Consider the following 71,743-nt stretch of genomic DNA (forward strand, 5'->3'; position numbering starts at 1 on the left):
ACTGACATCTCTTTCTGTCTGTGGAAATAAATGGCGAAATTTGATTTAACACTTCTCAACTTTTAAGTGACCAGGAGAACGCAATAAGGAGACTATTTACTGAGAATCAGTGGCCATTTGAAACTCGAAGGTGTGTAATAAAAGATTCGACTTGTGTACCAAGAGGTGCTGGGCCATCATCGTGTGACCTCGATACAGAGGCGCTAGGCTGTCTCTCGTGTGTGTAGTACCGTTAGGGTGCAGACGTGGTTATCTGATCCTGGAGGCAATTGTGAAAGCGGAGACACGGGTCCTAGTACAGTGCTCTCCTCTGGGGTAGGCCAGTGTGCCTTTTGTTTTTGCAGCCCTTGTGTGACAAATCCGGCATCGCCAGAGGTGGCTAGGTACAGGCCAATTGCCACACCGCAGGAATTCCGGCGTTAGAAAAGTACTCTACAAGAAGTATTGGTCCATGCTAGACCGACGCGGTGCTTGGAATTGTGCATTGTACTTGGCGAAAAAGACGTCTTCCTTACATCAAGACAATCCAACACGGGTAAACATTAACCGAGAAAATTTATGATGCCCGACTGTGTGCTCAAATTAGTGAGAGAGCTTTATCCCAACCCCACAGGAATACCCTATCAAGGCCACAACTGGTGGTAAAGGTTAGTTGCATTTCTTTCTTCATATCCGATGTAACAAATACACATGCACCTGAGACAGCATGTTCTGGAACCAAATTGCCGCATGCCACGTGTTTTGCTATTTTTGGAACGCATGGTGTAAATCTGTGACGTCGGAGAGTGTTGACTCCGCCCTTTTCTTTGAACAAGATCCCCATTGAAATGTTTGTTTACAAATATCTTCTTTATTATGGAGAATTAACCTTATCTAAGTGCATAGGGCGGTAAATGTGTGAAAACCAGCTGTGTGAACAAAAAATCTGACACCGTAACTCATGCTTAACTGAGATATTAAAGAAAATGTAGGAGCAGTATTTGTCCGTTGCCTGCAAGAGGTTTGAAATGATTTGCCAACGCAGAAGGTCAGGCTCCTTATATACTCCTGCCGGGCCTTTAAGTGCGGAAAGAATGGCATTGCGTTCAGTTTCATTCTGTGAGTTCGACAGCTACTTGACTAAACTGATATTGTATTTTCGCCTTACGCGACTTGTTTGTTTTGTTTTGCTGTTCTAATCATCTTTTTCTGTATATAAGAAATTAAGATGGAGAAACATTGTCAAACGGTTGATATTTGTTTTCACTTTCAGACATGGGAGTTTCTCGCTCCTTATTTAATATATAAAAAGGCACACCGAATTGTGTACTGAGAGGCCAAAGACAGTCTTGAGAACAATACAATTTGTAACTGATTCCAATGACGGTTTAATTGATGGCCGCCTGCAAAGCCAAAGGGGTGGGGAAAGCAGCAGAATATGACTTTATTCAGTTATTCTGCAAAAAAACCAGAAATGCTCCAGATAAAACGGTCAGTTTTTTGCAGCATTTCTGAATAATGTCATCATCCGCCGAAGCATCGGGTTTTTTTTGCAGAAAACCTTTTTACTGCAGTAAAATCAAATCAAGAATGCTGCAGTAAAACGGTGCTGTTGTTTTGCTGCAGAAACACTTCTTACACTTTTTCTGCAGCTTTTTGTACTTGCCGCCATTATTTGTAATATTGGAGACATGAGATCCCCCTCTGTTGAGCGGTCGGCTGACTAAAGACATGCGGCGACCACACACGACCGTGTGCGACCTCCAACTAAAGCAGTGACAGGAAACTATATTTGTTGTTCTAGTATCTTCAAAGTTACAGTATTTTCTCACGTTGTACCGAGTTTTAAGTCATAAAAGTCAAAAATAAGGGAGTTACAATGCATTTCAAGTCAAAGAGCTATCAACTTGAACGGCTGGCAAAGTGAAACATCGGAATTCTGCGTCCGGCAACCATGTTCCCATTGTTTTTACACCCTCGACCTCTAACTAAAGCATGTACATGTAATATTTTTATATATTTAGTATCTTCACGTCTGGTCACGTGTGGTTGTGTATAGTCTTTAGTCAGACCCCTGTTGAGAGGTGCATGGACTCGCCCAAAATTACCAAGAAAACACTGAGCGCTATATGACGATAAAACTATCATGAGAAAAAACCCACACACATCAAGTAAACGTAATGAAAGTGCCTGATGTGTAATTTGGTAAATGACGGCAGCAGATGTTGCACAATCAGCAGCCGGCGTAACGACCGACCACCAAGATCTGAAGCCGACTATCCTTTGTTGCTCAGTGACCGCTTCAGTGGCCCGGGACATGCGTCAGTGTGTACCCGCTGATAAGCATGCAGTGCCGTGTTGCGTGTTGGGCTCACAGTTGATTGTCATACTAGCCTGGGTTGGGGTTGTGGTATCAAAGAATTCATAGCGTGCATGCCGCGGCGCATATCCCCCACCCTTCACACACACACACCATCGCGCACACATATATGACACACACACTGAAATGCACACATACACATACACAATGTCTCACACACACACACACACACACACACACGCACACACACACACACACACACACACACACACACACACACTCTCTCTCTCTCACCTTTGCGATCAAGCAAGTAATTAAACGACTTTTATTTCTATTGGTTTTTTTTAATAAATGTCTGATTACATCATTATCTGTTTACAAAAAGTTAAGGTGGCACTGTCACACACTCATTTTTAAATCAAATATATGAATTCTGAAAATAACACCGTCGGTCGGGTTTGTACCTTCGCTAGTGATTGGCCCCTCCAATGTTTGTCAGAGGTTTTGGCAAGGGTATTCACTCTTCCACAACCCATACAAAGTTATTTCCAAAAATCATCTATTGACTAAAATTTTGGTCTAACATTCTTAAACTCAGTCCCGACTATGTATGGGATTGCATTTCATGGAAGCTTACAAATAAATTAATTTGTTTGTTCATTAAAGTTGCAGGGACCTATATTTAGAGGTCTATGAAGTTGTTATTAAAACCGACACAGCCATCGTCGAACGCTGAAGAAGATCATTAGAAGAAGTTATTAAAACCGAATTTTTGCCAACAGATATACAATTATTGCCTTGTTTTCTTTAAAGCTTTATCATCTCCTGTATAAAAACATATGCATATGTTGTGTTTGGATAGCAAACAAGCTCATAAATCAAGAAAATCTGCTGAATGCATATCATGTTCATTGGGCTTTATTGTGTTACAAAGACAATGTGTCAGGGCTTTATCAGCCGCAGGGTTTCAGCCAACCTATATTTTCATTACTTTATTTTCATTACTTTATTGTCCCATCGCTGGGAAATTCGGGTCGCTTAATTCCTCCCAGTGGAAAGCTAGCAGCAACGGAGTCGCGCTACCCAGGTCTTTTCTCACGTTGTACCGCGTGTTTAGGTGTATTCAGCCACCTGCACTTATGGCAGAATGACCAAGGTCTTTTACGTGCCATTGTGATGACACGGGGGTGGGACATGGCTTCCGTCTCTGGGTCTGCACATAAAGTTGACCCGTGTCCGTCCCGGCCCGAATTCGAACCTGCGACCTTCCGATCACAAGTCCAGTGCTCTACCAACTGAGCTACCGGCTATAATTATTTGACTAGTCTTCGTGCATGAAAACAAATGAAGTGGATTTTAGTTTTATTCTGTGACTTCCACAGATTGTCGATTGACTCAAATATATCAATTTCGCTTTATGCAGCTTGTTTTGTCTTGGCGAGAAAACTGATTCACAGTGTTTGCCTTAGTACGTATCATGATAAAATGGTAATGTAAAGCCGAGCGGTGGTAGCTTCACGGAAATATTATAAGATGTTACCGTGCATGCGGTTTTAAAAGACATTTGTCAGGATGGCATTCAAACCGGCACACGCACCAGACGAACAGACGAACAAAATGCAAAATCAACAAGAGTATAATAGGATTTCAAATTGTATTCAGACCAAAACAGAGAAAACAAGTCGCGTAAGGCGAAAATACAACATTTAGTCAAGTAGCTGCCGAACTCACAGAATGAAAGTGAACGCAACGCAACGCAGCAAGACCGTATACTCGTAGCATCGTCAGTCCACCGCGCACGGCAAAGGCAGTGAAATTGACAAGAAGAGCGGGGTAGTACTTGCGCTGAGAAGGATAGCACGCTTTTCTGTACCTCTCTTCGTTTTAACTTTCTGAGCGTGTTTTTAATCCAAACATATCATATCTATATGTTTTTGGAATCAGGAACCGACAAGGAATAAGATGAAGGTGTTTTTAAATTGATTTGGACAATTTAAATTTGATAATAATTTTTATATTTTTAATTTTCAGAGCTTGTTTTTAATCCAAATATAACATATTTATATATTTTTGGAATCAGAAAATGATAAAGAATAAGATGTACGTAAATTTGGATCGTTTTATAAAAAAAATATTTTTTTTACAATTTTCAGATTTTTAATGACCAAACTCACTCATTAGTTTTTAAGCCACCAAGCTGAAATGCAATACCAAACCCCGGCCTTCGTCGAAGATTACTTGACCAAAATTTCAACCAATTTGGTTGAAAAATGAGAGCGTGACAGTGCCGCCTCAACTTTCACGAAAAGCCGGATATGACGTCATCAAAGACATTTATCAAAAAAATGAAAAAAACGTATGGGGATTTCATACCCAGGAACTCTCATGTCAAATTTCATAAAGATCGGTCCAGTAGTTTAGTCTGAATCGCTCTACACACACACACAGACACACACACACACACACACACACATACACCACGACCCTCGTCTCGATTCCCCCCTCTACGTTAAAATATTTAGTCAAAACTTGACTAAATATAAAAACATACGTGAGTTCTTTCATAGAAAATATATCTATGAAGAATCTAGGTTGGCTTTAATACAGTTTAATACTAACAAATAAAATCTAAGTCTTTAAACTGCTGAAAAATCGGGCATGACCCGTAGGTGACCTAACTTACTCTTCAAAAACAAAACCTAAGTCCTATTCTGCAGGAAAAATTGGGCAGGGGTTCTGGGCCTGGACAAAATCGAGCGACGCCACTCGATCACTGCTTGTTGGTAACCTTAGAGTAGCGCGCACTGCTCTAATTAGCACTGTTCACTATTGCTGGCTGGGACTGGAGCTGCGATTTGAGGACGTGGTCAGGCACTAAGGCACAAAACCACACGCAACTCCGGAAAGACACTGTCGAGCAGATGGCATAGGTTCCCGCCACAGAGATATATCTCTGTGGTTCCCGCACCTTTTGCCCAACTCAACGTATCTTTCGGGGAGAGGCACCAAGCAGATGGCATAGGTTCCCACACCTTTTGCCCAACTCAGTGTATCTCTCCCCTAGTGGTAGTTTTGATGACCCTGACTCCACAACAGGGGAGATGCATGCTTCAGGAACTTATTAGGCACCCTACTCTCTCACACGTATCCCGACCTCATGAGGACTCTGGTTTTTATAGCTAACGGGGCTTCCTCCCACGTCACCCTAGCGGGGCCAATGATAATCTCGCTCTGGCAGCGCGGGAGCAAAAGGGAGGGGAGGTGGAGGGCTCCGAGCCTGCTGCCAGCCTCCTTACAAACTGAAGTTAGACTTCCTCAAAAATACACAAAAACTCTTCTATTAAGAAGACCTACAGGAAAAATGATGTTCAAACATATCTCATTAGATGACAAACCTCACAACGTATCCGTAGATACCAAACACTCAAGTTGTAGGTAGACAAAAACGCAGACGAACTACAAAACTTCCAATTACACACTGTCTCTTAAAGACTGAGCAATTATGTTACACACACCAATACTTCTTCCACGCCGTATAAACGGTTGTTATTTTACACAAGTTCAAGCGCATTTTTGTAAATTTTGACTTTCAACCTTCACCACCAAAAATCAAGCTTTCGGACAAAGCTGCAGACAATTAAGATGTAATCAATGATTATTTATTGACCATTGGGTGAAATTTTATTAGCTAATGTTACATGGTTACTTCATATTTTACGGATATGTAAAGACACCAAACAGTTTGACGGTTGCACACCACGGAAGAGCATGGTTGCCCGTCGCGACAATATTTGATTGCCAGCGGTTGTGCACCATGGGACATTGTCCTTCTAAATTTGCCAGTAATATCAAGTTATATTTGGTGAATGTCTCAGCTCTTGTTTTGTTATGTTGTTATAGTCCCCCACCACCTTTATTGCCGATGTTCTGTGCGTTTTTGTACGATCCGATAACTCCAAATTTTGCTTCTCTGCAACCCCCAACCCCCACGATAGCGGGCTACCACCCCCCACCGATCCCGGCAGAGAGGTTGCAGAATGGAGATCTCTGGTATCACGACGGATAGCTATCTTGATGTTAGCGAAGAGGTGGTGGAAGCTGTGGACGCTGTTCTTTCACAAGGGCAAGCTCAGACCATAGGTCCACCCACAAGGACATCAACACCATCAAAGCCGTCTGGGAGTTTAGGCAAGCGTCATCTGTGTCAAGAGTGTGGCAAAAGTTACAAATATGCTTCTGGTCTCACAGAACACAGGAGACAAGAACACGGCTTTCAAACGGGATCAAGACACACGTGCGGGGTATGTGATAAAGCTTTCATGAACATTACTGAATTTCACAGCCACTGTAGTGGTCATCAAGGCATAAAGCCACACAGATGCAAAAAAATGCAACAAGTATTTCCAAAGCAAACGGAACCTCACACGCCACAATTGTAAGACAAAACCAAGACTTCTTGTCTGCAGCAAATGCGGCAAGAGTTTTGCTTGTGCCCGACTGCTGAGTCAGCATAATCATGCATACCCATGAAGAGAAACCCCAGTTTGAGTGTGTCAAGTGCCGCAGTAAGTTCAAACAGCGACAGGGGTTGCGTCGACATGAGAAGTCAAGGTGTCCAATGGCATTTAGGCAGTGAGAAACTGTCTGTGTTCAACTTCAAGTCACAAGAAGAATATTTTGTTGAAATTCTTTTACTCCAGATTGTTAGCAAGAAATCCAATATATGTGATCAATAGTGTTTATTTATTTTACAATGACTACATTTTATTCTAATTTGAGTCAATTTGCAGCAAGGAATGCAGTTTGTGATATATTTTTAATTTAATCTTAGATGCATCAGATGTTGTGCATTTCGGGCTGATGAATTTTTATTGTATTACTTAGAAGCATTCGTCGGCTTTGCATTCTATTGTGATAGTTTTATTCTTATGGCCAACAATGTGGTATCCCTCTGCTACTGTCTTTGGAATTACTTCGAAGTCTTTTCAACAATATCTGAATACCCCGGCTTTATCGTCAAGCCGAAGAATGCGAAGCTTCATATTTTCAGTGGGGTGTAATGATAAAGCATGATCGATAGCGGTGATGAATTCTTCACATTTTTCGGAACAATACCAGCACATGAAGCGGGGCTGATTCGCATCCATGGTTTATGCAGTGGACAGGTGATTTCAGGGGCCGGACTCCATCTGCCATAGAAAATTAGAAATATCAGAGTCAGTGCGAGTACCATTTGTTTAGACATGCAGAAGACAATTGATTTAAACAGTAATTCACACTGACACCCCTCCCTCTCTCTTTGTAACAAAATAAAACCACTAATCATTTGTAAAATAATGACTTTTCTCTCTCCATGCTTCTGTCTCTCTCTGTCTCTATTTTCTGTTCTTGTTGACCCTATCTAGGCTGAGGGCTGGATGTTAAAAAACAAAACTACTTGCTTATCTTTAACCCTGGATAAAAAAAAGTATTTGCCTTGTCTCGTCTCTCTCTCTCACACACACACACACACACACACACACACACACACACACACACACACACACACACACACACACACACACACACACACACACACACATTTCTGACTTCAGCACCAGGGCTATGACGCTTTCTCCAAGACTTTTCTGGCTATACTTTTGAAAACAGCAGTCTGAAACAAAAGAACCAAAAGGAGAGAAACAGAGTTACTGTGTTATTCACATAATAAATAAACCAGGCGGTGTTCACTTTGACCAGTAAAAGCTGGTCGAGCCCTTGCAAATATTCTGTTAGAAAAAAACACACAGACATTTCTATTATTCTGCAGCAAAACTGTCTTTATGCAGGATTTTTTTTTCCTGCAGCAAAACTGTTATTTCTGCAGAATTTATTTTGCTGAAGTAAAACTGAATTTTGTCACCATCTGCCAAGGATACTATAAGACAATAGCTAGCCCATAAAGATTCCATACACAGTACTTTCAGGACGTCATCTATCTATCCTGTACCTCTTCTTTCTGACTAAAAGAATCGCAGAGAAGAACCAAACCCAAAAGAAGACAAAGAAGCGGACAGAGAAGAACAGACCAGAAGCAATGGGCCAATTTAAGTTACCACCTGTGAGCTGTTGGGTTCAGCAACAACAATGGGCTGCCCGGCATCTGACAATTCACATACACGTCCGTCCAGCGGAACCTCACCTGCACATGAAAACACACCACTACAATTGTGTGTGTCCTGTAGAGGGGAGGCAACTACAAACCCAAATTTATTCTCTTAATGGCAGGACTGAGACAAATGTTGTGAAATCAATTTTCTTGTTGGTGTTTTATTCACATGTAAACAAGTTTTGTTTACTGTTCTCTTTCTTTGAGACAGCAACAAATTAAGCGTCCAGTATATTTGAAAGCAATTTTTCCTTGTCGACCAAGCATAACGACGCTGCATGGGTGTTGCGATTGTTAGAGGATAAAATCAGGTGTTCACAGAGAATGTTTAGAGTGTGTGTGTGTGTGCCGCGTTCGTGCGTGCGTGCATGCATGATTGGGTGTGTGTATGTGTGCGTGCATGCGTCTGTGCATGTTAATTACAGACTTTAGGTAACAGTTTTTGTGAAGATATCTTGACAGAGAGTTAAAAAAGAACAAAAACTGTTACCAACCTAGTATCTCTATTCCAGTTTCTCTTGATAATTTCTGCGCCCCTTTCTGGCCAAAGATGTGATGCGAGGTGCCACAGTTGGGACAAACAAATACGCTCATATTCTCCACAACTCCGAGCACAGGAACGTGAACCTTCTGGAACATGGTAGCGCCACGTCGAACGTCAGCCAAAGCGATGTCTTGCGGCGTGGTCACTAATATAGCCCCTGAAAAATTCACACACATGCCAAAAGATGAACTTTCATTCAGAATGGCTGACTATAAGGCACAGTCACATGTGCCCCCAGTATTTCAAGAAAAATCCATTCCTCCCCCAACTTCAGGTACACTCCTTTCAAACTGACATTTTGCATACAATTGCTGCGGGATTGAATTCAACCATTTTCTCTTTCAGAACACCTCTACATATCCCATAACAAAAAAAAGAATTCCAAGGTCAACCCCAATAAACTAACTTCACTTTCTCAGTACACTACAAAGGGACCCCTCTTTTCAGATCCCCTAATTAAACACTCCCTTCCTTTTAAGACCCTGTTTTCTCAGACTTTCTGTTAATAACCTGTGTACATTTACTCCCATTTTAAGACTCCCTCCTTTTTAAGACCCGGTTTTCACAGATTTTTGGAGGTCTTAAAATGGGGGTTCTACTCATTCTGATAATCATCGGTCCACGGCTATTGCCAGTTTCTCTCTGACAGCATGCTGAATTATTGCGCGAATCTATCAAAACAAGAAATTGAATACAGAGTTATCTCCCATATGTTTTTCGTGAGCACTGATCTAAAATTGAGATCAGTGTTCGCGAGACGAAAATGATTGCAGATTGGCCGACTTCGACAGTGATCTCCGTTCTGTTCTTCACAGTTATGATAAAGACATCGTTCTAAGGTCAAAACAAGTCGAAATTTTGAGAGTGCTGTCCAAAGGAGACTGTGATATATGGTTGCATCACTCTCAACTGGTTACAAAAAAAATCGTCTGCTCCGGCGCGCGCCGAAGCCAAAGTTGATTATCACGTGACACTTTAGAGTTGTTTGCAAAGTAAATACATCCGCGAAAGATAGCTTGCTTGAAACTGTCTTACATATCAATTCCTTAGTAATTTAAAAATTACACAACACCATGAAAAATCATTATCGACGATCGCAAATCTGCTTATATCCCAAACACATTACGAAAAGATCTAAATATGTAAAAAATCGATTTCTTACCCACAGAAAGAAAACCAAGGCATCCTGTCAGGGATAGAATGAGACCCGAAGGGAAGTAACTCATTTTTGACCTGAGTTCAGGAAGGGGTTCTACGGTACATGTTTCACAACTAAATCAAGAGTTGAGTCAAAGTGCAATTTCACCTTTGAGGGGCAGGCTCTGGGCAATGGACAGCTGGACATCACCGGTACCAGGTGGCATGTCCACTAGCAGCCAGTCCAGCGGTGCCCAGTTCACCTGTCTGAAATGTTTTAACTCAACATGTAATATTTATTTCCTCACAAAAGGCTCTTCTGAAATTCACTTCAGCCATCTAAATCAGTGCAGTATTCCTGTCACCTCTCCTCTCTGCTTAAAATCAATCAATCAATCAATCATCCAATCAATCAAACAATCAAGCAGATCCATACCAGATTCTATGAACTCTTCAAGTAACTCTTTCAGAAAGTTGATGTAACAAACTTGAAGGACATCAGTCCACCTGTCTAAAACAGTTTATTTGCAAGGCAACAGCTCTGAGTCTCCCTATTGCGTTCATACCCTGGCATGGTAAACATCAAGTTTTTAGAATTTTTTAATATTTTTTTTACAGGAAATGTTGGCAAAGTAGATTTTTAAGCCTTGGTACATTCACATTGCAGTGTAAAAAAACCAATGATTTGTTCCACAAAAGAATGATAACATACATTCATTGCACATTTACAAACCTCAGAAGTTTCTCAATCGCAGACATGACCATGAGTCCTCTCCAGACTATTGCAGATGTTTCATCCACCAAAAAGCCCATGGACATGCTAAAACCAGAAAGAAAAAATGACTTAATGGAAAAACAACAACAACAAAAAAGAAAAGTTTACATGAATATAAACATTTAAAGACTTCATGTAAAACACAACAAAATGCACCCTAGGTTTTTACTCTCACAGCAAGCTCTGAACCATACAAAGTCTTGTTACAGATCTGAAAGTTATAGGAGAAGAGGTTCTTTGGTGTTTTAATTTTTCTTAATTATTATTGTGCTATTTTTACATTTAGTCAACATAGAGGGGGATTGAGACGAGGGTCGTGGTGTGTGTGTGTGTGTGTGTGTGTCTGTCTGTCTGTCTGTCTGTGCGTGTGTGTGTGTAGAGCGATTCAGACCAAACTACTGGACCGATCTTTATGAAATTTGACATGAGAGTTCCTGGGAATGATATCCCCGGACGGTTTTTTTCTTTTTTTCGATAAATACTTTTGATGACGTCATATCCGGCTTTTTGTAAAAGTTGAGGCAGCACTGTCACACCCTCATTTTTCAATCAAATTGATTGAAATTTTTGTAAAGCAATCTTCGACAAAGGCCGGACTTTGGTATTGCATTTCAGCTTGGTGGCTTAAAAATTAATTAATGACTTTGGTCATTAAAAATCTGAAAATTGTAATCATTTTTTTTATTTTTTATATAAAACGATCCAAATTTACGTTCATCTTATTCTACATCATTTCCTGATTCCAAAAACATATAAATATGTCACACGCTTTCCTTCTTTGCCACTACTAAAGCAAACGTGTGCAAGATTGTATGTTACACGCTTTGGAGCATGTGCAAGAACGGATTCAAACTCGAAATCGTCCCTCCAAAAGCCCCAAAATGCACACACGACTTTTATTTCTCCTGCTGTTGTCGTGTCTTTTCTTTACAAATTCTTCAACGCTGAGAATACTGAAAACGGCATCCCAGACTACAGTACTGTTTCCATACGCGAGTTTAGCTTCCCTTGGAAAGTGGCTCGCTCAGGAGGCCTGTTAGTCTGAAACTAGAAGGACAGAGTTCTGAACATAGATGACAAAGACCCCGGAAAGAACAAACATTTCGCGGATGCAGACACAGAAAGACGTCATGAAGAATGGAATGCTTCAAAAGATACAGACTGTGACGATGACTGTGACGTCATTCACATATACCGAGACGTCATTCATAGTTGTTCGTTCACTTTCGTCAAAAAGTAGATCTCTCCACAATGGCTGCTCCTGTGTTTAGGTTTATCAAGCGTGAGTACGCAAAACGTGTTTGTTCTCTCCTCTGTTGAAGCTGTGAGACATAATCGCCATTACGAGCTAGTCGTGTGACAGAGAGTGTTCTTGCACACTCGACTGCTGCTGTTTCACTCCGGCTAAAGCCGTCGTGAAACATCTACAGTCTCGTGTGCAAGAAAACTCTCTGTCACACGACTAGCTCGTAATAGCGGGTAATGTTATATTTGGATTAAAAACAAGCTCTGAAAATTAAAAATATAAAAATTATGATCAAAATTAAATTTCCGAAATCGATTTAAAAACAATTTCATCTTATTCCTTGTCGGTTCCTGATTCCCAAAACATATAGATATGATATGTTTGGATGAAAAACACGCTCAGAAAATTAAAACGAAGAGAGGTACAGAAAAGCGTGCTATGCAGCACAGCGAAACCACTACCGCGCTGAACAGGCTTGTCAGTTTCACTCCGTTATGCACAAACGGCGGATTACGGTCATTGTGAAAAAATGCAGTTTCATTCTGTGAGTTCCACAGCTTGACTAAATGTAGTAATTTCGCCTTACGCGACTTGTTTTGTCTTTGTTTTTACTCATAAATGATGTATGCAGAAGGCATTTAAGCATTTCTGTAAGGTAACCATGTGCCATACAGTTAGTTCTGCTATATTTAAAGGGATATTACCTATGGAAAAAAGGCCTTCAGATCTCTTACAAAGCTGTACAATAAGATTGTGCGCTACAAATAGTGCTACCGCCCAGGAAGACTGCCTTCACTTTGCAAAAGAAAGTATTTTAAACGCTTAATTCAATGCAATAAAAAGGCAAAGAAAGACCACCCTTTTTGGCTTACTTCCACTGAGTTACTTCCCTTGGTTGTATACATAATGAACGTTACTAGGGGGCTGCGTCATAGATAGCGCGCGCCCCCATCATTCCACCTGCGGTTCTGGACTACTTTTTTGTCTCCAACACCCGAGAGAGGCAGCATTCTAAACTGCATTCGCTCACTTTGATTTACCATACATGGTGTGTTTTTGAACAAATCGTGCCATGTGCATCTAGTTTTAGGTACAGTGGATTCCCCAGATTCTTCAAATTAGCCAGAAACTCCCCCCAAACTGTCTGATCAAGAGTATTATGTTGTGAAGGAATTTAGATGTGTGCTGATTTAGTGGGTCCAGTGTTCGCTTTTCTATGTTCCTCTTGCCACAGGCACTAAAATAAAACCTAATTACTCTAATTAATAAAAACACTTTTATCCCACACCACAACAAACACATCCGCTCGCATCAGTCATCCCATCGCTCTCTGACCTATCACGCTTGCACGGTGTCACGGTTTGGTGACATTGATTGGGGAAGAAACTCTTTGTAGGGTGCCTTTTTTCGAAATTGCGATGCAAAGCGCCTGTGCTTATCGCAACTGAATGATTTTTGCTGACGAGTTTTACACGAGGAATTCGTTTTATCTCCACACCTGGGCTGGAGTACGAGAGTACGAGATGTGATATTGTGTACAGGGTTTCCACGTGCGGGATTTTGCTGGCTTAGCAAAGTCAGCCTAAAACTGCGCTATACTTTTGACGATAGCGATTGGTCGCGGGAGTCATGTGATCTTTTGAACAGCTTTGTGGGAAACATTGAAACGACACATTTGGCACATGCTTCGATAAGAGAAGGTTGTTTCTTGTCCAAGAGTTGATGGTATTCAACACGTCGCGATATTGTTTATGTCAACGTGCCTGCTCTGCGTGTCCAAGAGGGCTCTTGGAACAACGGAGAAGTGACCGCCTTTTCGCTGCAAGATATTTTTTGACGACGAGGTCATCAGGTGTTACTTGACTGGGTGTTGGAGGATTTCAACGCAGAAGAAGACTCAGTACAAGGGTTGTGGCTACAAATTCGCCGACGGACGATAAGCCATACACAGAAGCGGGTTCGCTTAAGGAGAGCTACACATTCATAGGCTGTTGAGGTAATAAATCGTTATTAAACGCTGTTTGCGAGTCAATGTTTGTGGAATGAAATACTCTCTGTTGTTCTTTCCAGGATAGCGCATAATAGGCTCTTTGTGACGCTAAAGGTATAATCTGTATATGTTTTTTTGCAGATATGGAGAGGAGGGAAAATGGCTGATTTGTTGTTTTAAAAGTTCGTTTGTGCAGGCCACGTGCACTATGAAATATGTAAAGGTGACATGTTTAACCCATTTGACCCCAGGCCAGCGGCAGCCATTTTACTATGAAATCCCATGTACAGGGAAGTAATTCCGTCACATGTCACTTGTACAAACATTTAAAAAATGAAATAAAATGCTGTTTGAAAAGTTTGACTCACCTGTGTATTTTTCCTTGATGCACAAAACATCATTCCTTCAAATACAATTTTTTTTTTGCAGCTACACAGCACAGGAATGTATTAAAAAAAATCAGAAGTACAAAATTTCACTTTCACGCAAGCACCAACATCAGTGTCTGGTCTCTTATACTCTTTCAAAACAGTGTCAGACTGTTGAAAACACACAGACTTGCAGCAAGGGTCCAACCTCCACAAAAGAAAAAGCTGCAGAAGGCTGCTACTGCAGCAGTTCCAAATGAAACTGAGCAAAACAGTGTCCCTTACACAGGTCTAAGTCCGTAAATCCCTGAAAAACATCGTTGTCATCGTCCGAGTCCCCCATGAAGTCGTACCAAAACTCTGCGTTTGATCGTGTATCCATTTCGAAGTTTCAAAAAATCGCTACTCCTCTCACAGTGAACCAATTTTCAAGAAGAAAACATGTGCATAACCGGAAGGAAGTCGCGAAAACAACGAAGTCTCGTCCGCGAGAGTCTCGTTTATAACAACAACAATGGCTGCGCCCTACTGAGACACGTGTTTAGCGGCTGGTAGCGGGCGCTCCGCGGTCAGCCACTGCAGAAAAACAGCGGGCGCTAGCGGGCGCTCCGGGGCCAAAGGGGTTAAAGGTGGAGTGTGAAGGGTTGCATGGCATGTTTAGTGCACCGATGCTTTTTGTTGCAGCTGCTGTAACCGGAACATCATCGGCTGTATTTATCTTCTGGAGCATCTTTGTCTTTGGGAGCATATTTAACATCTGGTGTTCTGGTGTTCTGGAGTTTTGCTGTTGCTGTTGCTGTTCTACCTATTACACGTCTTACCAGTTCTGGTAATCTACGGGGAGGACCTTCAGCGGCGGAGTGAGGCGCCTGATATCTCCACTATTCCCTGCTTCGTTCCACGCCGACCGGCACTACAATCAACGGAGCAGTTGTGGAGATAGACTATTTACGGGTCGCCCACTCCGTGGCAAAAAGCTAAGTGTACCATGCTTTTGCGCCTTTCACCACCAAGTCATCTTTCGCATTTATGATTATGTTTGAGTGGTGACAGCGTGAGGTGTGTGACACCTGCATTAACCAGCGCTTTTGGCAGAACAGTTATTTTTCCTGTCTTTACACGGGTTCAGCGTGTTATTATCATTTAATAAACTTTAACTGGCACTTTTGTCAGTTACTTTCTTTACGTCTTTGACGTAAAACAACGTTTGAAGTGAAGTATTGAGGGAGGTGGCGAGATCGTATATAAACAGGCGTCTGAAACTTATACTTTTGTTGATTCTATCTTTTTTGTGTGACTGCGAGAGTGGATCGTGGTGTGGATAGTCAGTTAGCAGTAATTGACCGTTCATAATCATCTTCTGTGATCTATGAAACGTGACACACGGTCAACCTCTCGACCACCGCATTTACACAGAGGGGTGAAATTAACATACGACGCATCGCACAGCACAACCGTCCCTCGCTAAAACAAAACACTGATTTTACCTATTTAAATTAGGCGAGTCGGCTATTCCGCCAGACCATTTCAACAATGATTTAGAGACTACTTGGAAATAATACTAATCCACGATAGCACATAGGTACCGTACTCAAACAAAACTACCACCAAATTTTCCCTTGACACCCGTTAAGCTGAAAGCCTCAAAGAGGCAAAGGCACACACATTTTAAAACCAACCATTTCACTCCATAGTTCACCAATGGCTCCATCTTGTTATCTGCCCAAACAATAAATACATTTATTTCATCAATATATATCTACCATGTCTTTGTGTAGAACAGTCATAAAAAAAAGCGCATCCTAATCTTTTCAAATGCAAGGGAGAAAAACAATAACAGAGACATGTTTAAGAAAGGTCTGTGAAAACAAATTAAATCTTACACATGCAAAAGCTAGTCACATACAAATTACATGCATTTAAAAAATTCCAGTGAGGGATTGACACTACACTCGAACACACATACAGCAACAACAACAGTGTAGACAAACAAAACAATCAACACTCTTGTACCAGCACAGACATTTAAAGTGAAAAAGAATTCTCATAACTGACTTTACCTGCGGATAGCTCTGGTTCACCTGAGAGATTCATCAACTTGGGGATGGATGGCCCGTATATATCAGCATCAAGAATCCCCACCTTTGATTTCTGCAACAACAACAAAAAGAAATATTTGAAAATTAACTTGTGTGCAAACAAATTAAGTTAACTTGACAGCTTACCAAAGTAAATGTTCACTACATACAGTCATGTACCATCTTCATTGGTATTCTTTCTTTGTAAATGTACCTGCACTAAATCAAAGTTACGCTGATGGGGTCTATGTCGACCAAAAGTGTGGGATTCCCTGTAGGTGGAGTTCCTGTAGGTGGATTTCCTGTATACAGGGAATACCACAGGGTGTAGTTTTTGTAGCGTTTTGCTGATATCGCTGAAAGTCACGTGATGCTAAGCGACATCGGTAGAATTTGATGTTTTTCGATCTTTTTTAATATTTCTTACACATTTGAGTATGGTTTGTAAGTTTTATTCAAAAACTCCACCCTGTGGGATTCCCTATATACAGGGAATCCCCCTATAGGAACTCCATCTACAGGGAATCCCACTCTTTTGGTCAACATAGACCCCATCAGCCAAAGTTACATTAACAAGCTTTGTGTTTCTAACACTACAAGGTCAAATTTCATGCAACTTAAGTTTTCCAGAAGCTCATAATTTGGAAGTTCTTCAAAGCATTCATTTTATGGAGCGTTGTTCCCAGACTCAGAGGACAATATGTCGGTTAGACCTAGATTACAAATATGTATCGGTCCAAATGTCGTGGCTTCATAAAAATTGTTCTGAAGAAGACCTCATGCATGTCAAAACTATCGGACGGTCAACTGGTCAGAGGTAAGAACAATGGCCAATGCATCAGATCCTACAAGTATGCGTGAATGACCCAAGCCTGTGAACAACAGTTTTTATGTACCTAAATTTACTCTAATTTATTTGAATAACCTCTTTGAAAAGAAATGTAAAAACATTCTGTTGAAGACAATCAAGAACAAGTCGCGTAAGGCGAAATTACTACCTTTAGTCAAGCTGTGGAATTCACAGAATGAAACTGAACGCACTGCATTTTTTTTACAATGACCGTAGTCCGCCACTTGTGCAAAACGGAGTGAAACTGACGAGCCTGTTTAGCGCGGTAGTGGTTTCGCTGTGCTGCATAGCACGCTTTTCTGTGCCTCTCTTCGTTTTAACTTTCTGAGCGTGTTTTTAATCCAAACATATCATATCTATATGTTTTGGGAATCAGGAACCGACAAGGAATAAGATGAAATTGTTTTTAAATCGATTTCAGAAATTTTATTTTAATCATAATTTTTATATTTTTAATTTTCAGAGCTTGTTTTTAATCCGAATATAACATATGTATATGTTTTTGGAATCAGAAAATGACGAAGAATAAGATGAAATTGTTTTTGGATCGTTTAATAAAAAATAATTTTAATTACAAGTTTCCGATTTTTAATGACCAAACTCACTCATTAGTTTTTAAGCCACCAAGCTGAAATGCAATACCAAACAAACCCCGGCCTTCGTCGAAGATTGCTTTGCCAAAATTTCAATCAATTTAATTGAAAAATGAGGGTGTGACAGTGCCGCCTCAACTTTTACAAAAAGCCGGATATGACGTCATCAAAGGTATTTATCGAAAAAATGAAAAAAAATACGTCTGGGGATATCATACCCAGGAACTCTCATGTAAAATTTCATAAAGATCGGTCCAGTAGTTTACTCTCAATCGCTCTACACACACACACGCACAGACAGACAGACAGACACACACACACACACATACACCACGACTCTCATCTCGATTCCCCCTCTATGTTAAAACATTTAGTCAAAACTTGACTAAATGTAAAAAGCTCCACAATAAGACAACTTTAGTTGATAATGATATCATACAGTCCTGATTTAACAAGATATGTATAGAACCTGTACTGAAAAGTACATATAAATTATATAAGTACTGAAAAACTGAAAAAAGTCAACTTACCGGGTCTTCTGCTGCAATGGCTAGCGCAAGGTTGACTGAAAATAGAAGAAAAACACAGATAAAAATAAACAAAATCAAGATATTTTGCAGTACATTGTACTAAAAAATCAGCATCAACATATTCATCCACACACACACAAACACTCATGCAGGCCACACACACACACACTCGACACACACACATATATAACCATGGCAGCTCGTTTTCTCTGGGGAGAAACATGTAACAAGGGTAAAACCTCACAGGCTGATCTACCTTAACCCCTTATGTAAGTCTGGTTGTAAGAGTATCCTACCTGTAGTGGTAGACTTACCTGTAGTGGTAGACTTACCTGTAGTGGTAGACTTACCTGTAGTGGTAGACTTACCTGTAGTGGTAGACTTGCCAACCCCACCCTTGCCAGATGCAACACAGATGATATTTTTGACGCCCTCAATGGGCCGCTGCTTTGGAAGGCCTTTTGCCATCATCTGCCTTTGGTGGTCAGTCTGCTTTGGGCTTGAGCGGACTCCCTGAGACGTGAAAACACAATGCAGGTGTTATGTACAGAACAGTGGACCCCCTTGTAAGACTCCCTCCTTTTAAAGACCAATTGTTTTTCTCAAACTTTCTGTTGATAACCTGTGTAAAATGACCCCCATTTGAAGAGTTCCTCCGTTTTCAGACCTTCCTTTTTTAAAGTTTTTTTTTCTTCATAACCTCTGGAAATTTAATTACCGCCATTTTAAGACTCCCTCCTTGTTAAGACCTGATTTTCTCAGATCTTAAAAGTGGGGTTACAATGACCTGATAGTTTTGCTATGAAATTAGCGGTGTTGTGTTTGCTCATATATATATATATATTAATTTTGTATAGACTAATAGATATGGAAAAAAAAGTACTTGCAGAAATATCTGTATACATAAAGACCCCAGACCCCTTCTTCCTTCACCTCGATCCTACACACAAACACACACCAGAAATTATGCATAACTGAGAGGCTGTACCTTTGGTGCATACAGTTTGTGTGTATGTGTGGAGAGAGAGAGAGAGAGAGAGAGAGAGAGAGAGAGAGAGAGAGAGAGAGAGAGAGAGAGAGAGCAAGAGAGAGTGCACAACAGCTTGCATATACAGCGACTCAGCTGTACAGCGAATGCTCATGCAAACTGATCGTACAAATGGATCTTCGTGTGTCGAAAAACGTCTGCAAATGCACATAATTCCGACATCTTGGCGCTGTTGAACTACTGTCCTTGCAAGCGAAAGGAGCTTCATCCTTCTTTCCGGAAGCGTGTTCTGAAAGTACGCGTGCGCAATAGGCGTATTGAAGCAGACGATGCTTTCGGCTGCCCCGTCTCGGCCAACCTAGAACTCGCAAGATTCAAGAATGAGCGCGCGTGTCGCACACACACGCACGCACACACACACACACACACACACACACACACACACACACTAAAAATAACAGACAAAATCCACAACCACACACTATGAGCAACTAACACCAACAGCTGAACTTTTTCTAAACCTTTATTACTAAGTTTACTGCTGTGTTTGAAACTGTCCACATAGGCATATTCATCAAATTTTCTCCAATCAGAGATTTCTATCAACAAGGCCCATATAGCCGCAGAAATGGCCAGAAATACAGTCTGCAAAAAAATAACAGTATGCATGCAGAGTTCTATACAGGTAATTAAACTGAATGATTACATGCTGCAATTTTTCTTGAGTCACGTTCGCCACAAAATGCTGCAATGATATGCATAATTGTAGTGGTTGCAACTGCCCAAGAGTACTGTTTACTAATTTTTTCATTTATATCGACTTTCATGATAGTAGACTGAGAATAGAGCAAAGAGCTGATGTTGTGTGTTGTCCTATGTTAATTTGTGTGTGTGTTTCTATGTGTCTGTACATGCGTGTGTGTGTGTGTGTAGAGCGATTAATTCCCAGAAAACTACTAGACAGATGTTCATAAAACTAACATGTGAGTTCTGCCAGATATGGTATTCACCGACAACGTCTCATGTTTGCAATAAATCAAAATGTCTTTGACGCCGTCATATCCAGCCTTTAAAAAAGACAAGGCGGTACTGTGGCGACGACATTTTACATACACATTTATTTTGATATTCTCAACAGAGTGTCCAGGATCAAAGTTCAAAACACAAAGTTTACAAAGTATGTAAAAAGTGTAACACAATTAAAATAAAATAATCTGTTCAAAGTGAGAAAATCCAAAAACAAAGAGACTTGCCAACGTTCCAAAATGTTGTTTTGATTTTGTTCAAAGTGAGAGCAAGTGGTGCTTTTTTTTCTTCTCATGTGTACAAGCAAGTTTCAATATGCATGCCTTTTCTTCCTTTGTATGCAGCAAATTACACCTATGTGCAAATTGTGCAATGTATATTAACTGAAAATACGTTTCTAAAAATCAGAGAAATTGTTTCTCTAAACTACTTCCACCTGAAATTGCCTGTACGAGTCACTCTGATCTTATATCCAATAACTTCACATGCCTACCCCCCCCCCCCCCCCCCGATTATCATGAAACGAAAGAAAACAAGAAGAGACACCAACACAATATTTCTCATGAAACTACTTCTTATGAAACTGTCCCAATCTTTTCCTTAGAGATCCCCTGCAGTCAGACAAATAATTTGTGCAACTGAAACATACGGATTACCATCATCACAAGGTTAATAATCTGTACAACAGTTTAATACCATCACAATTGATTCAAATAAATATTCACAGCACATAAACAACCATGTTTGATTGATATTCATGGAAAAGATTCCCGGGCTAAACATAAGGGAAAAACACCATGGATTAGACATTACCCATCAATGTATAAGGGACACTTTTGATTCACTGAATGTGTTGTGTTTTTGCATATTTTGTTATTTGTTTGTTTGTCTGTTTGGTTGTTTTGCTTGTACTGTTTTTGTTACCTTGTGGCTGAAACCATGTCTGATTAGATTTTATTTACATGTACTTGGTCTAAGAAATCATGTAAATGATTTGACTCTTAGCTTCTTCATACTGCCATACAATCAAGACGAGAGCCATTCATAATTCAAATACATGTAGTACAAAGCTACAATTCCCTCTTTTCCCAGATGTATCACTAACAAGTTAAAAGAAGCCAGGACAGGTGTTTGTTTTTTCAAAGATGTTATTACAACCAAAGACTTGTTCTCTTCGACCTTATTGCAAACATTCTTTACAAATGGGTTCATGTCTGGTGTAAAAAGTCTAATTTGTTTGTTTTTCTGCCACCAATAAATGCGATGATCTTTACTTGTTCTTGGCTCACACCAAAGACTATAGAGTATTCTACAGTCTCTGCTCGTGCATTTATTTTCTTCAGGTACACTGCCTACCAAGGCTGTTGGCAACATTACACGAACCCATTGTTCACCAAGTTTTCAAGGGATAGGGCTTAACAGCAACTCATTATAGAAATCAAATTCATCAACAAAGAATGATATTGATAAAGGGAAACGACTTCATGGTCTGGACACAGCTGATAGAACAGTACATGGATTGTCTTATGTGCATGCATCTAAAGTGTCAGCATGAAATGATAAACTGAAGGCATTTTATAGTTTGGATGCAGATAACAGACTGGCACAGGAGTTGTCTCAGGTGCACGCAGCAAAGACTTGTTGTGAGGTTTGAAGGATGCGCGCCCAAGTGTAGATATGGGTGGATGGGTCATGGATAGGACATCACGACTGAGCGACAGTTAATAGTATGATACAGGTGTTGTCTCAGGTGCATGCAGCACAGATTTCTTGGTAAGTTTGAAGGATGCCCAAGTGTAGATATGGTTGATGGGTCAATGGATGGGACATCACGACTGGGCCACAGTTAATAGGATGATACAAATGTTGATACAGGTGCATGCAGCACAGATTTCTTGGTATGTTTAAAGGATGTCCAAGTGTAGATATGGGTAGGGGAGTTAACTAAAAGGGGCTAGGGTGGGGTGCTGCGGTGGCCTCCTCCTCCACCGCCTAGGATTTGGATGAGTCATGGGAGGGACATCATAGTTAGGCAACAGTTAATAGTATGACGCAGTCTTATGTGCCTGCTTCATAAACTTGTTGTTATAGGTCAGAAAGTCGCCCAGGTGTAGATGCAGGTGTATGAGTGATGAGCAGAACATCATGGCTACGCTGCAGTTAATAGGACAACGCAGGAGTCGTCTAATGGATGATCCATGATAGCTAGGCCACAGTTAATAAAAGGACGAAGGGGTCGTCCAAGGTGCATGCACCGTGGACTTGTTGGCGGTCCTGAAGGAATGCCAGGGGTAGACACGGGTGGATGAGTTTACTGGGCTGACGGTGACTGCTGGCGTGTTCTCCTCTACCACCTTGAAGATGTAGATATCAGTGGTGATACATTGGAACACCAGCACTGCCGCCACCATGAGGATGTACCAGAATTTCTCACTCCCCTGAAACAGCAAACACACAATCAAAGAATGAATGCACATAATAAAGGCACACTATGAGTGAATGAAGTCACACGCACAATGAACGCTAGTTGAATGATTGTACTGATAAATATGCTAACTGGAACTCGTACAGAGGTCCTTTTTGATGTTATTTGTTGATGCAGAAGCAATTTACAGCCATTTTATTGTTGATATTTATTTTTTCATTTTTTCCAGAAAAGTCTTTTTTAAATTATATTTTGCGGTTGTTGTTTTTTTGTTCTCTATACTTAGTGTCCATATTTCATGATGAATGAAATTCAACATTGAATTTCAGGTTTTTATTTGCATATATGGCAAAATTGCCTTGATCAGGAAAACTCATACACTGCAGTTGCATGGTAAAGGCATGCATGGGAAAATGCTTTTCTACATCATTGGTAGATTCATTTTTTTCTACGTGACAATATCCGAAGATAATTTATTTCAATATGTGCATACGGTACAGTAGTTGTCAATTTCCATTACAGAAATATTGAGAAAACCTGATCTTAACATAACTCAACTCTATATAACAGACAGAGATCTACTTTGATATACATCTAGACCATGAACTAATTAAACATAAACTTACCAAGTCACCGCCTCTGTACCACCAATTCTGGACACACAAAAAAGAAAAAGAGGAGATTGTACAAAGACATACATGGACTACTGAGACTCTCTCTACATGAACAATTTGATTATAAAAACATTTCAAATTGCAGCAGAAAAAAAATCTTCATGGTTCATTTGTGAGCTTGTGACCGACGACAGTTACGGTGCACATGCACTTGTGTACATCCGTTTGAACTCGTGAACTCGTGGTACCTCTGTACTATCGGGGATCCACTAAGGTTTCTGAGACTGTGTTTTTTCGGTATTGAAATGGTTTAGCGGAAGAGCCGATTCTTAAATTTGCATAGGTAAAATGATCGCTTTTTGGTACAAGCCCCTGGAGCAAATTTTTGATTAGTGTTTTTGTGAACAAGAAACAATTGACAAGTGGCTTTGTCCCATCTCCCTTTTTTCCTCCGCCGCGATGTAACCTTGAATAGTTGAAGGCGACGTTGGACACCAACTTAAGAAAGAAAGAGGTAAAGGTACCCGACACCCCTTGTGGGTTGAATTTAACCTTGTGACGTAGGTACGCAGGATGTGGTGGGCCACTGAGGCGTTCTTTTTGCTTGGAATCCTGGAGTGGAGACAACGTGTATTTTGTGCCGCGTGTGTTTTCTCGATGCCGTTGTGTGACATGTCTGTCACGGGCTGAAATCCTTTCGGGATGTGAAGATTTCTTTGCTGGTAGGTTAACACATTTTTCTTTCTGTAAATGAGTAAGCAGTGAGAAGAAGAGTATGCTGCTTGTGGGAGGATTTATTTGAATGTTCAAGTAGATTGTTTTGTGAGTTGAATGTTCGGGAAAACTTTTGTTTATTGAATGCTTTAGAAAACCGTTTGAGTGCTTGAGAAAACGGTATTTTAGGCATGTTATTTGGAAGGAATGATGTGTTTTGCTGTTGTTAAAGGATTTAGTTTGTGGTAGTTGAAATTGTTGAGTTGTTTATGTATGCTTATGACGTGCATTCTGTGATTTACAGAATGGCGGAATGTGCGACGGGGTTTTCGTAGACGGGTTTTTGTAGACGGGGTTTTCGTAGAAGGGTGTAGTTAGATTCAGTTAGGTTTCGTTAGATTCAGGAGACGAGGCTTTCATTAGGTTTCGTTAGATTGTTTGTTTTTTTGAAGAATCGTTTTTAGTTTTTGTTTTTTTTAGATTTCGTTTGTTTTAGATTTGAGTTCTATTGTGTGTTTTTTTGGGATTAAAGTTGAGAATGAGGCTTTAGAGTAGAGTTTTGGAGTGTAGTTTGGAGGGAGGATTTAACGTGTTTTAAAGCATAGTTTTAGAGTGGGAATCTAGAGCATAGCTTTATAGTAAAGGATTTAGAGTGTTGTTTTGGGTTCTAGTTCTAGAGAGTAATACATTGGAAGTTTTGTATTTGAAGGTAAACCCCCGCTTTCCCACATTTTCCCCTCATCATCTTATGGAAATAAAGAACCGGGTAATTTAACTTGTGTCAGTTTCTTTGAGTGTTTGAGCTCGGTGAGAAAGGGTAAAGTACATTTGGCACTCGGTTACACATTGGTAGAACATTTACTGACCTCTGATAAAAAGGATGGCATCCCTTGAAGACTAAATATTTTATACAAGGAAAGGCAAACATCTTGCAGCTGTGTCATGGATACAATTATTTTATTTTGATTAACTTTGCAGATTACATCATCACCAATGGCATCACTTCATATTCATAGACATAAATAAACTGACTTTAAATTTCCCACAGAAAGAAAGTCATGTTAATCATGGTCTATTCTATTAGAGAAATCAGAATGCATGCTCAAATTGTTTCAAGCCAAGGAATGGTTTTTATCTTCACAAAAATGCAAGAAAGACCACAAGTCACAACACTTACCACCACAATACCCACAAAGGCACTGACTGCACACACAAAAAGCAAAGAGAATAAAATTACATGTTACATGTTATATTCAAATCAGGAAACTTAAAAGAGTGGACTGTAAACAACACTGAGAGTTTTGTGTACAATTAATCTCTAGCATGAATCATTTGTAAAAACTTGCTGCAAGTTAACGAATTTGAGATGGCATAAAATGATGCCAGTGTTTGGTGACATTGAGTGTAGATGATGTTTACAATCCCATGTCTGTGCTCTTGAACATTTGCTATAGCCTGTATTAACCAGTGTAAGTGAAATGAAATAATCCTCCAGGAATGACAATCATTTATACACATGTACAGTTAAAACCATACATTCAAAATTGCAGTTTCTTACACACAAGCCTCACACAGTGACTTAAAGGTCATGCAGATACTACTTAAAATGACATGTACTTCTAAACAATACTTACTGACAGTGTTGCAAGCTAACAGGTAGTATGTTGCATTCTTGTTACCTTGAATCAGACACATTATGAATGTGATCTGGAACAAGATTATAAAAACATAAACTAATTGACCAATTCCACCAAACAACAACAAAAACAAGTCAATAAAGCAATCAACCAATTCTCCATAAATTAAAGCAATGTTCAGGCATGGGAATTGAAAATTGTACAAAAGGCGGAAAATTTATAACTGAGACGCGAAGCGTCAAGTCGACGGCGCGAAGCGCCTAGCCTTACTAGGGGGGTCCGGGGGAAAAAAATTCTCCCCCCGGAAAAAAAAATTCTCCCAAGAACCCAGATGGTGCAATCTGGTGTCATCTGAGCTCCAAGTTTGCCATTAAATGGAAAATTTCCTAAATAAATTTTCATTTAATTAATATACTTACCCGAATCACATTAGCATTGAGTCACCTGAGATGCTTATCACTGAAAAACGCTTACCCGGCTAAAGAATTTAAAGGGAAGCAACCCCATCACCAAAACGAAAGTGAAAGTAGCTTTGGTAATGGGCCAGTACACCGGGAGTTACCTCCCATACGGGTGTATGCCACGTCACTTCCTCTAGGAACACGTGCCTATTATCATACGGCTTTAAAAAATCTTAAAACCATAAGCGGGGCAGGTGGGAGGGAATACAGTATGTGATTCGGGTAAGTATATTAATTAAATGAAAATTTATTTAGGAAATTTTCCATTAAATATCATATTCTTACTCCGAATCACATTAGCAGATAACATCAACAAGGCGGTGGGCTAGAAATGAATCAAAACTCACCATCAAGTTCTGGACAGGAACTGGCCTGCTGCTATGAGCGCTGGAAGGCCTCTGGAGCCATCCTGTCGAAGAGCTGTGACGTCCCGAAGATAAAAGTTTATAAAAACATCTTCGGAACGCCAATACGCAGTTGTCAGCACCTCCTCTAGACGTCTGGAGCGCAGAACTGCCAGAGAGGATGCCCACGCCCTCGTTTCATGGGCTCGGGCTGAGTCAAGTGGCAAGGAGGGCATAACCCCCCCCCTCTTTGTGCGACTCCACTCATAAGCCTGCTTGATGAGCGAGGACACCCACCGGGCCAACGTTACCTTCGACAAATCTTTCTCGCGCCTAGTAAGGAGAGAGATAAACAACAACTTCTGAGAACTAGACCGAATCGGCTGAGTCCGGGCTAAGTACAGACGAAGTGCCCTCACAGGGCAATTGACCGAATCGGGGTCATCCGGGGCCAACGCGCTGGTCAGAGCCTTAACTCTAACCAGCGGAGAGGCCTGCCCCGGAGACTGATTCTTGGCCAGGAAATCAGGCCGGAAACGCAAAGATGCGGAACCGTCCGGCTCAAAGGAGATATCTCCAGGCTGACCCGACAGGGCGTGGACCTCGCTACCCCGTCGGGCCGTAGCCAACAAAAGGAGAAACAGCGCTTTGCGAGTGACATTGAACAGACTGGCCTCGCTTAAAGGCTCAAAATCCGCAGAACGAAGGAATTCCAGGATTAAAAACAAGTCCCACTTGGGAGCGGGCAAACGAGCTTTAGCTTCCTTAAGAGCAGCCCCTTTAATGACTGCAGCTATAACACCCCCGACTCGAACAGAACGACCAATCTGCTTAAGAGTCGCCGAGATAGCGGAGCGCCGGACCCTCAACGAGGAGACTGAGGCGCCCTGCGAAGACATGAAAGAGAGGTGGTTAGCGACCTGAATAGAGCGCGGAGCCACCGAACTCACCCCTCTAGCTGAACACCAGGCAGTCCATGCCTTCCAGTGGGAAGCATAAACTGAAGAGGTGGACGCTCTATGCGAGCGAGCCACCAAGTCCAGAGTCAAAGACGACGCCCCAGAGCGCTTCAGCGAGTCCCGAACAACTTCCACACGTGAAGCTTCAGAAGACTGGGCTCCTCGTGTGGAATGCCTGTTCGGGGCTGCACTAGTTCCCCTCGCACGAGTGCGAGAGGAATGGGGGGCCCTTGGGCGAGCCGAAGAAGATCTGGAAACCAGACCTGCGACGGCCACAGAGGAGCGACCAGAAGAAGAAGGGCCGGCTCCTCCATCTCCGCTTTCCGGATTACTCGGCTGAGTAACGGAAAGGGAGGAAAGGCGTACGCCTCCAGACCCGTCCAGGGAAAGTCCAGAGCGTTCACTCGCCATGCCTGAGGGTCCGGGAATGGCGAGACGAACACCGGAAGCCTCTTTGAGTACCTTGTGGCAAAAAGGTCCACCAGAGGCTTTTGGACCTGGGCCCAAAGGCGAAGCAGTGCCCCGTGAGTGATCGTCCACTCCGACTGAAGCACTGTACCGGAACGACTGAGCGCATCCGCCAAAGTGTTCAGCCTCCCTGGAAGGTACCTGGCCGAGATCGTGATATGATGCTGAAAGCACCACACCAGGATCTCGCAAGCCCTCTCCGAGAGAGACGGGGACCGCGAGCCTCCCTGCTTGTTGATGTACGCCGCCACTGTCATGTTGTCTGTAAACAGACGAACATGTTTGGCGTACAGGGAGGGCAGAAACTTGGCCAGAGCTAGAGCAACTGCCTCTAGCTCCAGCAAGTTGATGTGCCACAAGGACTGCTCCGTCGTCCACAGACCGGAAGTAGTCTGAAGATCTGTATGTGCCCCCCAACCCTCCCTGGACGCATCTGTAAAGAGGTCCAGGTCGGGGAGGGGCACGACGATCGGAACACCTCTGCAGACCCACTCCGTGTCCAACCACGAAAGGGTCGCAGACTGGAACCATCCCTGCAAAGGGATGAGGGCGTCCCAGTCCACCAGAGGAGAGTCCACAAACGGCTTCAGCGCGAACTGAAGCGGACGTTTGTGGACCCGGCCCAGTGAAACCAGAAGAGCCATAGACTCCATCTGCCCCAAGATGGAGGCGAGCGAGCGGATGGAAGCCATCAGGAGAGGTAAAGTGGAGCGAATCTGGGCTTGGAGCTTGTCCACCCTTCTCTGAGAAGGCTGGACAGTCCAAGCGACCGTGTCGAAAGACATCCCCAGATAAGTGAATGTCTGTGACGGGGTCAGCTCCGACTTTACCCGGTTGATCGAGAACCCCAACGAGTTGGATTCTCGAAGAACCGTCAGGGTATCCTGCGAACAGCCGCTCTGGGACTGGTTCATGATGAGCCAGTCGTCCAGATAAGCCCGCAGACGGATACCCTGGGACCTCACCAGTGCACAGACCTGTCTCACCACCATGGTGAAAATCCATGGTGCGAGAGACAGCCCGAAAGGGAGTGCGCGAAACTGGTAGATCTGATCTCCCCACCGGAAACGAAGCCATTTCCGGTCGGCCGGATGCATAAGAATGTGAAAGTATGCGTCCGTGAGATCGATCGAGGTCACCCAGTCTCCTGGGCGGAGAGAGTCTCGGACAGAGGCTGGCGTCTCCATCTTGAATTTTATCTCCCTCAAGAAAGTATTGAGGAGAGATAAATCCAACACGGGACGCCATCCTCCTGATGCTTTGGGAACAGCGAACAGACGCCCGTAAAATCCCAGGGAGCTGTGGACCCGAACTCTCTCCACCGCGCCCTTCTGCTCCAGGGAGGCAATTTCCGACTGCAAGACGGAACGTGCTTCCTGCGAGAAGGGGGGCTTGAACCGCGGAGGCACTCGGGTAAGAGGCGCCTTTTCCTCCCGCCAGAGTAGACGGAAGCCCGATCTCACCACTCCCACAATCCATTGGCTGTCTACTACCGACATCCAACGAGAAAGTGCCCGGGAGGGGCCTCCCGCCATCACCAAGGTGGAGGGCGGGAGGGAGGTGAGATCGGGAGCGCTTCATTGGGGGTGTGGCTTACTTCCAGAGCCGCCACGCCCCCTCCCCGATGCCGTCCTCTTCTTCCCACCACGAGCGGCCGGCGGAGCCTGCCGCTTCTGAGCTGGCTTGGGGTTAGACGATGTCTGAGCCTGCTTCTGTTTAGAAGGCTGAGACTGTTTCACCCCCTTCAGAGTGTAGTCAAGGAACTGACTGTCCTTGTTTGACTGAATCTCCTTCTGTCTGGCATCCAGTGCCAGCGGACAGAAGAGAGACTCCTCTGAGACCGGGGAGACTCTCAAGGTCTCCCTAGTAGCCAGTTCCGTGAATTGGGACTGCGAGAGGAAGAGATCCCTCCTGCAGAGTACCGCTTGGGTGTACTGCAGGGAGGAAAGACGCAATTGTTCCTCATTGACCTTGGCCAATGCGGCCAAAAGCGCAGAGACATCGTCCGCATTCTGTTCTTCACTGAGAGTGAAAGGAACTAGCGAATCGGTCAATGCCCGAGACAGAGCCCGAACGAGAGTCTCCGCAATGGAGGACAGTTCGATCTGCCGACGTCCAACCTCCTCAGCAGAGAGGAGGGAAGCCTCGGAAACCGGCAAAACCGAATCACGCTTGATCGGTTTAGTCAGAAGAGGCAGCAATTCCCGGGAAACCGGAAGGGTAGCCCTAGGGAGTGCAAAAGACGCCAGCCAATTCTGGCTCTGATTGGGCATGCCAAGCTTCCTATTGGCCGTAGGCACGAAGGAAGAGGCTTGGGCAGCTGAAGCCACCCACTGCTGAGCTGATTCCGGAACTGGACCAAAAGGAAGCAGTAACGGAACAGGCACTGGCCGAATACCACTCCCCGCATGTGCTGGACGAACCAGTGAATGCGAAAGTTGGTAAGCCACTGACGGAGACTCGGCGAACCGGAAGGAAGAAACATCCTCCTGTGCCGGCCGGAAGTCCGCCATGGCAGAAGGAACGAATGATGCGGAAGAGTCCGCAGCCACCACCCCTTCAGGAAAATAACGAGACGTTACTTCCGCCGCGACGTCAAGAACAGACTTGAGCTTCGACGGAAACACGCCCCGCGACTCCTCGCTGACCACTGATGGAGCATCAGAATAGTCACACGTGGAACCATGACCGAAGTCACCAGTTCCGGAAGCAGAAGCATGCCCTGGTAAACCGGAAACCGGAAAAGCCTGAGCACTAACGTCATCCTGCCGCCCAAAACCCTGTGAAGGTAAAGGGTAAGCAGGACGACCATCCGCAAAAACCGGAGCTGGATGAGCTGACGTCACTCCCCCGACTGAGTGGAGTGATGCCTGCTCAAGCCTAGGCGCTTGAAAGCCGGAAGGCGCACGCTGTAATCCACTATCTGGTATCCGGAAGGAACCACCAGAAGAGGAAGAAGCGTTTCCGGCCGAAACCGGAAGTGTAGTCAACGGAACCGCAAAATGCGGAAGTGAAGACTGCACTGGTTGACTTCGCGATCCGGAAGGACCGGAAGTCAGTGAATACTCCATCCTGCCGCGACCGCCGTAGCGTGCCGGAGCGGACGGATCATCACTTCCGGCAAGTGCCGGAAATGCGGCAGTCGAAACCGACTGCCGCCGCTGTTCGAACAAGTCCGGGGCCTCGTAGGTTATCGCCGGAAATGAAAGATCAGCAAGGTATCGGTCGTGACCCGATGCGAAAGAGCTGTCCCCCGAAGGAGAACGTCCAGGCGCCTCACGAGGGCTATCGGACCAGCTCTGCTTACCAACCGACGCTGAAGAGGGAGGACGCTGCTCCAAGCCGGAAGTGGAGGACAAAGACACGGAAGCCAATGCCCGGACGTCACTGCCAGATGCCGGAAACGCCGAACTGCTGGCGACGGAACGCTGAAATTCTGCCTGCACCAAGCTGCGGATTTCTGGAACCAGTGACTTTAACAGAGAGGAAACCAACGCACCTTGTCCAGGTGCTAACAAAGAAGACGAAGTCTCCGATGTAGAGACAGGTGCAGAAGTAACAGTAGCGCTAGGCGCCGCAAAAGAAGCAGAAGTAGTAACAGCGCTAGGCGCCGAAATTGGTACAGCCAACAAAGTGTTACGCTCTTGGTCTGTAACAAGTAACGTTGCTTTGGAAGAGGAAGACTTAGCCTTAATTTTCCCCTTGGGGTCCGACTTGCCACGGCGCTTGTCTGAATCAGACATGTTGACAACAACACGTGGCAACGCGAAAAAAAAAATTTACTGAAACATAAGTCTAAACGACTGGAAAATTCAGTAAACACACGCACTAATGCGTTAACAAAATACTATAGCTAAACTTGCCCCACAAGCAGAGGCACGGAGAGCTACAAACAAAGTCACACGAGCTAGAAAACTAACTCACACAACAAAAAGGCGACACGCAAGACACTGACACAAACGTCAACAACACGTGGCAAAGCAAAAAGATTTACTGAAACGTAAGTCAAAACGACTGAAAACACAGTAAACACACACGCTTACGCGTCAACAAAATACTAAAGCTACACTTGCCCAAACAGAAAGAGGGCACGCAGAGCTACTAGCAAAGTCACACGAGTTAGCTAACTAACTCACACAACAAAATGGCGAAACACGCAAGTCACTGACACACAAGTCCGTAAAAAACGGACAACGTACAGTAACGAAACAGCGCAAACAACCAACAACAAACGGGAACGAGCTCACCAAACTGTAGGCAAGGCGAGCAGACAAGCTGGGTAACGTGGCCGGCGGGTGTCACTCAAACACACAAGGTCAGCCACAGAGCGTCAAAAAGTGAACCGTCCTCTCCGAGGTGAAAAAGACGTATGATAATAGGCACGTGTTCCTAGAGGAAGTGACGTGGCATACACCCGTATGGGAGGTAACTCCCGGTGTACTGGCCCATTACCAAAGCTACTTTCACTTTCGTTTTGGTGATGGGGTTGCTTCCCTTTAAATTCTTTAGCCGGGTAAGCGTTTTTCAGTGATAAGCATCTCAGGTGACTCAATGCTAATGTGATTCGGAGTAAGAATATGATATTTAATTCTGTTTTTAGAATTAGAGTTTTTAGTACAAAATGTACCAATTTTTGCTGTTTTGAAGAACAAAAATATATACATGTATTATATATGGTTTACATTTGTAAAAAAATTGATCTGTTGAGACAAACAGGAAAATGTAACTTGTAACACAATCTGTGCAATCTGGTTTACTTTCAAACATAAAAGTTCAATAACTGAGGCGGGCGGTAGCAGTGCGTGAACAAAGTACGGAAAGTTTTCGCGGGCTTTTGCGCAAAGGCCAAAGTAACCGGTGCTTTTTTTGTGTGCCTCCCCCCTTTATTTTTTCGGCGGATACTTTTGCATTTTCGGCGGAACAAAAAAAAAAATTCGGCGGAAATCCGCCGTTCGGCGGACAATTGCCATGCCTGAATGTTAACCATTTACAGGGAAGAGGTCTGACTTCTTGTGCAAGCTGATACTTGACTGGGACTCTCTCTCTCTCTAAATCTTCCAAGGATAAAATATAAAAACTTAGAGCAATCATGCAGTCAATCTCTCCTGAGCTAAATTAGTATGGTAAGATGTATTATATATCTATTTATTCATATGGAGTATTTAACAAAACCACTGCATTCTAGCTACTACATATCTAAAGGTTTTTTTTTATGTAGAGTATTAATTACTTACCACAACCATGAGAAGTGTCAAGATATTCACAAGCCGGACACTCAGAACCTGTAAAACCAAAAAATGTAATTTTTATACAATATGTTTGCAATAAGATGTATGTAATGTTGAACTTTAGCGTTGTAAATTCAGAGCTGAAAATCATCATTGACTTATTTTTGTCACAAAGAATATTTCTCATGAAATTAATTGGCGGATTAATCTCCAAAATTAAGCATAATTAATTTGGCCATTTGAACAATGAAAATGACAAGAATTGATAATGCATACGCAGGCCTGAAAGTGGCGAGTATTTTACTCGCCATGGCGAGTAGAAACATGTAAATGGCGAGTAGAAATTTTAATCTACTCACCAAATGCGAGTAAAGTTGCTAAAACAAATAGTTGGTTGGGTGAGTAAAATTTGCTCTTTTGTTAGCTCTGGCTATTAAATTATGAGAACTACTAGCCAAAGGCCAGTGCCCCATTTTGTGGACTTTCATCGCTGATACGTAATACCGGCAGAGTTGTCGCCCATCCTTTGAAAACGTGGCTGTGCCGATGTTTTTCTTCTAAAAGCCATGTAAATGAAACGCATTTGTACAGTTCTTTCCGTGACTTCAAAGATATCTATAATGATTTAATTGTTATGCTTACAAGAGCAGGTTCTACAAAACTGGAGGCTTAAATTGCAATAGATTGTAAGCTTTGAAGTTACAACGCTAATGTCCAACATTACAAACATTTGTAATGCAGAAATAAAGGATACCAACAGGACAGTCATCCGTGTAACAACAAACAAGCAAGTGTTGTACGCTACTTTCACTTTCGCTATGGAGGTCGTCTACTACGTCTGTTTCCGTTTCACGGTTTTGTTGTTTTTGGCCGCACATTTCTTCAAACTCTAAGGAGCACACACAAAAATATTCTTTTAGAAATATGATACGTAGTCAAAAGAAACGTTCTCACAAAGATTTCTTACAATCTTCGGCGATAATTCAAAGAAAATCGCATCAGGAATGGCAGTTTTGGACGAAGATGCTGTTGACGCCATCTTTCCAAAGTGCAGTCATATGACTGCCTTATCTCCGACAAACGGTTTGATTGGCTCTCCTTATGCTGTAAACCAATGAAAATGTTCGTAACAAAACACCCTACTAGCAGACAACAATAAAAGCATGTGACCATTTGACAGGCACGGGCGTTCTCTTCAAACAAAAACGCACGTTTTTTGCAGTTGTATAGCCTCAGGTAAGTTGTCATTTAACAGCATTACACCATGAGCGTCACTCTTGCAATAAGCTTACTTTGGTTTCCAGTTGAACCATACATTCTCTCTCTCTCTCTCTCTCTCTCTCTCTCTCTCTCTCTCTCTCTCTCTCTCTCTCTCTCTCTCTCTAGCTCTCTCAGGGTCAGTCTCTCATGTTATCTATCACATTCAGTGATTCACACACACAGCGTGATTTTTACACAGTAATGAGCAATTTCTAATTATTGCAACATATGTGCGGCATTGTCAGTTGACGACATCACAAGCTATAGCCCATAGAAGGAATCTGTGTTTTGGTGTATTTTGGTCTGTATCGTTGTTCATTTCTGTCCTGTATCTGGGACCGCCAATACTAGGCCTCTGACTCTGAATTCATGTACTGCAATATATTAGCTGCTTTTGTACGGTAAGGCCGAACAGAACAACAGAATGAGAAATACTGCCTTAAATCAAGTAGTTTGCAGGTAGTTGCCATTGCACTACTTAAACACACAATTTTAACTATTTCAAACAGCAGCTAGCTAATCTGTGGCTAAATTGTTTTAATATTATAAGTATGTGTAGGCAATCTCCAGATTGAGCCCCCTTGTTTGATGTCACACTGCATGAATCTCGAATGTTCAGTATAATTATGTGACGTCACTTTGACAGGGCTAAGGCTGCTGGGCCATCAGACTATCACGCCTCACGTATCACGTATAATATATCATGTCTTTTTTTGGTAGGACATCACGCCTCACGCCTCACGCCTCACGCCCCCTATGTTGATGGTTTGTTTTTGATTTTTAGCGCTCGAAAATGGATTCTTCAGATGAAAACAAATGTCTGGACAATTATCAGTGTATGCTCTCGACCATAGCCTATTTTTTTGCCACGTCTGTTGGATTGTCATTAAAAAAATCAATCAAAACTAACCTTTTGGCGGTCGAAGTAGTTCATGTAGATCTTCCTACACCTGGTTTCGTTGATCCTTATCCTTATAATCAGGATGCCTAGGATCCCAAAGTAGTTGCCTCGCTCTAACCAGCTCAATAAGATCTCCATCCTTATAATCAGGATGCCTAGGATCCCAAAGTAGTTGCCTCGCTCTAACCAGCTCAATAAGATCTCCATCCTCATATCACGTCTTGGAAAAAGTTAACCTTCCCACTTTCCTCTTCACGCGTGATACGTGAGGCGTGAAGCGTGAAGTCGTATGGCGCATCATGACAAAAATAACGTTGGTTCATTTTTCTATCACGTGAGGCGTGAAAGTCTATGGCCACGGGGCCTAAGAAACAAATTCCGAAAAGAACTATTTTTCTGGGTGGTGGAAGAGTTGCTTTTCCTTGTTTGTCTTGGTTTTCCATAGAATCAGTGAGGCAAGCTTCATGTGACATGGTAGGTTTGCCTCATTGTTTTCTTTGAAACAAGGGAAAGCAACTTTTCCACAACCCATAAAACTTGACAGAGTTATTTTCAAACATTGTCTATTCTGGAGCTCAATAGCCGTATACTTGGTAACAGTGCGTGTGTATATATATGTGTTGCAATCGGCTCCGAAAGGGTTTGATTCTCCAGTAGGCTGTCTGTGAAGAGTTCTTTCTAGATCTAATTCTTACCCCCTCCCCCCACCTCTTCCATTACCTCTAGTGTGCTCCCTGCTTTCAAAATTCCTTGTTGGAATGTAGGCGGTGGAGACACACACAGAGTAAAGGATGATCTCCCTTGCTCATGACGTAATTTCTATGCATTCTCGCTCTTGACGTCATTCTATATATATATATATATATATATATAAAACATCAGAAATTGTGAAAGAAACAGTTAGTAGGTTTCGTGTGTTTGATTGAACAGGTGACAGCAGTCTGCACGGCATCGTATCAGCTCATGACCTGTGCCGCAGTGTGCACTGTGCATATCCACCAGCAAAATGTCGGATGAAAGGGAACCCATTGTGCCGCGATCAGCAGAGTCCCCGTCTGCTGCATCCAGCAGTGCTGTACTCTACCATGACAGTTCTCAGTCACCACAGTCTGTGAGTACAACTATGTCAGCGTGTGTGTGTGTGTGTGTGTGTGTGTGTGCTGCACTCTACCATGCCAGTTCTCTACAGTCACCACAGTCTTTAGGAGATATGTCAGCTGGTGTGTGTTTGTGTGTGTGTGTGTTGTATGTGTGTGTGTGTGCATATGTGCGTGCATGTGTGTGTACCTACATGAATTTGCATGGTAAAGATCCAAATTTCAGTTTAACAGCAAACAACTCCAGGGAGAAAGAAACCTGAATTCCCATGGGGGAAACCTCTCAGGACTAAACTTATGAATACCTTTTATTAAAAAAACCAAAAAAACAAAAAAACCTTCACGATCACGGGAAGGGAAATTTTAGCTTTCACGATCACAGTTACCTTGATTTTTGTTTTCACGATCACAAACACCTTGACGTATAGAGGATCATAGAGTGATACAGCTGTGAAAAATGTACGTTGAAAATAAAATGCTTTGCAATAATGCCCATCACAATCACGAAAACAAATGACGATCACGATCACGAGACTTGATTTTTTTGTCATCACGGATCACGGGCAAAGTCCCATCACGATCACAGAAATGGAAATTTCGGCAATCACGGTCACAGAAAGGTCAAAAAACGCCAATCACGATCACGATTTTAAACCCTTTGGGGCCCTCTTTTGACAGCAACATCAGCATCATTGTGTTTAGGCAGTGTGCAAAATAAATCATCAGTCTTTGGTTGTTATTTGTAAATATCTTGAGCACACCATAGACAAGTCAAAAACATAGAACAAAAGACACATAGATATATACAACAAAATAATTGAGGTGTGTGTTTTTCTTTTTCTTTTTTTCCTTGTTCATTCAGAAATCCTATTGTCATGTTCTTTTCTGCATATGTTTTGGATGAATTTCTCTTTGTCAAAAAACTTGAAAAAGGTAGAAGGAATATTAAAGTGTGTTATTTTCAATGTGTTTTCAGAGGACATGCCAGCTGTTGTTTGTCGGCCTTGTGGTTGTTATGGTCTTGGTAAGTGTATTGTCTGTTTATTTGACAGATTTTGTTAAAATCATATTTGATTACTAGTCTGCGTGTTCTTTTAATTTTATTAATTTTTTTAAACTAATGACCTTGTCAAAAATCATGTTTTTCACAAGAAGCAGTCAGAATGTTGATTTCAGGTATTTGTCCAAGCGGAACCAGAGGTCTCGTCCCATGTATAGTCAGCACAACTCTTTTCATGGATAGGACTGCTTTTATAATCAGTTGACCTCAGATTATTATTTTTTGTTGGTTTGATCAAGATAAATCATGATGCCTTTATAATTGATAAATCGTAAAATTAATATAAAAGTCCTACGGTTTTAAGCCATTAAGGACTTGAGTGTTTTTATAATTGATACTGGACATGTGAGTGTATGTAGGCAGTTATGTATGTGTGTGTGTCACTGTGTTGGTGTGTGTGGATTTGGATGTGTGTGTGTGTGTGTGTGTGTGTGTGTGTGCAAATGTGCGTGTGTGAAAGGAGTGTTTTTATTAGTGTGACTATGAGTGTTATGAGTTTTGGATTTGTGATTTTTATGTTAATTGATTTCTGAGGTTATGGGGTGGATGTGTGTGAGTACTGGGCTGTGGTTTTTTACTTGATGTAATTAAATTGAATTACATTGAAAAATGAAGCATTCTAAGGAGCATGAAGGAATTTGTTTTAACAGTATTACAACTTTTGCTACTTTTTATATTTAGTCAAGTTTTGACTAAATATTTTAACATCGAGGGGGAATCGAAACGAGGGTCGTGGTGTATGTGCGTGTGTGTGTGTGTGCGTGTGTGTGTGCGTGTGTGTGTGTGTGTGTGTGTGTCTGTGTGTGTGTGTAGAGCGATTCAGACTAAACTACTGGACCGATCTTTATGAAATTTGACATGAGAGTTCCTGGGTATGAAATCCCCATACGTTTTTTTCATTTTTTTGATAAATGTCTTTGATGACGTCATATCCGGCTTTTCGTGAAAGTTGAGGCGGCACTGTCACGCCCTCATTTTTCAACCAAATTGGTTGAAATTTTGGTCAAGTAATTTTCGACGAAGCCCGGACTTCGGTATTGCATTTCAGCTTGGTGGCTTAAAAATTAATTAATGACTTTGGTCATTAAAAATCTGAAAATTGTAAAAAAAAAATAAAAATTTATAAAACGATCCAAATTTACGTTTATCTTATTCTCCATCATTTGCTGATTCCAAAAACATATAAATATGTTATATTCGGATTAAAAACAAGCTCTGAAAATTAAATATATAAAAATTATTATCAAAATTAAATTGTCCAAATCAATTTAAAAACACTTTCATCTTATTCCTTGTCAGTTCCTGATTCCAAAAACATATAGATATGATATGTTTGGATTAAAAACACGCTCAGAAAGTTAAAACAAAGAGAGGTACAGAAAAGCGTGCTATCCTTCTTAGCGCAACTACTACCCCGCTCTTCTTGTCAATTTCACTGCCTTTGCCATGAGCGGTGGACTGACGATGCTACGAGTATACGGTCTTGCTGAAAAATGGCATTGCGTTCAGTTTCATTCTGTGAGTTCGACAGCTACTTGACTAAATATTGTATTTTCGCCTTACGCGACTTGTTTCTTTTTCTTTTATATTTGAGCAGTGGGGTTTTTTTTGGTTTGAGGTTATACTTTCTTTTCTTTCAGTACTTGTTTTGTTCAGGTTAGCTCTGTTGCTTTTATTGAGTTACTTCCCTTTGACTAGGCTGGCAGTATGTCCTTATTCAGAGCACTTTTTTCTCTCAAATTTCTGCTGTTTTTCAGAGCATGAATATTTTTCTTATTATTGCAGTTTTTTTCAGATACTTTGATTCTCTTTTGTATGTTCAGGTAACCCTGGTACTGAGCATTTGGCGTGGTATTGAAGTGACGGAGAGCGGCTTCATGTACTTCATGCTGGGACTGAACTTGCTTGGCTTTGCCATCCTGGAGATCATCATGGTAAGGGCAGATAACTATACAGAGAAAAGATACTTGTCGCATAAAAAATAGTATGTAGGCTGATATAAGAGCCAGATTAACCTTTATACAAAATTTACCTGTCTTTAAATGAACTACATTATGTTGTAATTTTCTTTATACAAAATTTTAATGTAAGCAAATAATAATTAGCTGATTGGTGTAATTTTTATATTATTTTTCGTTTACAAGATGAAAAGGGAGTAGGGATTGCCTTGTGAAGTGTTTCAGTGAAGATTAACAGAAGTGGAACAGAATGTGAATAAAGAGTGAAAAGTTGATGAACACAATTCTGGTATCTGTTGACTTTAAGGGAGATAATGGTTTTTCAAAATGGACTGTGGGGTATTGTAATTTTCCTGAGTTATCTTTCTTTGAGTTAAATTGGTCCAGTTTGTCTCGAAAACTATCTCCGTTCAATTGTTTTGACATACATTGAACTTGACATGTCTATAATTATGTCTGTCTGTCTGTAGTTGATAGAGAAAGTGAGAGAGAACTAATTTTTCTGATTTTCAATGGTTTCAACAGATCATGTTTGTCCGACGAGGTGATTTGCCGAAAGGAAAGACCTGGTTTCTCTACTTCGTTGGTGGAGCTGTCATCCTAGAATCAATATTTACTGATGTTGCACTTTTCCGATGATGTCCAGCTGATGAATTTATGAAGGTTTCGTGAACTGCTCAAAATCAATCCTGTTTAGATTTGATAATAAAAATGTCAACATTTTTTACTTAAAACTATGACAAGTAGTTTGTAGTTTACTTTTCAGGTATGTGTAATGTTATATCTAGTCTGACCTGACAGGTGCATTTCTGGGTTAAACTGAAACACCTTCTTTGCTTTGAATTATCTGAGCTATGCTTATAAATTAATTTTGTATACCTTTTGACTGGATTTTTGTGTGTGTGTGTGTAATAATTGCATAGTATCATATACTCATTTTCCCCCAGAATTTATGTTTACATGATGTTTGATGAAAAGTTATTTATTTCTACTGCTGATGGAACTGTATTTTGCCTCATCAAGTCATATAATGCTCGCTTGGACAAGGAGGGAAATAGTGAGACAGAGGATAAAAAAATCTGTGTGTGTGTGCTAGTGTGCGCATGCGTGTGTGTGTACTTTTTATTTTTTCAATTTTGTTCAAATATATTTGTTGTTAGAGGGTTTGTTCGTCAAGAAAGTGCATCTTCATCCTTAAATGGTCCCTTCTTTTTTTTTTTTTTTTACTTCCTTGGTCAAGGCATTGAGAAGAGTAGATGCACATTGAAGCTTGTGAACCATATTTATAAATATATTGTTATTTGTACTTGTATGCCAAACATATCACATGTGTCGTTGAAGTCCAGACATATCAACATATTCTAGCAAGTGGCCATATGAAGTCCAGACATATCAACATGTTCTAGCAAGTGGCCATATGAAGTCCAGACATATCAACATGTTCTAACAAGTGGCCATATGAAGTCCAGACATATCAACATGTTCTAGCAAGTGGCCATATGAAGTCCAGACATATCAACATGTTCTAACAAGTGGCCATATGAAGTCCAGACATATCAACATGTTCCAGCAAGTGGCCATATGAAGTCCAGACATATCAACATGTTCCAGCAAGTGGCCATATGAAGTCCAGACATATCAACATGTTCTAGCAAGTGGCCATATATATTGTTTACATTTATCCGAAGTTGGATCTCATGGCCAGCACAAAATGTTCTGTGAACACCAGGAGAGCCAACATTGAGAAAACTAAGACGGAAATAGTGACATGCTCATGCATGTGAACATATCGCATTAGATTATGAGAAAAAGATAACCTGTGAAAGAAGTGTGAAATAAGGGGAAAGCAAATGCCTGGCAGTGAAAAAAGGGAAAAGCCCTTTGCACAAAGTACAAATTAGTCTCTTCTTTTCAGTACGGTTTGTCTGAGAAAAGTTTGTTTCATATTTTTCATTGTAGGTTAAGGGTAAAAATGGGGCAATAGGGTAAGCACACAAAAAATGCCCGCCCCCCCCCCCCCCCCCCCCCTAATTTTTTTATTGCAACAGTTTTGTACAGTTATTTGAGCTGCAGCAAAATGTGCATTTGTTTGCTACTTGGGTGATGGATTGGATGGATAGCACAATTCAAAATCTGGTATTATCTCACCTGGCCTTGTATGAAGGTTCTTTTGCCCTGTCTGTTAAACAATTGGTATGATCAAAATGTCTGTTAAACAATTGGTATGATCATAGACATATAATATAGGTCCCTGGTTTGATCAAAACTGTATTTTCCTGTTATCTTTTACATGCAAAATGTTTGTGAGCTATGGCAGCACAGGGTCAATGATGGTCAGTTACTGCTTTATTACTTTTAGTCAAGTTTTGATTATATCTGTTTTGCGAAGTATTAACGCATATAATGTGTGGATGAAACTACAAATACAATTTATTTACTGCTCTGTGGCTCAGCTCCTTTTGATCTGTGTGTGTCTGTATCTTTCTGTCTACATGTTTATATGTGTGTCTTTTTTTTCTCCATTTTAGGCATATATAACTCTCTCCCCCCTTCCCCTCCCATCTCATCTCTCTCTCTCTCTCTCTCTCTCTCTCTCTCTCTCTCACTCACTCTCTCTCTCTCTCACTCTCTCTCACTCTCTCAGTCTCTCTCTCTCCCACACACACCGGCACACACACACACAAACACACACAAACAGACCATCAGCGCTTTTGTCAGACACACACACACACACACACGCACAGACCCTCATTTACGACTCCACCTAAAGTCTACCGCACACGATCAACTTCTCTGCCCTTTTTACACCTGCCCGCTCCAAAGTGGAAAGTCAACGTACGGCTGAGTAACGTGAGACTGGAAGATCAACGTCTTTGCAGAGAGTATACTTTGCTTATTGCTGTGCTGATAACATCAGTGGAGGGGCAGTGAGAATGCAGGAACACACTAAATCTGACGGCTCTAATCCCTAGCAGGCCGAGTTGCACCCTCAGTATAAACCGCTCACGTCGTTAACTCCTACCACAGGTATTCAGAATTTAAAGGTAAAAATGGCAGTCTGGAATAAGAAATTTCCGGTAGCCTCTCACTCTAAACAATGCAACTCCACATACTAACACAAAAACAAACCGCTCACAGTCGTTAATTCTTACCACAGGTACTCTGAATTCAAAGTAAAACCTAAAATGCGGTGTGTGGTAGTTATATTTTTAGATTCGTAAAAACAAACAAGTCGCGTAAGGCGAAAATACTACATTTAGTCAAGCTGTGGAATTTACAGAATGAAACTGAACGCACTGCTTTTTTAACAATGACCGTAGTCCGCCGCTCGTGCAAAACGCAGTGAAACTGACGAGCCTGTTTAGCGCGGTAGTGGTTTCGCTGTGCTGCATAGCACGCTTTACTGCACCTCTTCTTCTTCTTCTTAGTGATAGGTAGCCAACATCAGCATGGTGATGAATCTGCTACGCTTGGGTGATGGTGGTTCCGGTGGTGATGTTGGCGATGTGGGTGTTCCACTTCAGGTCTTTGGTCAGGGTGACGCCGAGGTACTTGGCCTGGGTCTCCTCCTGGAGTTTCTGGCCATGGAGCTGGTACTCCGTATGGTAGAGTGGTACGGCGTCGGGTCATGTGTACGGTGGTGCATTTGGCAGGATGGAATGCCATCTTCCACTTCTGTTCCCAGGACGCCAGTCTGTCGAGGTCTGTTTGGAGGTTTTCTTGGTCCGCTGTTGTCTTGACGTCAGCATGGCACGCTGTGTCGTCAGCGAAAAGTCGCGCAGTCGAGGTCAGGTCTGACGGGAGATCGTTTATGTACAGCAGAAATAGCGTCGGCCCGAGCACGGACCCTTGCGGGACGCCACTTTCCACTGGAGCTAGCTCTGAGATGGCCCCGTTGACGACGACGGACTGCTTCCTGTTGGTGAGGAAATCCTCGACCCAGGCGTTGACTTTCCCACCTATGCCGTACTGACGGAGCTTATGCACGAGTAGACTGTGGCTGACCTTGTCAAACGCGCGGGAGAAATCCAGCACTAGAAGGTCCACCTGGTGCCCTTGCTCAAGCGCGAACGAGGCCTCGTCGACAAGCCCTAGCAGCTGGGTCTCGCATGATCTTCCCCGTCGGAAGCCGTGTTGTTCAGGACAGAGTATTTGGTGTTGTTCGCAGTAGGCGTGTTTTTAATCCAAACATATCATATCTATATGTTTTTGGAATCAGAAACCGACAAGGAATAAGATAGAATTGTTTTTAAATCGATTTCGTAAATTTAATTTTAATCATAAATTTCATATTTTTAATTTTCAGAGCTTGTTTTTAATCCGAATATAACATATCAATATGTTTTTGGAATCAAAAAATGATGAAGAATAAGATGAATTTAGTTTTGGATCGTTTAAAAAAAACTTAATTACAATGTTCAGATTTTTAATGACCAAAGTCATTAATTAATTTTTAAGTCTCAGTGATTATCAAAAATAATGGTCTCAGTTCGCGGTCATGAAAAAGCTCGCTGAAGCTCGCATTTTTCATGATCCACTAACTTCGACCATTATTTTTGATAATCACTGAGACTCGGCATGTAACCTCTACGTATCAGGTGCTTTCTACGATGCCACGTCGTTCTCGTTTGGGTGTCCCTCTCGTTCATGCTCTTTTTCGACTTCAGAACTAAACTTAATCATGCAATGATGGTTGTCATTTAAGCTGCAGACATACCAGGCAACCTGCATGAGAAGTTTCATCGATTTTGAAGGTGTGTGACAATAAATAAGCCCCGCCTAGATGGTGTCAAAATCACGCACATTTGGGAGCGAATTGTGTCACATCGAGTGAAAGTCAAGTCCAAAAGTAAATTGCCTACATGAAACAACGGTTCTGTGGCCTGTATTGCTCAGATCGGCTGACCCTTTGTTTCACTATGAATCAAAATACCATCGATTTGTTTTTCTCAAAAAGGGTTACTGCTGTCAAAAACTTGGCCGAGTCAGTCTCAAGTCGGGCCGCGTGTCATCACAACCGTTTATATGCGTTCACGAGATTGAAGTAAATCTGTCAACAGAAAATCGCTTTACGAAGTATTGTACTGAAGGAAGAACAGTTAGAACAGTTAAAGTGAAATCAATGAAAAGTTCTAGTTCGTCATGATCATGGTGTCATAATGTCAGAACCGTCATGCTGTAAAATATTTATGTCACAAACATCAACTTACATGCAGTAAACTTGAGAAGATGAAAACCAGCGCTCTGTTGCTATATCATTCCTTACACATACAGCATCCAATAGCTAAAAGTTTCTGACGAAAACGGTCAGTGGAAGGGAAGTTATTAACAGCTATTGTGATTTCAGCGTAGCCGAATAAGGAATTATCGCCGAAATAGGGCTGTGTGAGACTCTCCAATCACAACCCCCGAATCCTCCACGTGTCTATCAGAGTAGCAATATTCTATTTTCCCATCTGGCACCCACACGATGAAAATGACGTTTCTCACAACCGGTATTGTTCATAGACACACACACACACACGAAATAAAAACGTGACCGTTTTTCGAACGTTCATGGAGTAATACCTTGAACCTTCACACGCACGTCTAGCGTCGGATGACATCAAGACATGACGCAAGTCTGATCGACCTTTGTCATGTTTCAAGGTCACGGCGGGGTCAAGTTCATGTCAAACATGGAAAATGATCAGGTTATAAAATGTTTTTGAAGCTAGCGTTTTAAAACGTCCCCTGCTAACTACTTTTAAAAAAAAAGTCCGCATGACTCACAATTTTACTGAACAGCAAAAATAAAACTTAAATTTTAAATTGTGCATATTGTTCCCACAAAAGGGGACCAGCATCGTAGAAAGAATGATCACTTGGCATTGAAAGCAACATCGTTCGAAAGGTCTGGCCAAAGTGAAACGCGTTCCTGTGGTTCGCCAATCGCTTTGCACAGTTCAGAGGCACGTTAATACTTCAGCTAGTCGGAGACAGTCGCCTAGTTCTCATGAAACCCGAGCTTTTCACAAAGAAATCGTCAGTTTTACGCGATAGTTTTTGTATAAGTTGTGTAATTGTATAATGTTACATTCATTGCCTCTCATTGTGTCTTCCACAGACGTTTATTATGTAACCACTCCCTGGCTTTGAATGGCTGCTATTTAACCTCCTCCTCCCCCGTCCGCCTTCCCCGTGTCGTGTTCCGTGTATCATATGACATGCAGGTTTTTTGTACACCTTTTTCTGCTGTGCATTGAATTTGTAACGAAATGTACAAGTGGAGAGAGGGGTGTGAAAAGGTGAGACAGAAATTTAAAAAAATTAGAAAATTAAAAAGAAAGTACATGTACATAGAAAAAAAATGGCATAAAAATACAAATGAAATGAAAAATAAAATAAAATAAAATAAAATAAGATAGATAAAATAAAATAAAATAAAATAAAATAAAATAAAATAAAATAAAATAAAACGAAATAAAATGAAATAACATTATATTTATTTATATCATTCTTCTTCTTGTCGTTCGCTGATTTATATCATTATATCAGCCAGTGTCCGTCTTCTCAGAAAAAGGAACATATTAAAATATACTTTTCAATCTTCGCCTTTTTTTCTCCTGAAGACCGGTTTGTAAATCATCACAGTTCCGTCCAAGCGTTTAACCAGGGGCTAGATATCACTCCATATAATCACTAGATAATCACTCCATATAATCACTAGATAACCACTCCATATAATCACTAGATAATGACTCCACTTGGACTTTCACCAAGAGTCAACAGCCAGGCTGCTTTCTGTGCGGAGTGGCAATTTCTTACTGAATTAATTGCATGATTGACACCTGTGTCAATTTGCGAATATTAAATCAGTCTAAAATTCCTGCTCTGCACAGGAAGCAGCCGGACTATTGATTATTGGTACAAATGCAAATGGAAGGATGCGCTTAAACTTGTGATAGCTTGCTTATTTCATGACTGATCTGTGTGGTGTACCGGACCGTTTACACGGGAAGGGTGACATCTTTACAGTGTACACCCAGTCAGCCGCTCTCGTCTTCTAAAAACAAAAGATTGAACATATTCAGAGCATTTTACATTTATGTGTCGATATTTTTGTCAGAATTTATTTTATTTTAACGACTGAACGCACACAAATATGCACTTTTTGGGGGCCAAATATGAGTTTAAGTCGGCCTCTCACTCTAAACCCGAACAATGTTCTGCCCGTGGTTTACCGCATTGCAACCATGAGTATTTGAGCTAAATTGTGAATGGGTTAACGTATTTTTTTTTATACTTGAGCCTTATTTTCTATTCTGTAAAGTTTTTATTTTTTTTAATTTAATTTAAAAAAAAAAATTCTGCCGCAGGAATTCACATAAACTTGTTCTCCTTTAGTCGTCAAGACATTTAGGTTTAAATTAGCTTTTGAATCAAAACACAAGAAAGGTATGTTATTGGGGCGTTATATTTGTGACAAAACAAAACGTTACGTTCACTCCACCCACCGGTCTTTGAAGTGGACTGACAGACAAACACTTATTATACAGACAAACACTTATTATACAGACAAACACTTATTATACAGACAAACACTTATTATACAGAGACAAACACTTATTATACAGACAAACACTTATTATACAGACAAACACTAATTATACAGACAAACACTAATTATACAGACAAACACTAATTATTCATACTGTAAATGCCATAGTTCTGCGCCTTATTTTTCGTTTTGGGTGGTTTGTTGCATTTTGCGTTTTGGGGATTTTTGTAATTTTCCTATCGATTTTTTATTTTTCATTTTTTGTTGTTGTTATATTTAGCTATAATGTCTTTATTTTTCTAGAAGTTCTAACTGCATTTAATTTGACCTTATTGTGTGGTAACTCGAGATGCTATGCAATTTGGTGGAATTGTGTGTGGTTTTTGTTCTGTAAATCCTCTATCTTTTCTGTGTCTTTTCTTTTGTTTCCTTGTGCCTGTCTTTTTGTGTTGACACCTTTCTAGATTGTTCTTGTGAAAATCGTCATAGCTTTGTGTTTTGCCCCAAGGGCTTCTGGGAATTTTGTGTACTCACCTGTTAGTGTTGTTTTCCTGTTTGACCGGAGAGGACTGTTTTTGTTGTAGCTGGAGATTTTGTTGAAGGGAAATATGTTTTAAACGTGAGTTCTAACCTTTTCTAAAATGCCTAATGCCAATGGTGTGATCGTGGTGAGCCTACTGTGGAGCCATAAGTTTTTACCTTGTTTGAATTCCCTTAACTCAAAATTCCGTCACTAGTTAGAGCCCCTTGAAACTCTTAGGTTTATGGTATTTGTTTGAAATTGAAAGGAATCTACTTCATTAGTTTGAAACTTGAACGTTGTCGTTTATTGTAAACTCAAGGTATGAATAATCTCGTGTGTACTGAAACCTATGTGTAACCCTGATTAAAATTTGAACGGACCTGAGTTTTTTCTGGTTTTCTAGCATGAGTCATTCTTACTCTTCACCAAGTCAGTTTTCCTACTCACGCACACGATCACACTGTCGGCCCGCATTTATACAGACAAACACTTATTATACAGACAAACACTTATTATACACAAAACTGATAAACTTACTCTGAACAATTGTCGGAAGACACAAGCGAGCAAAGATTAATGGCGAAATTAGCCTTTGAATGTTTTACACCAGACGGCCTCGCCATCACAGTACCAAGCTCTGGCAAAAGAAACAAGAACTGATGACATTGATGACATGTTCAAGATCAAATTAATCGGGGTGTTTTTCTCACGGAACGATTTGGTCAGGCTGAATCGAGAGTCCAAACAGTCCGGGTATTTCGTAGCAGAAACGTCATCGGAATGTCTTTCGACCCAACCCTTCAGATTAATTGAATTTGCTTGATCTTAATCATTTCGATTGTCAGTGCCTTTAGTTTCACACGATTTCTGCGATCATGGGTATATCAGGGCGTGGGAATCGAGCTGAACCTTCTGTCCGGAACTTACGTAGCGTCACGAACGGGTGACGCCCTCGCGGCTGATAGAGACTAGGATGGCAAGAAAAACAAAACGCGATACGCCTTGATCGGGCTTGATTCGAAGGGCAATTCCTCCGGCTGCTGCCCCATCCTCCATCTAACTCTTCCCACATCTCTCGTCTCGGTTCAAGATGATAGCGTTTCGCTTGCCTGGTCAAAACCCCATTTCTAGTCCACTGGCTATCAGGAAATGTTGTTCTACCGGTGATGTTCGAGGCGTTTGAAGTAGACGTTCTCGGATTAGAGTAGCTGTGTCGATGAATGGGATGATACTTTAATCTGACACCTCCTGTCCTAATGTTTGCACGAGATGAGTGTTGGATGACGAAAGAGTTTTTGATCGGGTTTGATTGGATTTGATCGAGAGATGTGGGAAAGGAAACGCCCAAACTTTTGCCATCTACCTTTCCCACGCTGGGTTAATGAAGAGGTTTTTGAGAATGATCTTGTGTGTTTGGTTTAAGCGTGTTTTTATTAATTTCTTGTATACACGTTATAAACAGTAACAAGATTAAGAACGTTAACAAGCAGACTGCTTATGGACACGTTGTGTGTTTCAATCTGGCTTTGAGGCAGGGCGAAGGTGGTGTTGTCGTGGTTGTCCTCCAAGATGATTGCTTTGGTAGCCTAAATCCTCATTTTGTTGTTAGAAGACTTTTCGTTACTTTTATGCACAGGAGCTTGTATCCAACCACCGGTTGATAATTATTTACTCCTGCATGCTTATTATTTACTGCTGCATGCTTACCCTTACTACTACTACTTATTAGTAAATAGTAGTAGTAAGGAGACTATAATAAGGAGTAAATAAATGGAATAAGGAGTAAATAATGATCGACCGGCGATTGGATACAAGCTCCTGTGCTTTTATGCGGGGAATTGCTGCTTTGGCTTTTTGTTGCTTTTATTTGTGTATTTCGGTTGCTTTTTCTTTTCTTCATCCTAATTATCCCCCTTTACAAATCCCCTTATCCTTTTGACATACGTTATACTTGTCCGCCAAATAAAATATTATATTGTTTTTAAGAGCACGTTGATAAGCTTTGCTTTTTGTGCTCCATTTATTTCATTGATTGTATGCGGCATTGTTATTTGCAATTATTTGAATAAAACTTTGTTTAAATCAATTGTCTGCATCAAAAACATACGACACCAAATGACCCAAAACATTAAAATCGCTGATATTTGCCAATATTTTGCCTTTGATATTTTCAGAGTGTGATCACAATTTTACATAAATCTACCACACAAACTTATGATACAGGCTTTTGAATAGCATGACATGTCAAGAATCATATAAACGAGGGTTGGGTAATTGGATGGGGTAGATGACTGATTAACAACGATCACAGAACCTATATTTTAAGTGGTGTAAAAGTGGTGTAAATCCCAAGGTTGCATTTGTTATTATGAGTTTCTATTTACATTATTGTGACGTGTCTTTTCGAAATGGCTTTAGCCAAATGGAACGACGTTTTTATCGGCGAAAATTAGACCAGTTTATCAATTTACAAAAACGTACATGCATTTCCGCAATCAACGGGCCGATTTGAAAAAAATACCAATATTGTTTCAATATTTTTGATAATGCACTTTTGGAATAAGGTTCAATTTCTGTCCAATTTGCAACCTCGTGCATTGTGTCCTGGGTTAGCATTCTTTTCGTGTCACGCTTGTCATTTTATATAAGAATAAAACAATGAAAAAAAGGGTATTGGAACGCTCAGTTTATGACAACAACAAAACATTCACGAGTACGTCGACCCAATGCCAATGTGGTTTTTTTACAGTGGACCGAAAGTCATCAGCCGCAACGCTTTCGAAGCCACGTTTGTTATCTGTACCATAAGTGTTTGTCTGTCTCTTAGTTAAAAGACCTATGGGTTTACGTACTTTAAATGTTTTGTTTTGTCAACAAACGTTCCAATAACTAACCATTCTGTTGTTGTTGTTGTTGATTTTATGAAGAATTGTATACTACGCTACTCGGATACTCTCTCTCTCAGTCTCTGTCTGTCTGTCTGTCTGTCTGTCTGTCTGTCTGTCTGTCTGTCTGTCTGTCTGTCTGTCTATCTGTCTGTCTGTCTGTCTGTCTGTCTGTGTGTCAGTCTGTCTGTCTGTCTGTCTGTCTCTCTCTCTCTCTCTCTCTCTCTCTCTCTCTCTCTCTCTCTCTCTCTATCCCTCTCTCTATCTATACCGAATCATCATCATCACCATTATCATCATCATCAGTAGTATTAGTATTAGTAGTATCATTACTTTCTATTATAATATTATGAGTTACTTGTTACGATGTTTCCAGGTGTTAGTATTATTCTTGTTTCCTCATGGACGAGGGCTGATTGTAAAAAAGCATGTACTGCTTACATCATTACCCTCGTAAATAAAAAAAATATCTTATCTTATCATATCTTATCTCTCCCTCTCTGTCATATCTCTCTCTTTTCTCTCTCCCTCTCTCTCTCTCTCCCCCTGCCCCCCCCTCCTCTCGCTCTCTCTCCCTCCTTCTCTCTCCCCCTCTCTCTCCCCCTCTCTCTCCCCCCCTCTCGCTCTCTCTCCCTCCCTCTCTCTCCCCCTCGCTCTCCCTCTCTCCCTGTCTCCCCCCTCTCGCGCTCTCTCTCTCTCCCTCTCTGTTGTAGGTCATCTTCCCGGTAGCTGTTCGCTTGGCCTGTAGGCAAAGAACGCGTGGACAAGCGTGAACATCTCTTTCTCAATAAAGAGTGGTCATTTTGGAGTTTCCTTCGCCTACAGGTACGTAATCGGCCGGGTTTTGCACGCTCCATCCCTGGTTTGCAAAAAGCCAGCTCACGCGTTTCTCCATTACCCGCCTTTGATCTTACACCCGAACAGCATTTTTGCTTTTTCATGTTACCAAACCGAAGTAGTTGTCCGTGCAAGCGATTCTCGTTCAGGTCAGTTTTTCCCAGCGCTCAGGCCAACATCTGCACACGAAGGGTCAGTTCACATTGATGTGGTTGGCCGCCATCGAATGAAAGTTTCTAAATGCCTCCAAGCGATATTCAATTAAAAGGTGAGTATGTAAATAATGCAGAAAACACTCCGCGTGAGCATTTTATCCCAGGCCATTGATTAAGCCGACTGGGGAAAACTTGAGTCAGTTCGGGAGCATGTAAGCTTATACTGAGCTTGTTGTGGTCTGTTGCTTTGATTCCACGTGTGCGACATTGTGTTTTGTTAAATATTTGAATAAATCGTTGAAACCAAATTCGGTTCGGATTGAATCTGCGATGGCTGTGTGAGAAAAGATGCACTGAATCCGCGGTCGTGCAGAAGCAAATATATGCCCTGCGAGTTTGCTCCCATGACGTTCTTTCGTCACTAAGAACGAAAAGAGGGTGATGTTTTTGCAGTCTAGGATTGCCAGGACCCACTTTCCATGGTGGCTGAAATTCTGTTGTTGTTGTTGTTGTTGTTGTTGTTATTGTTTGTTCTGGGTTTTTTGGTTGGTGTGTGTATTTTATTGTATTGTATTGTATTTGATTGGTTTAAAAAAAATTGTCTTGTCTTGTCTTGTTTCGTTTCGTTTTGTTTTTACATTTTCTCTACACATTTCTCTGACTAAGTGTATTGTTGTTGCAAAACAGACTTGTCACAGGAAAACAGGGTATTACCTGTTTCTAGCATTGCATGATGACCGTGACAGAGGTAAATACTTGTAACAGGGTGTGTGTCTGACTGCGAGAAAACGTATGAGATACACTTAAATAACAGTTTTATGTTCGATTTATGGGCAAAGGAGAAAAAGAGGATGAATATATAGGACACAATCAGCAAAACCGCCCTCTCAATTTTATGTCAGATTTTTATTTTATTTAATCCAAAACTGTATACATGGCAGTTGAAATATCGAATGTTGCGTGTGTTTTTTTTTTAGTTGTTTTTTTTAACAGTTTTCAATAATCGGCGATGGAAAACAAAATCTGTCCCGTATCTGTATCACATTTGGAATGTAGGCTACACTCAAAAGGGTTCGTCACAAATGGAATAACAACAGCATTTATGAAACCGATGAAAATAGATTGCTTTCAGAAATAGATCAATTTCATGCTTGGGCCGGAAGATAAATACGGATATATAGCATGAGTGAATAAAATGCCATTGATATATTTTTTTTAATGTCCATTCTTAAATGATATTCAGCAAAACGACTGTAATTTGTTGCAGACGGAAAATATCGTCAGTGTTATGTGATTTGAACCGTTTGTTATAGGTATGAAAATCTCTCTCTCTCTCTCTCTCTCTCTCTCTCTCTCTCTCTCTCTCTCTCTCTCTCTCTCTCTCTCTCTCTCTCTCTCTCTCTCTCTCTCTCTCCACATTTACAATGTATGTGCATGTTAAACAAAATTATAATAATATACAGATCTAAATTAAAGGCCCAGTGCAGCTCACAGCCTTCGTTTTGCGTTTTTGTTGCAGCTGACTGCATTTACAGTTCAAAAATCCTCCTATGGTAGTAAAACAAACCCAAAACTACCCAACGACGACATCTGTGAAGCTCGACAGTTTCTTGTTCACGCGAGTGCATAAATTAACCTACTTATTACGTGGTGTTTGGTCGGAGTTCAATTCAACTGAGTGATTCCGGCCTCCATTTTGGTTTACACAAACTCATGATGACGTCTGACATAGTTTGCTTAGTGACGTGTCTTGTTGTGTATGATGTGGTGATCTACCTGATCTAAATTTAGATCTAAAAATAGGTCAAGACCAGCCGGGTCCGAGTACGAAATTAATTCGTAAAAAAATCGCAGTTCTTGACTCTTTGGGTGCAAGTCAATGAAACTTGGTAGTTCTTCTAACGGATAGCTGCCTGAGGTATGACTAAAAGCTCCGTGCACCTGGATTTGACAAGTTCAGTACCTTTATGTTAAAAATTGACACTTTTTATCATTGGAAATTGTACTTAAAATGCAGTATGACAATTTATTTTTAAATTTGTATTTGTATATACAGTTATAATGTATTAAGTTTGATGTGATAGTTCTTTGATTATATTGTTTTCTGTTCTTGTTGACCCTATAATAGGGCGAGGGCTGGATGTAAAAAAGTAATATTCTTGCTTATCTATTACCCTCGATAATAAAGATTTTGTCTTGTCTTGTCTCTCTCTTTCTCGCTCTCTCTTTCTCTCTCTCTCCATCTCTCTCTCTCTCTCTCTCTCTCTCTCTCTCTCTCTCTCTCTCTCTCTCTCTCTCTCTCTCTCTCTCTCTCTCTCTCTCTCTCTCTCTCTCTCTCTCTCTCTCTCTCTCTCTCTCTCTCGCCCTAACCACGCTATGCGACACCTGGTTGTCTGCAACAAACCGATCTGAAATCAGTGGTGCTGTGTTTCTCGACTTTAAAAAAGCGTTTGATCTTGTTGATCATTCAATTTTATTGAAGAAATTACAGTTGTATCTCAGAAACAGTTCAGTGTGTAACTTTTTTGCTTCCTATTTACAGGACAGATCTCAATATACTGCCCTAAACTGTAAAATATCTACTGAGGAGACTGTGAGGGTGCCTCAAGGGTCAGTGCTTGGGCCGATCTTGTTCTGTCTGTATATCAATGATCTGCCACTGCACATTTCTGATAGTAATGTAAGAAGTGATTTTTTTGCTGACGATTCTTTTCTTCATTCAAGTGGAAAGTCTGTTCCAGTAATAGAGTCCTCCCTTCAAACAGCTTTAAACGATGTAAATAACTGGTGTAGTGCCAATGCTATGCTTGTCCATCCAATAAAAACTAAAAGTATGGTAATTGCAACCAGACAAAAACACCAGATTTCTACACTCAAACTGAATCTTACTATTGGTACGCAATCAATTGAACAAGTTCAACAGCATCGCGTTTTATGGGTAATGCAATTTAGGGAAGAAGGGGTAATTATTGATTGTGAATTCAAGTGGCAGGCACAATTACAGCATATCTGCAAGAAAGTAGCCAAGAACGTTTTCCTCCTATCCAAGTTAAAGCAATTTACGACAGAAGGACTCTGGAAATGTTCCACCATGCTCATGTAATGCCTCACATCAATTATGTTTCCGGCGACGCTCTGGGATGGCAGCAGTGATGTCCACTTGAAAAAGTTAGACTCTCTCTATCGTCGCTCGGCTAAACTCATCGTAAAGGATAATGCTCCAACAGATGTGAAATTAAAAATGCTTAACTTTCTTCCACTGGAAAAGCATCTCAAGTTAAACAAAGCCATTTTCATGCACAAATTGTATTACGGTAAAGTGCCGATTTACATTACATCATTATTTAATAAAGCTACCGACAGATATGGGTCGGTCAACTTGATCCCACCGATTCCACGAATTATATAAGACCAGTCTTGCTTTTTCGGGTACATCAGTTTGGAATTCACTTCCATCATCCTTTAAGCACTTAAAGTCATTAAAAAGTTTTAAAAAATGTGTCAAAAAACACTTAATGTCTGAGTAGTTTAACGCGTTTTGATTTACCACACTTAGTATTACGCCAAAGATATGCTGTGCATTGTATATTCTGAACATATTTTTGTTGTACTATTGCTACATGTTCGATTGCTACCAGCTTGTACTTATAATTACTTGCATAGTATGCATTTGATTTTATGAATAACCACATATGTATGCTCTTCATGCCTCATCTTCATCATCATCATCATCATCATCATCATCATCATCATCATCATCATCATCATCATCATCATCATCATCATCGTCATCTTTATCATCACGTGCTGAAGTTTTCTGACTTTTTAACTTTTTAATTTTTAATTTTTCAATTTTATCATTGTGTGTCTGTGCGTCCCAAGGACAGATTGTAAGAAAAGGCGTAGCCTTAAATCTTAATCCTTGTTAAATAAAGTTCAATTCAATTCAATTCAATTCTCTCTCTCTCTCTCTCTCTCTCTCTCTCTCTCTCTCTCTCTCTCTCTCTCTCTCTCTCTCTCTCTCTCTCTCTCTCTCTCTCTCTCTCTCTCTCTCTCTCTCTCTCCCCCCCCCCTCTTTCCTTGAAAGAACGCAAACGTTGCTGATTGAAAAAAGGAATTGACCAAGAGCAAAGAGTGAAAGGAAGAAAGAAAGAAAGAAACAAACAAACAAACAAACAAACAAAATAACAAAATAACAAACAAACACACAATGTTGCAAGCTTTTAATCCACAAAAAATAAAATAGATCTCCTTAATAAAACGCAACTCAGCTTTAAGTATTGGCCATTCTTTGTTTTTTAAGAACGGATATATCTGTCTTGAAACTAGAGAAGAAAAACCCAATCGCATTATTGCTTGTCAGATGTTTTCTGTTGGCTCAGTGGTACAAGTAATCAATAAATCAAACACACACACACACACACACACACATATACGAAATCAAACAAACAATCAAACATACAAACGCACACAAACTGACCTCCCCACACCCCCCCCCCCAACCCTGGCATCCCCCTTCCAGCTCACTCTTACCCCCCCACCCCACCCCTTACTCCACTCATACAATACTTTGTGCACCATGTTCACCTGTGATCGACTCCATGAATACAAGCCGCTATGACGTTATTGCGACAAATTATGGACACCCGGCCGACATTTTTAATTATGTTTAAACGAGGGGGGTGATTTCAAGGTGTGCAAACGGGGGCTAGCGTGGACCGTTCATAAGTTGTAGTGTCGGGTTTAAGGGAGGATTTACGCCATGAAAGGCCCCTGTTTGAGGTGGATTTGTCTCGGCATACACAGACTAACACACCTTATCCAAGTCGGGTCCCACACAGGTATACGGGGGCAGTCGGAATAAAGCAGAAAATCCGCGGAAAATGTACGTCGAACTTGTAACCTAGCTTCTGCTGCGGGTGGTCTGTTGATTGTGTTAGTGATACTTTGACCGCCAACAGGACTTGCAAGTTACGAACTGTGCATTCTGTATTTTTCAAGACAACAAAGATAACAAACATTTTTAATTTAAATTTTTAGTTATTTATGTATAGATTGAACATTGCATTCCAGTCCTTCTTTGAGGTCAGAGGTTGACAAGAAATGATTTTGAGCAGCAGGTGGAGACTACAAAAGAGAACATGTTTGTGTGCGTTCAATCGTAAAAAAAATAAAAGGAATTCTAACACATGATTGTTATTTGCAAAACAGGACATTTGACACAGATCTCGACAGCCGTTGTTCAACTTGACCGCTAGCGCCGTCTCATAGAAGAATGGCTGTCTCGATATGTAAACATTACAGAATTATATTCGTCAACAATGTAAATAATGTACAATTTATTTTTTTCACTTCAATTGTACAGTTGTGACACATAAAGAACAATAACAATCAAACTGCTTAGTAACATTTTCTAAGCACAATGATGAATCAATCGCGATCGTAACATGGCAAACAGGAAATGCAAGGACAAATAAATCCCGCAGTGTTTGCACGTGCGGTAAGCAGACACAGGGTGTGACTGACTCGAGACCCCAGCTGTGTTTGTGACCTGTTACGGCAACCCTGACACCCATCCCCCTCCCTCAATCCATCACCTATCTCCCTCCCTCAAACACGCACTTTTCTCCTCCTCTACAATTATTCTTTGCTGAGGTGTCAGTGCTTTTGTGATGATGAGGTGGCTTGGATGTTATCCAGGTCTTGCTTAGGTGTCCACGTCTTGCGGTGATGGCATTCAGTGACAAGAACTCGATCATGCCAGCGTAACTCGTGTACCTCCTCCCACCTTTACCCCCCTCATCTCATCCACCCGTCCACCCCTCCCACAAGGACCCCCCTAAATTTTGGACACGGAACTCCATTTTACCTGTTCTTGTAGGTCCGTGTTTTGGAGAAGCAGAAACAGGCAGATTCTTCTTCTTGAAAGAAAAGAAGCGAGTGTTTTGAACTTGGTATAATCATTTCACAAAGTACAAGATTTGCCTTGCCTTATTTACAAGTCTAACACCCTCCCCCCTCCCTCCCTACCCCGGTCCCGCCGTATTTTGCCTTCAAATCCTCATCTACTTGCGGTCAGAATCAATGATTGTTATGACACTTCTGGATGGCCAACGTTTACACTGAGGACGCGCTGAAGTCGTAGTCCGGTAGGGAAAACATGGAGATAAAACTGACCATCCCATCATAGCAATGCCAGACCCCCACCCCCCTCCCCCCCCTGGGTTCGGCCAAGGGGACTGATATTCCAAACATACTTATATTATTTGATAATATTGTTGGTAGAAAGCATGCCTAGCCATCATCACAAGAACCATAACCACAACATCCGCCCTGCCCCTCTCTTTGCTGAACGCCCGCCAGGGGATCGTTTGCCATCAACAGCTATTAAATAAACCGCACAACATGCACGAGAACCCCTCGCAATGGAAGCAGTTGATAGAGCTGAGGGCGAGCAATAGGCTCAACAGGTCCTAAGTGCAATCAGAGCCCCTCACTGGACAAAGGGGCGATCAAGACCACTCACTTGGTCACTTCTCCCCTCTCCAGTCCCGCTCAAAGCGTTGCCCGGCCAGCACCTACTTACTCTGCAGTCTCACGGATATTCTCAAGTAAAGGGAGACAGAGGATGTTTCTGGTGACTGAAGCTGATATGTATTGTTTTCTTGCTTTATCGTTTGGGATGGACTATGACTGGTTGGGGTATAAGACCCTAATTTCGATCAGCAGCTTGAAGAGTGGAAGATAGGAACCTACAGCCTGTCGTTAACTGCACGAAGTCGACTGCGCGAAGTACACTTTGCAAAGCTGGCCGCACGAAGCTTTCGCACTGAGGTTTTGGTCAAAACCACTTCGGGAAGTCGACTTGGGGCTGAATTAAGGACGGGCTTAAGGTCAACTCATTGACCAACTGAAGGAGTGGGCAGCCCCAATGCTTTCGTCAACCAACAGTGTCGTCTCGTCTCAGTCGCTGGACGTCACAGTCTCACAAACGTCAGGGAGGATGTCGGCAGGAGCGCGGAAGAGGAGGTTTAGACCAGTGACGCGCTCGTCAGTGTTGGTCACTTGTTGTGTGAGCTCTTTCACCTCGAGCCGAGCGTGGACAATGGGCCAGACGTTCTTATCGCCCTCACAGCCAATTCCGCCGTCGGGACCCGCAGGCCTTTTGCACTTGGTCAAGTCTGTCCTCGGTTCCCGCCCTTACCCCGAAATCTACCCCTCTGTCTCTCCTGCCTACTGATCTGTGGCTAGCGTAGGTCGCCCCCTGTGTGTTTAGCCATTCGCCGCGACCCACTTGAAAAGACTTTTCTCCTCCTGCGGGGGCTAGTTTGGGGTTGAAAATCAATCACGCATCACGAGTTCTCGATTGCGCGACTGGTCAGTGAATGCGTGATCGCTACTGCGGGACGCGTGAGTAACAGCTACTCGGCACACTCCGGGCGTTAGAAAGAGAAGAGGCTGTGGTGTCACCGTGAGAAGCTGGTCGTCTTCAGGAGATTGAGACAAAAGGGGCAAGATAATTACCACATGCACAGCAACATTTTCATTTTATTATAGCGAACGAGAAGATTTTATTATAGTATTTGGTATATTCGTTTCCGATTTTTGTTTTTAGGTAGCTTATTATTTCTGCTATCATCCCTCGGAAAATAAAGTTTTCGAGTTCGATCTCGAGTTCCTACTAAATAATTATAGTCCTACAGGTGAAGTGGGTACGTTGAACGCGGTATAATGTGGAGAGAGAGAGAGAGAGAGAGAGAGAGAGAGAGAGAGAGAGAGAGAGAGAGAGAGAGAGAGAGAGAGAGAGATTGTGTGTGTGTGTGTGTGTATGTGTGTGTATGTGTATGTGTGTGTGTGTGTGTGTGTGTGTGCGTGTGTGGGTGTGTGTAAGCGATGCGATGAGCACTTTGTATATTGTTGTGCCTGAATGATTGAATGTACTCAAGTTAAGCAATATTCCTGTGTACTGCACGTGATTGAAATAACATCTTATGTCCTATGTTATGTAATAAGAAACCTCGTCCCTCATATACCACTGCTTCCACTAAGGACGTCAAATCTGAATTTCATCAGGATGTATAATTATGTTTTAATCAAGTTATTTTGCAAAGTCGAAGGAGTGAATAAAAACAACGACATTTACAAATGGAAGAGTGGAGGGATGATTGATCTAGGTAAAACACAAAATAAAAGGGGGGGGGGGGCATGAAAACGAAGCGATTACCAGAAAGTGACAGTATAGTCAAAATAGCTCATTAGACCCTGGTGATTAAAAATATAGCGGAAGAAGAAAAGGTCCACATCTTAGAAAAAGAAGGACGCTTTCAAGAACAAAGTTTACACAGAAGAAGAAAAAGTGCGAACATGGACGAAAGAAACCTTTCAAGGACAAAGTTCAAAAAGAAGATAAAAAGAACAGATAGAGAAAAAGATGAAAGCTTTCAAGAACACAATAAGCAATGGATGTTCCGACACAGCACTGTGTAAAAGTGGAGAATTTTCCCACACATTCCAGCCTTCGTTTTGTGTTATGGTGACATGATATCCTCTTCGCGTGCCTTTCCTCTGACTGTTTCCCTTTCATCTACCTTTTCCACGATTCTAAACACCATGATATTCCCCCTCGTCTAAGTCTCCAAACTGGGAATCCTTCCGACTAGGAAACAAAAGCCCCGACCCACGAAGAAGATAGCAAATCTCGCTCCCGTTCAGCCATGAGAAACGAGAAAGTGACGTAGAAAGGAGGTCCTGATGGAAGGCTTACCGAGACTAAAATAACGACTTTTTTTCTGAAGGCCCAAGACCAACGTAGGATGATTTGAAGTTTTGTGATTTCCCTAATCCCTCCCTAAGCCCTTTTATTGACCCAACCATTGTGAGGGCGGTAGGCAGTGCCGGGGGGTTTGGGGGGACGGCCCGGTGACCAGGTAGCGAGGGAAGGAGGAGCATCCCCAACTCGTCCACCAACGGCAGGCCCGAGGAAGCCTAATGTTTTCTTACGGCCAAATGGGCGACTTAAGCCTTCGCCGGCGTGGCACCCTACCCAGGTAAAGGGTGAGCAAAGGAGGGTGGGGTGAGGGGGGAGGAGGGAGAGAGGAGAAAAAGACAGGTGTGAAGGGGGAGGTGTTGGGGGTGAGAGTTTTCGGGTAGCCTGCAACACAGGCTCGCAGTGCTATCGTACCCTTACGAATTGCAATTCAAACAAGTCCCGAGCCGATGGCAACACCTTGTTTTCACACCGTGGCGATATATGTTCCGTGCACAGGTGGGATGCTATCATTCGGGTCGGACGACGATCGTCAAGTCTTACACGAAAGAAAAAAAATCCTAGCTGCGGGTTTTTTTTTTTAGCCTTCGATCTGAAATAGGAAACGGGTGAGTCAGAAAGAACGGTTTGAAACGGCATAACATTTCATTCATGTGGTTATTTCGAGGACAGTTTATCAGGTGCAAGGCGTCGTCCAATTTTCCAACCACACAAAAAAAAGAGAAGCTATAAGCAGTGAGTGAATGAGACGAGACTGCGCCGTGAAGTCGTGCATGCTGCAGACTGCCGGAGCAGTGTCTCTGTCTGCTGGTCACTGGAGCGAGACGGGATCCACCTACTACCGCGCTGCTAATCCACCCCGTCGCTCCATGTGCTGTGCGCTGCATGTCTGCCACCCGAGACGCTAGGGCCTGGTGGTCTGTCTGTATCTCTCTCCCTCCCTCCCTTCCCCTCCCAGTCTCTCTCTATCTTTTTCTCTGGAGCTTCCGTCCTAGGTGAGACCCCACTCTCGGGCCACACTCCCGTAGCGAAGCCAGCTCTCGTCGCTCTGTGGTTCACACAGGGAGCACTCGGATACACGGAGAGTCAGCCAGCTCGTTCAAAGAGACAACTTCGCCGTTAATGCCCGTTGCCCATCCTCAACGGGAACAGAAAAAAGTGTCGACAAATAGAAAAAAATAATAATGAGATAGAAACGGATGGAGAGGATTAGATAAGCACAAAAAGTGGTGTTGTGATTGTGTTACCGGCCCTGTGGTGTGGTATATAAACTGTGGTGTGGTATATAAACTGTGGTGTCGGTGCTACGAGTGTCCAGGAGGTACTGGGATGGACCAGAGGCGACTCGGTGCATAACAACACAGGCGGTGATGTCTCTCCTCCAGTTTCTCAGACACTGCTACATGGGAAACTTCCCTTTCCACCACGCGGCAGACTGCTTCTGCAGCACCAACAACAACGCAACAGCGCATCAGCGAAAGCGAAGAAGACGAAAGTTGGTGCACAAGGTTCATCATCACTGGAGCTGGTTTCTGCGGAGGCTGGTGCAGCAGATGTTGCTGCTGCCGCTGCTGCTGCTGGTGCTTCTATCCAGTCCGGCTTCGGCCATCACGCTGCCAGTGGCCATGCCCCCCTCCCACCCCAAACATTTCCTGACAATGTCCGGGCAGGACTTTGAGGCCGGGCAAGGCAGCACGAGCATGGTGGAGGCCGTGACGTCCAACAGAGTGCCTGTGGGTCTGGAGAACCAGGTGGTGCGGGAGGACGAGGTCATGTACCACTTCTACAAGAACGGACGGCTGGGCGCCAACTATCGTCGCAAGGCCTCCACCGTCTTCATGGTGCAGCTCTTCAACGACCTGCTGAGAGGCCTGGCTCCGACCAGAAGACAACGCAATCCTGGTGGCAGTGGTGGTAGAGGGGATACTGCCTCTGCCAAGGACCAGAATGAGACAGAGGAGGAGGTTCCTTTCACGGACACCATCAGAAGCTTCTCTGCAGGTAATTACACTTTTCTTGTTCTTCATTTTTGTCTTTTGTCTGTTTTATTTTTTATTATTAATCAAATGATGGGTTTGGGGTGTGTGTATGTTGTTGGTTTTTTTTAAGTTTTTTTTTTTAAGCGGAAAGTACTTCATTTTTTTTCGTCTTTGGTCTTTGGTTATGTAAAACCCGGAGATCACGGTTCACTGTGGTTCGCGCTATATAAGCTCTCAATCTCATTATTATTATTATCATTATTATCTGCAGCTGATATTAATTTTAATGAACTGACCGTTAAGTCGTTATCGTCTTCATGTTTATATTTGCCTCTGTGCAGCTGATTTTTTGTTAGCATAGAAAATACAGTATATTACTTTCATGTTAAAAATGTCAAATGACCGTGGCCTGGCCTTTCTGATGAAACAGGCCAGATTAACAAACACAACGTTCAATTTAAGACACATTACAATACATCCTCAGATCTTCGAGTCATACGTCATTACAGTAACACACCATATTAAACAACAGACAAATACACGCTTTGGAGCGTTTCTGTTTGCCGATTGCTTCTCTAAAGGTTCGTGACGATAAAAACAATCAAGAATGATTTAGGTCTTATGTTTTCCACTGCTTTTTGCCATGCAACTTTTGTTCATTGCTTCTCGGTGCAAACTGATTCTAGACCCCGTTGTTGTTAATTTGTTGAGACACTGGGTCTGTCTTTGCTACTTAGCGTTCGTAATGGTTCGGTCGACAAGAATTAAAGAAGTAATAACATATTTTCCACCTCGTTTTTCTTTCCAGCAAATAATTATACATGTCACGTTTCTGTTCTCTGGGATTGACCGATTGTTTTTTTTTAAATTTTTGCTAATGGCAACTTTACTGGAAGAAATTCAAATTCCTCTCTGTCTGAAGTTTCTCTGAGGATCTCTTTGCCGGAGAATGTGCGTTTTTATTATGGTCCTGTGTCGAAGCTATTACTTCTTTTAAATGCTTATTTTCTCCGATTGCCTCTGAAATGTGTGTTATTATAGGGTTCAGCAGGAAAATGTGTCTTATTTTATTAAATGAATCCACTGGGGATGCTTGCTTTTTCACTGGGTAAGAGTATAATCTTAACTTAGCTTTGAATTCAATGGGACATCAGTTATACATTTTACTCACACAAGGACGCCATTATGCTAATAGTTCTTTCATTACCTTGAAATTGAAACATTATATGATTTAAAAAAATTACACATCCCCCCCCCCCCCCCCCGAAAAAAATCCATTAAGTTTGATAAATTATGGTACATTCTATTACAGAACAAAATCAATAATGTGCCCCCCACGGCTATCAGGAATCAGTCTATATGCTTGGAATTGTTTTTGTCTTCTTTCCTTTTTCTCACATTTTTTCTCCCCTTTTTAAGGCTAAATCACCCTCGACGTTTATATGCACTTTTGTTTCCAAATGGGAGCCAGGTGGGTTCATGTTCGGAATTTAAATTTAATTGTGTTGAGTTGAGTCTCGTTTATTTTTAAAATTCCACACAGCGTCTAGACGCTGGCTTAGCTTTTATCTGATGTGAGTGCGTGCATGCGTGCAATGTTTAGCTTTATTGCCATTTTCGCTTCGCAAAGCATTTTGAAGAAGATATTTTTGGAGGTGCCGAGGGTATTTTAGAAGCTAAAAGAAATCGAACCATTTAATGGGAGTCTGTTTGGGTGCGTTAGCACTTTTCATTGATTGAAAGAGGTATTGAAAGTCCTTGAATGAATTTTTGAACCGATTGACTGACTGATAGATTGAGTGATTGATTTATTGAGAGAGAGATAGAGAGAGAGAGAAAGAGAGAGACAGAAATAGAGAGAGAGAGAGAGAGAGAGAGAGAGAGAGTGAGTGAGTGAGTGTGTGTCAAGGTGCATATTGGTTTAAACAGTGTTTATTCAACAATTCATATGTATTTGAACATGATACATGTTACGGATCATCAACAAGCTCAAGCTTATGGTGGTGTCCCTAACGGGAGAATTTAACATATGGATTACGATAACTTGCGACGAGACTTCGACAAGTACTTTTTAAACCAAAACAAACGAGAAACAAACAAAATGTGAAAACATACATATATATATTTATACAACTCCTGCAATGCAACCGAGGGGTGGATTAAATCTAGTTGATTATTTTTAGACAAGTGAGAAATTAGAACGAACTACTTTGATTAAACCCAAAAATCACACGTGGATTATTCGAAGTAAGAATAAAGAGGGCTAAAAAATAATCAACACTAGAATTTATTTTTAGAACATTTCAAACCCAGACGATTGGACCCTGTTGCGGAAGAATACGTACAATGTTGACTCAAAACTGTAACAACAATGGCTGACGTGTATGACTAGTCGACAGACGATGCCATTTGCTTTGTGTGTGTTTTTGTTGTTGCTTACTGTACATGACATACATTATGTGTAAAATCCAGTTCTTTAACAATAACAGGCAACAAACCTTGCAAATTTCCAGAAGCTGCAATCTGACGCGACCTATCTCTGATTCTAGCAGACGATCTCTCCAATGTTTAACACAAAATCAGCAAACTCTCCTGTCACATAGAACGTCCATTATATAGTGCAATGTTGAAATGAAGTTACCGGTCTGAAACATTTAGTCGTTTCTTCTGAGACAATCCTTGTTCTCTTATCATCTACAGATTTACCGCAGTCTTCACCACGCGAATTCACAACAGTCAGACTTTCGAACATGTATACAATCTACGTAGGCAAGCATGATACGTCATGACGTCATATGATTCCTAGCATATTGACGTAATGCTAAACATCCGGTTATCCCGAGTTTTCTCCGTAATACATGTCCGTGGGTTTTTTCAATGTTCGGTTATTTCCGTGGCTTCATGCGGAAAGGGAACCGTCGTCTGCAATCAACGACATGGACCATTCTGGTCCTTGCTGCTGACAAAAACATGATTTTAACACAGAATGTAATGTCAGAATAGCAATATAAACGCTATTGTGTTTTAATCGTAGCAATGGGGTCCGATATTTAGACGAGACAAGTATAATGCCGACGAGTCGGAGACTAAGAATAAAGTAAAAGAATAGAGACTATTTGAATGACGCGCATTTGACACTCTGAGTGATTAGGCTGAAATGAAATTGCCTACAAAATGTCTGCATGACTGCATGTTCGACCCGTGTTGTTCGTTGTATAAATAGCTTAAACAATGACAACTCGTTGATTACTGGAAAATAAACCACTCGTGGGTATTTGCAGCCGCTTGGTAATTCACTCGTGTGCTCCGCACACTCGTGAATTACCAAGCGGCTGCAAATACCCACTCGTGGTTTATTTTCCAGTAATCAACTCGTGGTCATTGTTTAAGCTCTATATATACTAGATGATTACCCGCTTCGCCGGGTACCGGCTTCGCCGGGAAGAAGTAGAGCCGACCCGGCTTTGCCGGGTGTACGCCGGCTTTGCCGGCGCACGAAGGAAAGGAGATAAACGCGCAAAACACTGGAGACCTTCTAAAAATAGTAACGTGCAGTGACCTTCTAAAAATAGTAACGTAGTAACGGGAATATGGATTGACGTCACACGGAGGAAGGGAGATAATCGCGGCTGAAAACACTGGAGAAGATAAGGAAGAGTTACTGGTAGTGGATCCAGACCAAAAAAACCAAAATCGGTTCAGCGCTGCGCGCTGAGAGCACGTGTTGAAATATCTCATCGATGAGGTTGTGTCCGGGGTGTAGCTGAATACGGTGTCCAAATTTGAAAAAGATCCACCGAGAACTTTGGCCGTGCATCGCGAACAGACAGACAGACAGACAGACACTAGTCGTTTATATATATATTAGATAGAAGACTAGAAGACTAGGATGATTACCCGCTTCGCCGGGTAACGGCTTCACCGGGAAGAAGTAGAGCCGAATACCAGGCTGCGCCTGGGACCCGGCTTTGCCGGGTGTACGCCGGCTTTGCCGGCGCACGAAGGAAAGGAGATAAACGCGCAAAACACTGGAGACCTTCTAAAAATAGTAACGTGCAGTGACCTTCTAAAAATAGTAACGTAGTAACGGGAATATGGATTGACGCCACACGGAGGAAGGGAGATAATCGCAGCTGAAAACACTGGAGAAGATAAGGAAGAGTTACTGGTAGTGGATCCCGACAACAACAACAACAACAACAACAACAAAACGGTTCAGCGCGCACAGCGCTGCGCGATGAGAGCACGTGTTGAAATATCTCATCGATGAGGTTGTGTCCGGGGTGTAGCTGAATACGGTGTCCAAATTTGAAAAAGATCCACCGAGAACTTTGGCCGTGCATCGCGAACAGACAGACAGACAGACAGACAGACAGACACTAGTCGTATATATATAGATATTTGACAAAAAGCAGAGGCATAATGGAGACAGGACACGACAATAGAATGGACAAAGAATATAAAAGGGAAAGAGAGAGAGGAAAGGAGAGGGAGAGAGAGAGAGTAAGCGAGAGAGAAAGAGAGAGAGAGAGAGAGAGAGAGAGAGAGAGAGAGAGAGAGAGAGAGAGAGAGAGAGAGAGAGAGAGAGAGAGTACATAAGTATCCATCACAATTGCATATATACCAATAACAATCGCTATAACTTCTTAATTAAATTTAGACTTAAATTATCTATAATGAATGGGGCATACTGCACTCAAATTCGTTTTGCCCCAAGTCGGCCAGTTGAAATAATATATTCCTGGACTTTATCAAAAACAGATTCGTTTAATTCTTTTGACAAACTTGCATCACCAAATAAGAGTGTTGATATCGTAATTTGATCAGTGGGGAGAGTACTTATTGTTCTGGTTCGGTCTCTATCGTATTGAGGGCAATCTAAAAGAAAGTGTTTTACGTCTTCTGATGCGTGGCCACAGGCACACGCTGGATTATTGCTCAAATGCCTATCGACTAGGTGCTGGTTTAAATCGGTCATGCCTAACCTTAATTTACTGTGAATCACTTGGACCTGTCGTTCTCCAATATAAAAATACGGTGGCACAACTGGATCGTTAGCAGTTAAATATCTTTTAAATTGGCTTATGGATTCGATAAGTTTGATTTCATCAGGCAAGGCATTCCATAGATGTGTTGTTGATGGGAAAAACGATGATTTATACAATTCTGTTTTATACGATGGAATCTTGCGTTCTAATGGGCGTCTCCTGTGATACGGGTTTTCTGCAGATACGAGAGGTGGGAGTTCAGCACTTAAATAAGGGGGAACTTTGTTATGAACAATTTTATGAAATAATATTAATTTATGGCGTTTGCGTCGTTCAGAGAGTGTAGTAAAACCCGATTCTTGATATAATTTTCGGTGACTTGTTCCTCGAACTGTTCCAATAATAATTCGTATTGCCTCTAAGTGAAGACCTTCTAATTCATCTGCCAATCCGGTAGTGCAATTATCCCATACAACGTCTGCGTAATCAATACTTGGCAATATGAATGATTTATACATGTTCTCTAGGGATTTTCTGCTTAATCTATATTTATATGAGCGCAGACAAGAAATCAATAAGCGGCATTTGGCTACGATAGATTTTGTTTGGGACTCCCATTTACAATTATTTTGAACGATTACACCTAGGTGCTTGTGCTTTTCTACATCTTGTAATGTGTTATCGCCAAACTTTAATTCAGTAAAATCCGGATTCTGTTGTCTGCCTAAATTTAATAATTCGGTTTTAGTTTGATTGAAAAGAACTTTCCACTTTTTTGCCCATTTAAAAATTTTACTCAGGTCTGAATTTAAAATCTCGGCTCTGAGAACAGGATTTTCAATGGATAAATACATACTTGTGTCATCAGCGAATAATTTAATAACAGATTCAATATTTTTCACTATATCGTTAATATAAACGAGGAACAACGTAGGGCCTAATACTGATCCTTGTGGGACTCCTGCTGAGACGGGTAAATATATTGACTTATTTCCTTTTAAAACAACTGCCTGTTTACGCCCAGAGAGGTAATCTTGGAACCAGATTAAGAGCCGTCCACGTATTCCGATTGCTTCCAGTTTCCTAATGAGGCCCTTGTGCCATACTTTATCAAACGCTTTAGATATGTCAAAAAATACGGCTTGAGTAGGAATATTATTGTCTAGAGATTTACACAAGTCATTATACAAAGAAATTAACTGGTAGGTGGTGGAATCTTTTGGTATGAATCCAGACTGGTAAGGCGTAAGAATGCTGTTGAGAGTTAAGTATTCAAATACTCGTGACTGGACACATTTTTCAAACACCTTTCCAATACAGCTTAGGAGAGAAATGGGTCGATAATTTGAACAATCAGTTTTATCTCCTTTTTTAAAAATCGGTGATACATGGGCTTTTTTCCATTCCATTGGAAACCTGCCTTCCTGGAGAGATCTGTTATACAAGAGGGTTAAAGCTTCTGAGATGTGCCTGGCACTAGATATCAACATTCTGTTGTGCACCTGGTCGGGACCAGCGGCTTTTGTTTTATCAAGGTTTATTAAAACTGTTTTTACTTCCTGAGTACGTAGGATCACATCGTCCAAGACACTATCTAATCTGTCAACGTCAGGAACGTTGTCATCATCATCTGGTAATTTTGACTGTTCAACAAAGAAATTATTGAAGAGTGTTGCTTTTTCTTCATTTCCATAATGTGTTACACCATCAAATATTAAGGACATTGCTTGAATAACACTTAAATTCCGCCGTATTTAGAAACTCCCTGAATTGTACACAACATATCAACAGCAACCGTTATTCCGCGAGGGAGACATACGATAATGTCCGAATCACAGCAGATAAACGGAACAAAATTGTTGCTATCTTGCGGGTTTGAAACTATCAAGCTTTCTTTCCGGGCACATACACATTGGCTTTTGTGGGGGATTTGCCATCGTCTGAAGCATAGCAAGGTGTCCAGGTACAAGGGATTTGACACTCAGATCGCTAAAGCCCCCCACACCATGCAGACATACTGAGAAGGAAAGATAAAAGTGTTCGGGTCAGGAAGAAAGGTGTTTAGCATGCAGGAAGGCTTTTGATGTTGAGTGGGTCTTTTCTGTTTTAAAATACAGAATGGGCACAAAGTTTTGTGACGTGAGAATAACGGTGGGAAAAATTATGCAATGAGATTAAGGAAAAGTGAAATTATTCTATTTTTTTGTTTCGCGTGTCTGTGTCTCGGTTTGTACCACACACAGCGAAAAATATAAAGCCAAAGAGAAACACAATTGTGACGAATAGAGTGGAAAAGGCTGCTTGAAGATTTCTTCATGCGTGCACATGGGGGTGTTCAGACACCGAGGAGAGTGTGTACAAAGGCAGGATTATGATAGGCATCTTTTCCTGGGCGGTCATCAATATTGACCTGCCGAATGCAGGTTGTTTTCAAGCAAATGCACAACGCTGACGATCAAAGTGACCATCAGACTCTGAGACGAAAAAAACCCCATTCTGATGGACGGACAGACAGACAGATAGATAGACAATATAACACACTCACACACACACACACACACACACACACACACACACACACACACACACACCTCTACAACCCTACTAAACCAGACCCAACCAGAACCCATTCACAGAAGACCCGGCCGTTGCGGGCTGACCGAGAACACTCAACAAAAGCACGCGAGAGAATAGACAAAACGAGAAGTTGAACGAGAAGTGAAGAGGTCGGACAAATAAAGGTGACATGAAACGCCATCCCGGATCACAGCGGATACAAGGTAGAAACGTTTAGGTCCCAAATCAAACGGCTGGCCTAATACCCTCAGATTGTGTAGCAGTCCTCCTGGAACATTCCCAACGCTTTAAAGGCACAGTAAGCCTCCCGTAAACCATCACAGAGCTCCCCGAGCGTCTACATATAGTACAAGCATACTTCCATCTGAACGCTCACCGAACGGGAACATCCTGGCTGCTTTCTGTTGAGCGTGAGACATTTTCAAAGAATTTATTTTCTTGGACTTGGCCTCAACAGCAATGGCGCCTCGTTTTGGTGCTGGACGGCAGTTATGAATACCGGAATTCACGCCCGGACAGTAAGCCTCCCCTAAACCATCACAGATACTGTCAGGCTTTTACACACAGTACAGACACCCTTCCATTTGAACGCTCAACAAACGGGAACATCCTAGGTGCCCTACGTAAAGAGCGAGCAATTTTTAAAGAATTAATTTTGCAGATTGTCTCGAACACTTTTTAGACCCATCCTGAACTCAGGTCAAACATGAGTTACTTCCCTTCGGGTCTCATTCTATCGATGTAAACTGGAGATAGCCGTGAATCGATGATTATCAAAATGTTTTTGGACCGTGGTGCGTTTTTGCGCTAGACCTAACTTTTAAAATCTAAATAATAAATTGACAGCTTGTTACACAAACATTCTTTAATCATAAAAGAATTCTTTTTTCATCAAGACAAGATCAGTACAATTCGAAGTTGTGAAAGTTTGAAAAAAGAAAAGCCCGGAAGCAGGGTCACGCAAGGGTCGTAGCAGACGACGCCGGTTTATCAGTGCATATCGCCGTTCCTCTCAACAGTCAAAAGCCATCGCTAGAGTTCTTGTGAACCACAGCAGTTTGTTTCGTGCATAAAAACGTGCTATTGTAAATAGTCGCATTCAAATAACTAACTGACGACTACATTGTGAAAAAGGGAAACTGGATCACACGGGTTCACGATGGCTCAGGTGTAAGATAAACCACGCAAAAATAAATTCTTTGAAAATTGTTCGCTCTTTACGGAGGGCACCTAGGATGTTCTCAATCGGTGAGTGTTTAAATGAAAGGGTGTTTTTACTGTGTGTAAAAGCCTGACCGTATCTGTGATGGTTTACGGGAGGCTTACTGTGCCTTTAATGGACCACTGCCCCTCTTGCTCTTTATACGGACATCCAGCACTTGAAAGCGGCTGCATTATGAAAATGGGACATTTGCTCTGCTGGCTATTTTGTCGTTACCACGACACACCCGTGTTTAGGGCGATGATCAAGCTACGGTTTTCCCTTTTTAGTCAGCCAGACATTAAACTCAATACCAAAAATATAGTGCAAATTCCGATTTGGTGATGAAATATTCGAACGGGACATAAAAAAAAGATATACATATATAGATGTACTGTTTTGTTGATGAAATATTTGAACGGGACATTAAAAAAATGATATACATATAGATGTAGTGTTTGTCCCAGGTGAGGTCGACTCATGGGTGTTTCCCCTTTTTGTCAAGAAGAGGTGTCATGGTATAGATCTTCATTTTGTGCAAACGTCATAGTCAGTATCACTTCACTCCAACACGTTTCCGCAAACGGCTCATT

General features: G+C 41.8%; 4 protein-coding genes across 8 annotated transcripts in view; 2 read left to right on the forward strand and 2 right to left on the reverse strand.

Moving 5' to 3' along the window:
- Positions 1 to 5,448: 5,448 nt before the first annotated feature.
- Positions 5,449 to 19,955, reverse strand: LOC138958018 (iron-sulfur cluster transfer protein NUBPL-like). Of its 4 annotated transcripts, none has more exons than XR_011453269.1 (12): positions 19,716 to 19,955; positions 18,927 to 19,071; positions 18,559 to 18,593; positions 16,568 to 16,658; positions 16,187 to 16,226; positions 10,862 to 10,948; positions 10,298 to 10,395; positions 8,942 to 9,148; positions 8,398 to 8,480; positions 7,880 to 7,952; positions 7,415 to 7,488; positions 5,449 to 6,498 (listed from the first exon to the last, which is right to left on the reverse strand). XR_011453269.1 is itself a non-coding variant. In XM_070329046.1 (11 exons), exons 1-10 carry the CDS (start codon positions 19,812 to 19,814, stop codon positions 7,902 to 7,904), a joined length of 936 nt encoding a protein of 311 aa, XP_070185147.1. In that variant the 5' UTR covers positions 19,815 to 19,955; the 3' UTR covers positions 7,249 to 7,488; positions 7,880 to 7,901. The 4 variants fall into 4 exon arrangements, 2 of the variants coding, with proteins under 2 accessions (XP_070185147.1, XP_070185146.1); XR_011453268.1 differs by having other exon boundaries at positions 7,398 to 7,488; XM_070329046.1 differs by lacking the exon at positions 5,449 to 6,498 and having other exon boundaries at positions 7,249 to 7,488.
- Positions 19,956 to 20,051: 96 nt separating this feature from the next.
- Positions 20,052 to 34,476, reverse strand: LOC138958019 (uncharacterized). 2 transcript variants are annotated; one of them, XM_070329048.1, is made up of 6 exons: positions 34,390 to 34,476; positions 33,429 to 33,476; positions 26,005 to 26,032; positions 25,503 to 25,528; positions 23,624 to 23,650; positions 20,052 to 23,010 (listed from the first exon to the last, which is right to left on the reverse strand). In XM_070329048.1, the coding sequence occupies exons 1-6, from the start codon at positions 34,459 to 34,461 to the stop codon at positions 22,789 to 22,791; spliced, it is 423 nt and encodes a 140-aa protein (XP_070185149.1). In that variant the 5' UTR covers positions 34,462 to 34,476; the 3' UTR covers positions 20,052 to 22,788. The 2 variants fall into 2 exon arrangements, with proteins under 2 accessions (XP_070185149.1, XP_070185148.1); XM_070329047.1 differs by having other exon boundaries at positions 25,960 to 26,032.
- A 39-nt stretch (positions 34,477 to 34,515) lies between these two features.
- Positions 34,516 to 42,141, forward strand: LOC138958020 (uncharacterized). The gene is made up of 5 exons (XM_070329049.1): positions 34,516 to 34,658; positions 36,514 to 36,694; positions 37,657 to 37,704; positions 39,564 to 39,674; positions 40,224 to 42,141. Exons 2-5 carry the CDS (start codon positions 36,590 to 36,592, stop codon positions 40,335 to 40,337), a joined length of 378 nt encoding a protein of 125 aa, XP_070185150.1. The 5' UTR covers positions 34,516 to 34,658; positions 36,514 to 36,589; the 3' UTR covers positions 40,338 to 42,141.
- A 19,211-nt stretch (positions 42,142 to 61,352) lies between these two features.
- Positions 61,353 to 71,743, forward strand: part of LOC138958024 (nodal homolog) — a 17,437-nt gene continuing 7,046 nt past the window's right edge. Inside the window, exon 1 of the mRNA XM_070329053.1 lies at positions 61,353 to 62,406. Coding sequence (XP_070185154.1) covers positions 61,776 to 62,406 — 631 coding nt within the window. The 5' untranslated portion in view covers positions 61,353 to 61,775. The remainder of the gene's footprint in view (positions 62,407 to 71,743) is intronic.

This window comes from Littorina saxatilis, linkage group LG2 (assembly GCF_037325665.1).
Source record: "Littorina saxatilis isolate snail1 linkage group LG2, US_GU_Lsax_2.0, whole genome shotgun sequence".
Taxonomy (NCBI): Eukaryota; Metazoa; Mollusca; class Gastropoda; order Littorinimorpha; family Littorinidae; genus Littorina; species Littorina saxatilis.

Excerpts from the sequence above, each read along its gene's own strand:
- LOC138958020 (XM_070329049.1), top strand. The coding sequence starts at position 36,590 with ATGTCGGATGAAAGGGAACCCATTGTGCCGCGATCAGCAGAGTCCCCG. Across the intron at positions 36,695-37,656 it reads GTTCTCAGTCACCACAGTCT|AGGACATGCCAGCTGTTGTT; the intron begins GTGAGTACAACT and ends ATGTGTTTTCAG. Across the intron at positions 37,705-39,563 it reads TTGTGGTTGTTATGGTCTTG|GTAACCCTGGTACTGAGCAT; the intron begins GTAAGTGTATTG and ends TTGTATGTTCAG.
- LOC138958018 (XM_070329046.1), bottom strand. The coding sequence starts at position 19,814 with ATGAAGCTCCTTTCGCTTGCAAGGACAGTAGTTCAACAGCGCCAAGAT. Across the intron at positions 19,072-19,715 it reads CGACACACGAAGATCCATTT|GGAGTCCGCTCAAGCCCAAA; the intron begins GTACGATCAGTT and ends TTCACGTCTCAG. Across the intron at positions 10,396-10,861 it reads GCGATTGAGAAACTTCTGAG|ACAGGTGAACTGGGCACCGC; the intron begins GTTTGTAAATGT and ends AAAACATTTCAG.
- LOC138958019 (XM_070329047.1), bottom strand. The coding sequence starts at position 34,461 with ATGGCGTCAACAGCATCTTCGTCCAAAACTGCCATTCCTGATGCGATT. Across the intron at positions 33,477-34,389 it reads TTGAATTATCGCCGAAGATT|GTTCTGAGTGTCCGGCTTGT; the intron begins GTAAGAAATCTT and ends TTGGTTTTACAG. Across the intron at positions 25,529-25,959 it reads GTTAGCTTGCAACACTGTCA|TCAGTGCCTTTGTGGGTATT; the intron begins GTAAGTATTGTT and ends TTGTGTGTGCAG.